Source organism: Ambystoma mexicanum, chromosome 9, assembly GCF_040938575.1.
Source record: "Ambystoma mexicanum isolate Mex_15411 chromosome 9, UKY_AmexF1_1, whole genome shotgun sequence".
NCBI lineage: Eukaryota > Metazoa > Chordata > Amphibia > Caudata > Ambystomatidae > Ambystoma > Ambystoma mexicanum.
The window spans coordinates 93335788-93407876 of NC_090931.1; the positions used below are offsets into that span (position 1 = coordinate 93335788).

Consider the following 72089-nt stretch of genomic DNA (forward strand, 5'->3'; position numbering starts at 1 on the left):
TTGCTGCCAAGGCACCAGCACCAACTAACGATCCTGCCATCAATGGAGAAACTCATGACTGAGGGAGGGTCATCATTACTACTGACTGACAAAGGCCCATAACTACTCTTATGGTCAGGTGAAAAGTTGCAGGCCTTGTTTTGGTAACGATTTCAAGAAGCCCAAGCACAAGAGGGGAAGGTTCAGGTTTTGCCTGAGAAAAGCATCCAGAGATGCGAAGGGCAAGAGGGTGAGGACGCAGGATTTTTTCATGGTGGGAGTGTAAGTGGTCCAGCATCCCAGTAGACTTCTCAACGTAAGGATCGTCTGACAAAGGCCAAGACAAAGAAGTGAAATGCATCCCATAAAATAACTGAGTGATATGAAAGACACTCAGGACATATGATCCTCTTAGGATCAGCCCTCCTCCGGATTTAAGGCAGCCTTCCGTTCTGATGCTTTTTCTGTCAGGAAAGCTCCCTAATTTTGTTTTGTATGGCTCTTCCCCCAGGAGTTTGGCTCACCTTGCCCTTGCCAGGAGTAAGCAACGGTCCATGAAAAGGCATAAAATATCATGAATACTGGCCACAAATGTCCTTAGACAAAGAGCCTTATAGGGTGGATGCCCGTATGGTTTAGTAAACATCTTTGTTGTTCATCAATATACTCAACTCTTTATCTTGTATCACCTTTAATTTGCCCTCTCTATTTTGCTATAGAATAAAATTGGGAGCACCTTGTTTTCATGGTGTGTGAATGTCCTGCTCCCCTCTCCTGGTGGAATGCCTTTACAACCCTTTTCTCTCTTTGTAGCACAATAGGTGGCTACCTAGACTGATGGCAGCTGTAATGGCTTTCCACTGACAAATGACAGGGGTTCTGTGTCTTAATCTGGGGATATGTAGTGGGGTAACCAAAGGGGCATTGGATGTCCCCGACATAGAGGATGAAGGATCCCCCGAAGGTATGGCGAGGATCCCTGGTCATCCTTCTCCCACTCAGCAATAAGTTCATGTTGCATGGCAGGGGTCAGCTCTATGGACACACATCTCAAACACTGATCCAATAAATGATGAGGCTTGTGAAGAAAGACTGCACACTAATGGCACTGGGACTCTAGTGATAGTGAACAAGAAGTTTGGGGAGTCCCTCTACTGGCACAAACACAGCCCATTGACCTGTTCTTGTGTGGATGGCCCACGGGAGAGTCTCAACCATGCTTTAACTCACTGTGCTTTTCAGACGTTGACCCCTTGCTCACTGTGCTCAGAGAAGTAGAGCACCACCTCACTGATGAGGCCCAACTAGGCCGAAACATGTGTATGGGGTTGCTGTTGAAACTCTTGTTCAAAGGAGGATTGCCTAGCATTTCAGTGCTGGACTGCTCAAGTGGACGGAACAAAGACTGATATGTAAATGGTTATTTCTCATTTGTGAAAGGTACAGTGAGCTCAAATGTGGCTGCAGACTCTCGAGTGGGTAGCTTCCCATAGAACAGGTAATTAAGCCGTGTACGTTCTAACAGATGGGCGTCCGTACCTCTTTTTCTATGTTTAAGGAAATTAGGGTTGGTCACCCTAAGTTACCTAGGGTTATCCAGACGTGGACCCCTTGCAAACTTTGCTCAGAGAGGTACAGCTCCACCTCAATGATGAGGCCCAACAAGGCTAAAACACGTCTATGGGGTTGTTGTTGGTACTTTTGTTCAAAGGAAGATTGCCTAGCATTTTGGTGCTGGACTGCTCAAGTGGGCGGACAAAGACTGATATGCAAATGGGCATTCCTCCTTTGTGAAAGGTACAGTGAGCTAAAATGTGTCTGCACATGTGTCTGTTGGTTTGATGCAGAGACTTTGGTTCTCCGGTGCAGGTTCAAAGAAGCCTTGGTTCAAGATTGGTCTGCAGTGTCTGCATGTTGTTCGAGCTGAACAGTTGGCATGCTCCACTTGGCATTATGCTGCAGCAGGCCGGTTTGACAGATGAGATGAGGCAGTAGTTCAAGTTTGATGGAGTGCCAAAAGCACTAGCGGCAAGTCCCTCTGGATCAAGTGCTGTGAACTCAATTTGAATGTGGTTCAACCAGTTTGATGCAGCAGGGCACGTTGACCAGTCTGGTCCTTCAGAAGCTATGAGATCCTCTTCAGGAGCTCTTGGGCAGGGTGAGTCCTTTCAGGTTTTGCTCTACCTGCTTTGGGAGGGTTGGTGCAGAGTGGCAGCAAGAATGTATGTATTTATTTATTTATTTAGTACATTTGATGGAAGCATGCAAAACCCACGGGCATCTAGGTGCTAGTTGCAGGCAGAAAATGGTGCTGAGGATCAGTGCCAGTTTAAGAAATGGGTTTTAAGCATTTCTCTGAAAGACTGGTAGGAAGGTTTGCTGCGGAGTGAGGGAAGGTCATTCAAGAGCGAGGGGGCACGGACTAGGAAGCTAGCCCCTCCCACTGTCTCTCTGTTGATCTTGGGTGTCACGAGACATTGCTGGTAAGCAGGTCTTATTGGTCGGGTTGCAGCATGTTGGTTGATTTTTTCAGCCAGGTACGATGTGGAGTGTTGTGGGAGAGGCACACGTGGGTGATGGAAACAAACTTGAACTTGATTCTATCCTTGACTGGTAGCCTTGACTGGTAGCCAGTGAACAGATTCTCTTGTCTCAGAGATGTGGGCATGTTGTCTGTTGTCGAGTGCAGCATAGAGGGCATTGTTTTGGATTTTTTGGAGTTTCTGAAGATCCTTTTCCAATGTACCACAAAGTAGGGCATTGCAGTAATCCAGTTTGGATCCTATTAGGGCACGGGCGATTTTGAGGCAGTTTTGGCAAGTGAGGAATTGTTTGCTAGCGTTGATGAGTTTGGTGGCATACCCTGAGGAGGAGGCAATGTTGTTTACGTGTCGCTCCATGGAAAGCGAGGAGTCCAAGTACATGCCTACGGTCTTTACGGAAGAAGCAATGGGTATTGTGTGGATGTCGATGGTGAAGGCTTTCTTCGCATCGTGGAGTTTGGCAAGGTGGCCTGGGAGGCCAATGAGAAGGAGTTTGGTTTTCTCGTCATTGAGGCATAAGCTGTGTGCTGCCATCCAGGACTGGATGGTTTCGTAGATGGTGTTGATTCAGAGGTTGTCTGTAGGGTGGTCGCCTGTGAGGGGGTGAGGATCTGCATGTCATCCGCTTGGTTGGTGTACCAGACACATAGAGTGTCCAGGAGGTCGAAGAGGAGTTTGGTATACACGTTGTATATTGGGGGCGTGATGCAGGTGCCTTGTGGTACGCCACATGTGGTGGGTGTGGGGGTGTCAGCAGCCTCTCTGGCAAAGACTCTGAAGGATCTGTCAGCCAGGAAGGAAGAGATCCTTTTGGAGGCCTCTTTGGAGAAAAAGGCAGAGGAGGAGAGTGCTTGGCAGAGGATGTCGTGATCAGGGGTGGACTGGGAAACAAAATAAGCCCTGAAAATAATTTTCAAAGTGGCCCCATATTACACATTTTCAGCAAACTCAAGTCCAATGCGAAAATTTGAAAATAAAATAGGTTACCACACAAAAAAAGGCTGAGGATGCAGAGGCCTACTGGGAATTCATCAGAGTTCCCTATAGGCCAGTCCACCCCTGGTCATGATCTACAAGGTGGAAGGTGGCCGAGAGGTCAAGCAGTCAAAGGAGAGAGAGGGAGCCCTTGTCATTGGAGACATCCAACTGTTTCTTGAGGTCAAGGATGGCGGTTTCTGTCCTATGTTTATGGCAGAAACACGATTGGCGCACTCCAAGGATGTAATAGTGTTCAGGTGGGATTGTATCTGCAGGTAGGCGACTCCACTATGTCCATGATTTTTAGGAGGAAAGGTACTGTTGTGATGAGTCGGTAGTTGCTAGGAATTGCTGGGTCGAGAGTGCTTTTTATTAGCTACAGGGCAATCCAGGATTCTTTGAGGGAGAATGGAACCGTGCAGGAGATGAAGGAGGTGTTGATGATGTCAGCTATAACGGGGAGAAGGGGTTCAGCACATTCTTTGACCAGTGAGACTGCGCAGGCGTCTACCTTGGAGAAAGAGGGCCTGAGGCCATTTATGATGTTGGCGAGGGTAGTGAACCGGGGTTACCAACCCAGCCCTTTAAGACATGGTAGCAATACTTTTAGATGAATGGGGAGGCAGAAGATACTCAAACATCAATAATCAGATTAACTCAGAAAGTTGGCAAAGTTTGACTGTTTTAATGTCATTTATCTAAAACAGGGAGTACAACGAACATCAACGGACGTCTCACATCATAATCTCGAAGCATGAGTTATATAGCAAAAACTCGTCATTACTGACATCAACCTACGTAACTGCTGATGTCATCCTATGTGGCAAAATACAAAACCCTATTGGCAAAAGTGATTGGGTCTTAGGGAATATCTAGGTATACATTCCATGCTAGTCTAAGAGAGTGATAGGGTCTCTAACGTCAGGTGGGGCAACTAAGCCCTCAACAGGTCACTATGAAAGTCACTAAATACGCAACATCCCATTGGTTACATAAGCTGCAGGGCTCTTTACTACGTGGCCCTCCATAATTGGTTAGCACCCTTACATCCGTCAGTACTTTTCCACGCAGGATGTTCTCCAGGTGCTGGTGGGTTGGTCTTGACCATCGCTTCCCACCAATAAGCATATCATCTATCATCACCTCAGTGGTCTGCACATCAACTAAGGCTTTGAACTCGGCCTTGGAAATGTTCCTTGCTCTGGAGAATACGAGGAGAGGCACACTCTGTCTCCTTGCATAGGTGCGGTTTGTCATGATTGTCCATTTTCACTCATCCACGTCACTGACGACCACAAGTTTGAGCTGCGATGCATTTAAAATATTATTATTTAATGAACCTCTGATGTCTTCCTTGCTTTCGTGCAGGTATTTTGAACAGGAGTTAGATCTTTCACTCATTTGTAACTTCTGTCTGATCATCCCAGTCCAGAGTGGCCTTGGCCTCTTGGGGCTCGTCCTGCCTCGCCCTTCTGAGATTCACTCCCGGAATTCAACTGCTTTTCACCTGCAATGCACTGGAAAAGGCCTTCCTTTTTCTGGTCCAGCTCTGCTATAATGTGTAGTGGAATCGTCCATAGTTCACTCACTCCTATATATCTATATGTTGGCGCATGCCGCATCCTATTCACTACAGAACTAGCCTTAAGAGTACTTTGTCTGCTTGTGTTTCTTTGCATAAGTACACATGTAAAATAACTTGATATCTTTATTGTTTCTGCAGCATAAGACTCTTCATCTGAAGCCTGACATTTTTAGTTTCTTTAATACTTTCTTTGATGCTTATAGACTATCTATGTTCTCATATGTCTGCATCTCTTCTGGGTCCGTCCGTCTAGCTTCGTGTGAAGTCACCACTCTGCTCTTTTGCTAATTTTTCACACTTCTTCTGGTATTTCATTCAAATGGCCATTATACTGTGTGGTATGCAGGTATGGGTTTCTCAATGGGAACCTTGCTTCCAGGATTTTCCTTGGTATTGGTATCTTCACTGGAACTGCACGGGCAACATGGGCGAAATCGTTGAGGTGGGGGTACTTGTTTCTTTCTCTACAGTAGGGGTAGTGACGGGTTGGAACTGGAAGGGGGGATGTCAGTGGGGTCTTGTGTGGGTGTGAGAGGAGTGGGTGGGGCTGTGACGGATGCCTGTTTGGCTCTGATTTTGGTTTTCAGGAGAGACATTTTTCCTGAGAGGGTCTCTTGGGTGGTGTTGCACCAAGCATCATCTTTTGTCATAGAGACAGGGGGGGCGGTGGGGTACTCAAGTTCCTTGAGTATGGCAAAGAGTTTGCGGTAGCTGGAGGTGGCTGTAGAGATTTGTCATTGTAGATACATGGCTTGTTTGTAAAGGATGGAGGTACTAGTGAGGAGGGTTTTGTTGATGGCCCATGGCCCTTTCTGCCAGGCTGCCTCTGCTTCTCTTTTGGTGGCTCTTATGGAGCAGAGGCTGGGGGTGAACCAAGAGTTCAGGTGATTCACGTTTATGGCTTTCTTAGCTTTGAGGGGGTCTAGGTGGTTGGCGGTGTTGCATAACAGGTTATTATAATGCTCCACGAGGGCTGTGGTGTCCAGTGAAGGGGGATGGTTCTATTTATTTATTTATTTATTTATTTATTTATTTATTTATTTATTTATTTATTTATTTATGTACAAAAAGCCTGCAGGCATCGGGGCACTCACATAAAATTGGGTACTACAGAAAGACCAACACCCTATACTGGTAAGAACTCCCAACTTGTGAAGGCTCATTATTTAACTGAAAATATGAGTTTTTAGGCTCATTCTAAAGGCCATGTGGTTGTGCTCTAGTCTAAAGGCAAGAGGGAGGTTATTCCATTCCCTAGCAGCCAACACGGGGAAGGCCTTGCCCAGTCCGTTGCTCGTCTGTGTGTTAACATTGAGATCCTGCCCAAAGCCTCTGATCTGAAGGCTCAGTTAGGGTGGTATTGTGTGATTTTTCTCACGTTGTATTGAGAAGGGGGATCATCCGATCACTGGTGAGATTTTGGTGGTTGCATGCCATGATAATGGCTGGGTTTTCTGTAGACTCGGTTTGTGTGAGTGGGGCGGGATAGAGAAGGAAACGAAGTGGGGGTCTGACCAGGGGCATGGGCAGTTGGAGATGGTAGTACTGTAGATGTTGTGGTCCATGAGCAAGTCATGGATGCAGCGATGGGTGTGGGTGGGTTGGCTGAAGAGTTGGGTGCAACCTAGGGCTTTTAGTGTTTTGGGTAGTGCGGTGCAATCAGTGTTTGTTGAGTCATTGAAGCCCAGGTTGAGTTTGCCTAGGAGGAGGAGTTGCATAGAGGGTTTGAGATTTGTAGAGATGATTTGTGTCAGGTAATCCTTAAAGGTGAGAATAGGGCCTGGTGGGTGGTATATGAGTTGGAGGGTGGTGGAGGTGGTGTATGAACATTTCAGCTTGGCGACAGTAGCTCAGAGTTTGGCTGGGGATCGAACTGGATGGTATGCAGTGGGAGGGAGACCTTGTGGATGAAGGCAAATATTCCCCCTTTTATGGAAGTTGTATTGCAGTCTACCAGAGCGTAACCAGCTGTGGCGGCTATGGATAGGAGAGGTCCTGAAGCAAGGGTGAGCCAAATTTCAGTTAAGTCCTAGAGATCGTGGTCTTCTGCTGTGATGAGGTCAAGTATTTTGTGGGCATGGGTGGTTGGGGATCTGGTGTTCAGCAGGGCACAGCGGAGGGGTGTGGGCGAGGGGGTATGTAAGGGACAGGGGGTTGGTGGGGTTGGGGCTGGGGTTTTTCTGCATCAGGAAGTGGGTTGCTGCCTGTGCTAGTGGGGTATTGGAGATTGTTGTTGCGGTTGAGTGTGGTGGGTTGCCAGGTTCCGATGGTGGGATGGGAGGTATGTGAGTCCAAGTGTGTGACTTGCTCTGCAAGGGTGTGGTGGTAAGTTTGAGAGGATGATGGGTTCTTTGGCCAGCTGATGAGCTGGGGGGCCTGGTGGGCGTAAGGTGAAATGTGCAGATGGGGGGTTATGGATCTCTGGTGGTGGGAGGATGGAGCTGCAGGCGTTTTGAGTACAGTGTGAGTGGGCAGGGTGATGTTGGGTATGGTGGTGGTGTTGGGAGCTGTGGGTGGGGGAGGTAGCTGTTGGGTGGGGTGCTGGGCTCTGCAGGGAAGCAATTGAGGCAAGTAGAGTAGTTTTAAGTTGGGTGATTTATTTGGTGAAGAGTAGTGAGGTGGCCCGTAGCTCAGGTGCAGAGTTGGGGCTGGAGAGGTGACTTCTGGGGGGGTGTGGTCCGTAATGCGGGGAGGAACGGTGTTGCATGTGGGCGAGGGGTGTTGGAAGAGCCGGTAATAGTCCTCGGGGATGTGAGCAGGAGCGGGGATATGAGTGATGGTGGGACGTTGGGGGAGAAAGACGGAGCGAGGTGAACCGGGACTGCTAGCATGTTCCCACAATATATGGCTAGTTTCCCACAATATATCCTGGGAAAGGTTAGGGACAGAGCTTGCCTCGCCCTTGGATTGCTATTTATTCACCTCAGTGATTGAGGGCTTTAGAAAGGTTAACTCTCCTAAAAGAGGTCTAAATAAATTCTTCCTTAACTGTTTGTCCAAGGGTGACACAAAGATGGAGCAATAGACCACTTCCTTTAAAGGCAAAAGTCCAAAAGGTAATCGTACTTCAGCAAGCCTGTTTTAGGGGTCCAATCCATGTGCTTGAGAGAAGTGGTGTTTGCCTTCTAACTTGTGCTTTGGGATACATGAAGTGGAGGAGACAGGAAGGAAAGAGAGATACAAATAGAAACAAGATTAGTGAAATCCTCCTCCAGATAGGATGAGCTCTCTGTCTGCATTAACTCTGCCCCCTTACCTTGCCAATAGCCTCAAAGGCCCTTTTGGTATGCAGCACCCTGTTGTGAGGCTAGTCTTTTGGGATGGGTGTGCCCTTTCATTCATGTTTCCTTACCCTGGCTGAGAGGATGTCCTGCTGGTGAGTGGTGGTACCCAACATGGCAAAGGATCAACATAGGCATAACCATTCAGTCTCCAGCCCTGTCATTTTTCAGGGCCAGGGTGTCTGACCAAAATACACATCACCCTTCCACAGCTGAGCTGGCTCAAAGTGCAAACACATGTATGATATCCAATAGATGTGATTGTAATACATATGAGAGATGCTAGCCACAATACCGTAACTCAGGTATTACTTATATTTAAAGTTTGCAACTGCCATCAGAATAGTAACTCTCATAGTTACGTGGTTTGGGAACAGAAGTGCATGTCCTCAATGCAGCCACTGCGCTGCAGTGACTTGGCTGTCCATGTAGATGCCAAGATGGCCACTGTGACCTCTAATCTGTTCTGTGCCAATGGAGAGCAGACACTTCAGATCAGGGTACTGATTCAGGAGGGCACAGGTGTACACTATGTGTTTGCCATGGAGCTTATGAAAAGGAGACTCTCATTAGCAGATCAGTCTTTCTGAGATGGAATTACCAGAACCATTTTATTAATTAATACGAATCAGAAAAGCCATGGCTTCTACACCATTGCCAGATGGCAATCCGTCACACTAGGTGTCCTGTAAAGAAAGACTCTTGTCTGTGGTTGCATTAATCGTGAACTCTCGTATCTAAAAGCAAAGATTAGTGTTGATGCCCAAAGCACGTCCCCACCAGAAGGCATAGTGGGTCATTAGAAATTTGCCGGTCTCGAAAAAAAGTGCTGTATTTCCATATGTCAGCACTTTCTACACTGGCAAACTACGAATTTGTATGTGGGGGTTACCTGATTCACCTCCAGCAAATTGCTGGATCTACCGGTGCAGGAAATACCGGCAATCCCCTCCATGGAGTCATATGGGCCGATGCCTGTAATATCCTGCTCATTCTAGGACATCAGACAGTGGGAATGGTAAAGCCGTTTTCCGGTTTCCGCCAAATTACTGGCAGGATACCAGCAAACATGTAATGAGGCCATATTCTTGTTTCATTTTGTGTAAAAAAAAATTGAACTGCCACACCAAAATTGAAAAATAAAAAAAGGAGTTGTGAAGGATGGTACTGCACCCTGTGCAGAAATATGGCACTCCTAAAGTGAGCATAATGTGACTGAAGTGTATCCTTAATTTCTCTTTATTGCACACAAGTTGTGTAGTGAGATGCCACTCTCATGTCTTCCCATTGAAAACCTGTGAATGACACCTGCCTGATGTAAGAAAGGGCTGTCTTTATATCGGTAAAAGGTAAAATATTACAGTAAAGAACTTGTAATCATCATTAATTAAGCAATATTCCCCGAGCCGCGGGGGCATTACTGGGTCAGGTAATGCCCTGAGGCTGCGGGGCATTACCTGCCTCGGTAATGCCCCTGCGGCGAGGGGCATATTGCAACTAGTATCTCAGCCTGCAAGACCGGGGTATTAATAGCATTCTTTTCTGTTGTTTCAGAACAGAAAAGAAAAAAAATGTGAAAGGAAATGGCAGCCGGGAAAGGGAAACCAGAGTCCGTTTTCCCTTTCTATGGCGGCCATCAGGAGGGGCACGCTGGGAACAGAAGTGTTCCCAGCGCGTCCACTCCTGAAAAGGAGAAATACAAAGGTAAGTGGGTTGGTGGGGCGCGGAGGGGATTGTGTGCAGGGCAGGGGGAAGAAAACCAAAAAAACATACCTTAATCCCCGGCAAGGGGCGATGGCAGCCTCCAGCCATGTGGAGGCTCAGAGCGGGTATGGCCCCGCTTCGAGCCTCCTCATTGGCTGAGGGGCTTTCATGACCCCTGCCGGGGAAAAAGGAGTGGAATCCCGGCCAAGGGATTCCTGGCCGGTTAAAGCCCCGGCGAGGGCCAATCAGAATGGTTGTTACATTCTGATTCACCCTCGTCAGGGTTCTAATCATCATTAGAACCCCGGAATACTAATAGCAATATGACCCTTGACCCGTGGGCATTACCTGACTCAGTAATGCCCTAGCGGCTCGGGGCATACTGCTTAATTAAACAATTACATTTCCAAATGTTTTGAATTTTTACATTTACACAGTGATAGAGGGCTGGTCATTGCATTGCATGTATTATACCACTCTATATGATGCCACAAGTATCCCCAAGTTTAAATGGGCTTTCTGACCTATGAGCCGAAACTATTGCATTAGAGTACAGATGGGGGGAAATGGCATATGAGGAGGAACACACAGTTTGTTTGTGTTGTTTGGTTATTTGCCCACCCTGACTGCCCACGGCCATGCTATCCCCTAAGGCCATTCCCACCCAGTGCCTGCGCCTCCCCGCTCAAAACACTTCCTCATGGGAACTCTCTGAGATCGGTTTAATCAATTCTTACCACCAAACTTTGCACTCAAAGTGCCTGCCAGTATTTTTTCAAAGCAGTCACCGGAGAGTTAATGGCTTAATTGGGGTTGTAAACCCACTTCTGGTGTAATAAAAATATCTTAACCAGGTATGCCATTATGCACTCAAGCTATAAACACTGTGAGTGTCCTTCTCTGAAGTCCTCTTAAAAACAAACATTGGCAAAGCCATCAGTTTTGGCTTGTATATAAGTATTTGACATTTGCCAGGCACTGCATTCAGATGCCCAGGTACATGCACCATTGTATCACCTGCTACCATCAATGGCCAGTTATTACCACTGCAGCAGTGCCTGGCTAGCACCTTCGGCATGCCTACACAAATGCTAGAACTATTGGCATTGCCAGCGCTGGTTATTTACTACCTCTCCTTTGCTGTTTCTTTTTTCTGTCAATGCATTTTGCAGTGTGCTATTTTACATCTCCTTCCTATCAATATGTCCTTTGACACTGTTACCTTTCTTCTTCCTTTCCTTGTCTCCCCTTCTTGCCCCCTTTTTCCCAGGTCTGTTCGTGTTTGTTGCCATTTGATTGCTATTCGCTCTACTTATTCTGCCTTGACACGACATAACAGTTGTGTTTGTAAGCACACTTTTACTTTGGCGGGAGAGAGGTATTTGGCACTGGAGGCCTTATCATAATATATATTTAAAGGCCAGGTTTATGTTTGTCCTAAGCCATCATGCGCCGTAGAGGCTGTCCGAAAGCACAAAAGACAATTTGCATAGCTTTGGTGGTTGTCACAGCTAGAGGGAGCTGTAGGCTTAGGATCCTTTTGGGTCCAATTTGCATTGCTTCAGCTTTTGTCAAAGCTAGAGGGAGCTGTAGGCTTAGGATCCTTAGTGGTCCAATTTGCATAGCTGCACCTGTTAAGCGTGCCGAGGAGTCAAGGGCGCCAAATCATTGCTGTTTTCCTGTTGGAATTGTCTACATCTCTGATGAACTGAAGCTCACCTCACCTCTGCTAAAAGTGAATACTATTCTGCTCCGCTCCAACTCTTGTAAGTCTGTTGGCTGTAGCCCTAGCAGTTTGAAGCGAGTGCGGGATGCAGCTGATCTGACCCCAAAAGCGAGTTGCGAGTCACATGACACCTACGAGCCACAATCCACGCCCCCAGGAAGTTTGCACAAAACCACTGCCCAGCGGCCCTTGCGGCGTTAAGCCCGCCGAGGAGTCAAGGGTGCCGAATCATTGCTGTTTTCCTGCTGTTTACGGTTGGAAAGGCTGGAAAGAACGCAGGAACTATAAGGCCAACACTTCTGGCTGTTGCCCGCGAGTGACGTCTACACCAGAGGAGCTGCACTACGTCTTAGAACATGTGCACAACAAGTGACTCGACAGACCCCGAGGCAAGTTCACAAAGAAAGACGCGTTTACATGTAAGACAGCGTCTGACCTCTCACCCTGCCGCTCAGTCCACATCTCCCACCACAACTCGAATTAGACACAAAGTACCCTCTTCTCTAATTCAATCTCGCCTAATCTTCACCAGCCTGGCCCTCGAGGAGGATCCGGTAAAGACCCCAAAAATGGGTGACTCTGACAAAAATGGAAGGGGTCGACTCAGCGCTGTTAAAGACAAGTGCCTTATTAAATGGAAAGGAAGGATTAAATGAACTTGAGGAACAAGAGCGAGAGGCGGAGAGAATAACAACCCCCCTAAAGATCATTACTGTAGAAATACCAACCATACAATCAGATGATCTAAAGCAAATCGGATATCAGAACAAAGAGAAGGAACGGGAGGGGCAAGTGGGACAAAAGACTCCCGCAGGAGGAGAGAAGATTTCCTAGACTAAAAGTGCGAGTGCAACCCCGGACCATAGACAAGGAGACCAGAGGTAACAGCAATAAGACCCTAAATTGGATGAAGACTTTCAAATAGTAGAGATTGCTCACGGCTCATCAAACTGTATAAATGAGCTGGACTGGCAAGATGAAATTTGGGATGATTTGAATAGAACAAGAGAATATACCATCCCTAAGATCACAAACCATGACGATGGACACAACATTGACTGAGGGCCAAATAGAACTGAAAGAAGCGGAACGGTTAAAAATGAGTCATGTAATACAACCAGTAAATGAAGGGAAGCTACCTTTGTGTCAGGATAGGAGTATACCCTTGTTGCAGGTAGATGAACTACCCAATCTGAAGACTCCAATACAGAAAAATTCAACCCTGGCTAATAAGCTGATCCAGGACATTGGCAATCTCACAGGAAATATAGTAAGTGAGAAAAAAGGGAACCTATCCTTCATAATGGAAAAAATCACTGCATTGGAAGAAGACGGCCCATCAAATTATCCTGCTTCAATTGGAATTTCACAATTTGAAGCAAGGAAATCCATACAAAGACCTATGACAGGAGAACTATCCAACAAGCCTCATTCACAACCGGACCAAGGGGACCATTTAAGAATAATCCATGAAGAGGCCCTGAGAAAAAATAGCGATATGTGCGATAAAAGTCTACAAGAGGACTTCACCCATATCCAGACCATTGTTATGGCAGCCCTGAATACAACAATGGCACCATTCTTGAAACTTTACGAGACCATCAATGATTCAGTAAATTCGGCCTATACATTAACCCTGAATACACAAGAGCAGGTTTGCGAAGATGCAAAGCTGGAAAAAGAATCGGATACTTCATGCCAATGGCAAAGTTGTCTGTGCCACTTGGCATGTAAAGAAACAAATGATAAGCGTCTACTAAAGGAAGCTATTCTAGAGGACAACAAGTGGATAAGAAACTCCTGTGAAATAAGAGCTACCGTTAGTGGAATAAATAACGATCTACAAAAGATGAGTACAGTGCCTACTGTCCCGAGGAAAAAAATAACACTGGGAGCAGAACATAAACTCCCTACACAAAGTGTTGAAGATCTCCTATGTCAGGGCAAAGGCAAAGTAAATACAAAGCAGACAGAAGGGGCAGGGGGAATAAATCTAGCCAAAAATGAAGTCCCCCTAATATACTCAATGGGCCTCATTACGACCCTGGCGGTAAGTGAAAAACGATGCCGGTAAATGATTACCGGCATTGTTTTCCGCTAGGTCCGATCATGACCCGTGACCGTTAACTACGATGCCATTAGAGGCATCGTAGTTAATGCTCCCGCTAACTGCACCAAGGTCACGCGCACGCGACCTGCCACGCCGTAAATAGCGGCATGGCGCAAAGCTAAGTGGATCACGACCCAAGCGGACATGCACCCAACGCCATAACAAAGCCCGTTAAGTACCTTACCGCCATGGTGCTAATTACGCCATTGCGAACCAACCCTAAATGGCCATGTAAAGTGAACCCAGCTGCCACAGGTGCACAGAATCAGCACAGGTGGAGGTAATACAGACTCAGGAAGTACAAAAAGAGCACACCCCACCCCTTCCCACACCCAGTCACACTCCACAATGATACCAATAGGACTAGCAATGTTGGGGCTGGAGGACCTGATAGCAATGCAAGTGCTACAACAACAACAACAACAGGCAGCACAGAGGAGACGCAGGAGGAGAAGGAGGGCAAGGGAGGGCAAGACAGGGCCAGCAAGCCCCACCAGCACAGCCAGTGCCACCATGCAGGCAGCCCCCAATTCCACGCATCAGAGCCAGTCCATTCGACCTCACTGCTGAGCAGATCCACACCCTGTACCGTTTGGACCGGGACACCATCACCGCCATCGTAGACATGACACACAACGACATCGTCAGCATGATAGAAACACCAACCGCCATCTCACCCCTACTGAAGGTAGTGTCTGTACTCCACTTCCTGGCCACAGGCACCTACCAGCACACAGTGGGGCACTTGCATGGCATTTCACAACCATTATTTTCACGTACACTGATCCAAGTGCTCGATGCCCTCCTCAAGCACACAGACGACCACATCTCATTACCACGGACTGCCCAGGAGATTGCAAACACCAAAGTGGGTTTCCATGCACTAGCCGCCATACCTGGTTGCATTGGTGCCATCGACTGAACCCATGTGGAATTGGTGGTTCCACATGCCATGGAGGTACCGTACCGCAACCGTGAACTATTTCACTCAATCAACGTGCAAATGGTCTGTGACTCCAACAGGATCATCACACATTGTTGTGCCCGATTCCCCGGAGCAACCCATGATTCAATGGTCCTGAGGAACTCCACAATACCACGCTACATGGAGCGACATGCAGGCCCAAGATCCTGGCTACTCGGTGAGTCTAATGTCATGACCATGGAAATGTGAAGTGGGTAGGTGAACGATGTACCAATGCATACTACACCTGGCTGAAAGGGGGGGGGATGATGCATACTCCACCTGGCTGAAAGGGGGGGGAATGATACATACTCCACCTGGCTGAAAGGGGGGGTGATGCACACTCCACCTGGCTGAAAGGGGGCGGGGGGTGATGCATACTCCACCTGGCTGAAAGGGGGGGAATGATGCATACTCCACCTGGCTGAAAAAGGGGGGGGAATGATGCACACTCCACCTGGCTGAAAGGGGTGGGGGGATGATGCACACTCCAACTGGCTATGAGTAGCAGAGACAACGGAGCCAGATCATACCCTAAAGCAAAACAAACTTCCCCCAACACTAGTAAACCCAATGCCTGATGTATGCAGCCCTACCATGTGAATGAGGTTGTGTCCCAACCATGACACAACCATCTGCAAGTGCATTCTACCAATTCTGACCACATTGACTACAACGAAATGCACCTACATGCACGTCACCAAACACCATCAACCGAAAGGCCTGTCCCCCATAACTGCGCACGAAGGAGGCACATGACGGACAGAAACATCAACACACCATCACACAGACAGCAGGGCCCCCAAAATGTCCCTATAAACATCAGTATTGCTCACTGGGGACATGATGAGGCTGACAGCAATGTTGCAATGATGTGAGCATTGCTATCACAGGACATGTGCCAGGCCAACTAACCAAACGGCATGAACGGACACAGTGGATGGGCACTCACAATGCACTCCACCCCTCTGCATACATTGGGTGATGGCATGCAAAACAGGCCATGAGAGCCATGAGCATATACCGGTCGCATAGTGTGAATCAATTAGTGCTTTTAGAAGTGGTCCAAAGTAACAGTTGGATGCAAGCCATGGTGGCACATCATGTTTCGAATTAGACGTCATGACTGACACATACATTCTAGCCCACATACAGGTGATGCAGGCTATCCCCTGAAGAGGTGGCACCTTACACCAGTCCGGAACCCACAGAACCAGCACGAGGAGGACTTCAACCGTGCACATACACGTACCCGTGTGGTCATTGAGCAGGCATTCGGCCTATTGAAGGCACGGTTTCGCTGCCTCAGCAGGTCTGGTGGAGCACTCCCGTACCGCCATGAGAAGGTGGCAAAGATCGTCATGGCATGTGTCATGCTACACAATATGTGCGTCAGACGAAATGTGCCCCTGCCCCCTGACGCAGAACTGCAACCACCTGACGAGGAGGATGAGGAGGGTGCAGATGGGGCTGCACCTCATGGAGGAGGTGATGCACAGGAGAGGCGTGAAATGCGTCAAGATATCATCAACCAATGCTTCTAGCACACACGGCTGGTGTGTATGACATGGAGACGGCACTTGGGGCACTGTGTGTGTCAGGGACATGCACACTGTGGACTGTACACCAATAAAGCACACATACGCAATGAACAATGTCCACACATTTGATTTGTGCAAAAGGAAAATGCGTATTTTAAATGTGAATTGTTGTGACACACCCACTACCCCCTCCCCCCTGAACACCCCAACACACCCACTCCCCCTCCCCCTGAACACCCCAACACACCCACTCCCCCCACCCCCTGAACACCCCAACACACCCACTCCACCCTCCCTCCTACCCCCTCCCCCTGAACACCCCAACACACCCACTCTCCCCTCCCCCTCCCCCTGAACACCCCAACACACCCTGTGACTAAGTGGCTAATGTTGCATGATAACGGTGGGCAGCCGCTATTGCAAGCCCCCTCTCCCGGCCCCCGGGGCACCCCTGCCTGTGCTGCGCAGGTTCCTCCCCGATCAGCGGATGGGGCTGCTTTGGGTGGAACTGGCAGCGGAGTAGGTCCCTGCCTGCTCATGTGCACACATGTCCCGAATGGAGTTGGCTAGCTCTGAGAGAACGTGCCGCACGGCGGCAAGTTCCGCACACATGTCCTTTGAGGAGGACTGCATTTCAGCCCTCATGGTCTCTGTGCTCCGCTCCATTTCAGCCCTCAGGGTCTCAGTGCTCCGCTCCATTTCAGCCCTCAGGGTCTCAGTGCTCCGCTCCATTTCAGCCCTCAGGGTCTCTGTATATTGTTCCATAGCTGCCCTTGCACCCCCACATTCTGCAGCATGCTCATTCATAAGCGAGGAGAGTTGTTGCTGGTGCGTGATTATCTCCTCCAGGGAATGTTGGCTCTGCTGGCCCATGCCTATTGCAGATGGTGTTACGAAGGGGCTGCTCCCCTCCTGCTGATTTTCGACAGGGCATGGGGTGGATGGCCAGTCCTCATCTTCTGAATGCCCCTGTGTGGGATCCTCATGGGGGCTGCTCTGGGACAGACAGGGGGAATGATGGTGGTCAGTGGGGGGGTCCGACATCGGGCTCCTCTGTGTCACTTTCAGAGCATGCTGCAATGGCAGCAGTTTCGCCTATGGTACTGCTTCCTGCAGAACCTGTGTCTTCTGTGGCGAACATTGTGGGGATGTGTGGTGCTGCTGCTGCTGCCATGCTGCCTGCTGGGGTGCCTGTCAGTGGCCCGTCCTATGTACTGGCAACGGATTTCGGCTGCTGCGGTGTCTTGGTCACAACAGCTGAGGTGGAGGGTGTTGGCACAGTGGTCTTGGCCCTCTTGGCTGGTGTTGTGGCAGGGGTGCCCTCATCCTCGGGGTTGGAATTTGAGCGTGTTGTGTAGCAAAGGAGGGAGAGTGTTATTGATGGGTCTGAGGACATTGGAATGGCGATGACTGACATCATTTTGGTTACTAGATGCAGCACATTTGAGGCAGGGGCATGCAGGTTGACTCCTTTTTGTGTGGCTTTAGCATGGAGGTATGTGGGTGCCTGCAGTTAGGGTGTGCATACTACATGTGTACAGGGTGGAGGTCGGATGTGGCTGTGGGCAGTCTCCTGATGTGTTGCATTGACACTGTGGGGCAACATTGTGCTACACATGAATGGACTTCAGTGTCTATTGCATGGCTTGATTTGAGGCACCTACCTGCATCGCCTGATGTCGGTGCTCCTCTCTCCATCCCTCCTACCCCTTCTATGCTCTCCATGCCGATTGTGGAGGCACAGATTTCCTCCCATGGCTGGAGTTTAATTGGGGAATCCGATCCTCCCCCGGTTGCTAGGCCCAGGTTGCGGTTTGCGGAGAGGATGCTCCTGACGCGGAGCCTCAGGTCGTCCCACCGCTTTCGACACTGCTGTGCGTTGCGGAGTGCGGTTCCCACCGCACTGACCCACTGTGCCACCAGGGCCCATATGGCCTTCTTCTTGGCAATTGCCGGCCTGGTCATTTGTGTGGAGAAGACCACGCCGCATTCTCCTGGAGGGTCTCCGCCAGCATGGTGAGTTCCTCCCGAGTGAAGCAGTCCTGCCGCTGCCGATCGCAGGCTTTTTTGACAGCTTTTGGCATTTTGTAGTGGGAAAATGGGTGGGTAATGGGTTTTGACAGGTCTCAGGGTCGGATGTAGAGTGGTTGGGGAGGATGGCAATGGATTGTGTTTTTAAAGATGGCCGCCATTCTCTTTCCCGTTCCTGCGCGATGACGCTACTTCTGCTTATTTACGGTGACCGCTAATTACGGTCGCTGCTGTGATGGATGGCGGTAGTGCACCTTGCGCGGCGTACAATGCCGGTAGGGGCCGTTTTGGGGTCTTTTACGGCATGGCGTAGTTTACATTACCGGCATGGCGTAATGCTCGTGCACCATGGGTCGGAATGTGCCGGACTTTACAGCATCGCACCAGGGCGTAAACGTTAATTACGCCATGCCGGTAATGTTGAAAACTTACCGCCTGGGTCGTAATGAGGGCCCATGTTTCAAGATGGAAATCATGAAGAAAAAAATCGAAATATTGGATCAGGGAAATATCCCCCCAAAGTCATCTTGACCACCTCCACCAAAGAAATTAAAAAAGCAAGCAGTTAAAGGTAAATCAAATGGCTCACGAGCATTTTTGAGAAATCTGCGAACCCCACCGCGAGATGACTTGCAACCACCTCTAAAGTAAAATCCATATCAAAAAACCACAGAGGGAAAATATCAGTACAAGGGAAGATGATTCTGATGACGTGTCAGTAGTAGACTTAGATAGATCAGAGTGTCTGAGTGATCTCATTGAAGTAATTAAAAACAACCACCAAGAGGAAACATGGAAGAATATCAGATTAACAGACTGGCAAGTCATCGACAAATACTGAAACCTGGAGGGGAAAAAAGAGAAGGAACATGAAGAGAAGAACTCCGTACAAATGAATGAAAATAGAATGAAAGAACTCTTAAAATATATACAATACAAAAGGCCATCACGAAGAGACGAAAGGAGGGATGAATCTGCACTTGGCAGGGAAGAGCACAAAAAGAAAGGCTCAAAAACCTAGGGAGTAAACTGGCGAGATAAGAAGAACTGATCACAAAGAAAGAGGTTCGAGCAATCAGATGGGGAAGAAAAAGAAAGAGAGAGAAAATATAAGAGAAATATAAGTGGGAAAGAAAACACACTAAGGCTTGTAAGAGGAGAAAACAGAAACAATAAAAAAAAGACTTGGAAATAAGAGTGGGGAAAGATGACCCAAGGCGAACCATCCCAAATAAAAATGTCCCTAAATTGAAATTGGAAAGGATGAACAAAAGCCGTGAGAAAATACTTTGGTATAGAAAAAATGTAACCATGCTGTTAAATCAGCTTCTCCGAGATGATAAACTACGGGTAGATGACATAGCGATTATTGAATTCATAGATGACACCAGGTAGGATATCATTGTTATACATCTTAGGTCAGAGAGGGCAAGAGACATGGGGGGTCATTACGAGGTTGGAGGTAGCCATGGCGCTATTAGCGCCATGGCTGCCTCCAAAATCGTTTCGACTCTGGTCTAGTGGATGGAGCAATTACCGGTCCATTCCAAGGTCCATTCCGAGGTCGGCGGGACCGGTAATTCCCCATTCACCAGAGCCATTCCCCATTCCCATTTGAGCCCCCATAGGGTTCAATGGGAAGGGGGAAGGCTGCAATAACGGTACTGCAAATTGCGGTACCGTTATTGACCCCGGTATCCCTTTGCGGGTCCCGTCCTTAACGCCTGGTGAAACCAGGCGTTAAGGAAGGACCCGCAAAGGGAACTTGTAGTAGGGCGGTAAGGGATTACTGGCACCGGTGCCCTTAACGGTGCCAGTAATCCCTTACCGCCCTCCTCGTAATGTGGTCCATGGTGTTGAGAACAAAAACTAAACTATGGGATCTGAGCCTGAATTTATCCAAAGTAGAGGAAAAGGTGAGAAATGTAAGATCTGAAGGCGGCGCCCGATGTAAGCATGAGCGCAAGACTTTGAAGAAAATAAACAAAGCTGACACGCAGGTGCCTAAACATCCAGAGTCCAATAAGGAAAAAAATAGTCGAAAGGAAGAGAAGAAGGAGGAAACCGCTAAAAAAAACACAGGAAAATCGAAACTACAAACCCACGGACAGAATGCTTTCAAAAATGAGATACACAGTGGATAACTCAAGATCACAGCCGAATCATCAAGGACATAGATTAACTCAACAGGCCCTAGCGGAAAAGGAATATGGATCTACCAAAATTGGAATGCAGAAAAAGAAGCAATAGAACAAGAAGGAGGAAGAAGCCCATAAATCCCTCCTGGCCTCATGGAATACGAGGGGATTCGGACATTTATACTCGGGGGAAACAGGCTTCTTATCATATTTCGAGAGCATATGTATACAAGAATCTTGGATAAGAAGTAGCCCCTATGTGAGGGCTTTCAAATCTTAATCAATCCTGCGCTGAAAGGCAAAAAGGGAAGACCAAAAGCCGGACTGCTGACCCTAATTAAAGAGGGTTGTGACATACAGGTTTCTGATCATCAAACACCAAATCCATATGTACAAATGTTGAAATTGATCAAAAATAAAGGAAAAATGGAAATAAGACTGCTCCTTATCAATATATACCAGAGCATTCAAGACATAGGGCCTCCTTCCGAGTATGGCGGTAGGAGGTTAACAGCACCGGTAAGGATGCCGCTGCCATTAACCCCCTACCGCCACATTCTGAGGTCCCTTAGCGGGTCCCACCAGGAACAGCTGGTCTAACCAGCCGTTCTTAGCGGGACCCGATAAGGCACCAGGGAGCAAATAACGGACCCGCCACTAGCGGGCCCGTTATTAGACTTGTTAAGGCAGAACAAGCAGCGCTATAAAAATTGGCTAAATTCCTCAAAGGCATGGAGAGCACAAGGAGACGCTGAAAAAATGCTAGCAGCAATTACAACAGGGAATGCGCGAACCTTGTGGGAAATTATAAACAAGAGTGAAGACTTTCAATCAGCTGTAAGTATAAATCAAATATCAAAGGTAGTATGGGAGAACCACTTTACGGCTCTTTTCGGTGACGACACGGCCAGAAAATCGCCCCAAGGGAAGAAAAACCGGACACCCTGGTTTATAGATATTGATAAAGAAGACATAACATTGAGAATTAAACAATTAAGCTCCTCAAGGGCTGCTGGGCCAGATGGCATCTCAAATGGGATGATAATGAAAAATGGTGAAGCCTGGGCAGACTTTATCTTGGCACTGTTCCAGCAGATCCTAAAAACCAGAACAATTCCATCATCCTGGAAAGAGGCCCTAATAGTCCCAATCTTTTAAAAAAAAAAGGGTACCGACTAAACCCAATGAATTACAGTCCTATAGCCCTTTTGGACTCAATTGTGAAGATCTTTTCATCAATTCTGTTGAGAGACCTAAGTAATTGGGCCAATAAGGTCGGTATACTGGACAACCGACAAATGGCCTTCATGAAGGGAGTGGGAACCTCCTTGAACCTCTTCTTGTTAAATATGTTAAAACTGAGAGCTATGGACACATCAGGCACCCTGCATCTAGGTTTTATAGACCTGGAGACCTGTCTGTAGAGATCTCTTATGGGCAAAATTAAAAAACTGGAATTGTCCCGAAGACCTACTGGAAGCAATACAAGAACTTTACACAGATACTACAATTCGAATTATTGTGTCTAAAGGAGGAGAAACAACAGACAAGATTGGGACTCCCAAAGGCATTAAGCAGGGATGTGCCTTGGCCCCATTCCTGGTTATCTTATATATGGCGGATATGCAAACATTACAAGGAATTGTAAGGGCCTTTCCACCAAAACTGGAAAAAGTAGATCTGGCATGGGTCCTATATGCGGACGACGTCGTCTTTATGGATCAAACAGCAATAGGACAACAAAGAAGGATGGTGGAATTTAAGAACTACCTGGACAAAAATAAAATGAAAATAAATATAGAGAAATCAAGAATCCTAATAATGAACTCGGCCCGTTGCGCGAAGAAAAAGATCCCGTATACGTGGTCACTCGAAAACCAAGCCTTAAAAGTGGTGAACACCATAATCTACTTAGGTGTTATGATAAATAAAAACATCAACAAGCAAGCCCAATATGATATCATATAGGAAAGACTTATTAAGCTAACCAAGCAAGGCAACCCCTGCACCGACGAAAGGGAACATATTCTATGTCTCCAATTACTACCTTTTTCAAACAAAAGGTGACACCCATACTGACATATGGAGCAGAGACCTTAATTTAACATGGGAAGCCTGGGAAAAAGTAGAGGCATATTTTTTGGTGGAAGATCCTGAAAGTGAGCGTCCTAATACCATTAATACATCATCATAAAGTCGCTGTTAACAGAGGGCCCAGTATCATGGGTCCAGGTGTCTTAACACGGGGCACGGGTTAGGGTACCTTTATCATTCTACTCTGTTAGATGTAGTAAGAGACAGTTTTACGGTATGTTAGTACAAGAGTGAAGAACTGTCTCCATGGCCAGTTGAGGTTAGGGTGAACTGAAATACCATTGGGTCAGAGGGGCACATAGCTGGCACCTCAAAAGGCGGCAGGATGTGGGGCCGTGTGGCTAATAATTATTCTTAACCATGGTTCTATGGTGACATCAGGTATCAGGGGGCATGGGAGAAGGTAAATACTTGGTCCGGGCCCAACAGGAATGCAGGGAAGTGTAGCTGTATTATTCTAACATCAGTAAACCAGGGACCTTCAAGCCCCAGCCGGGCCTTGGAGGGAGGAGGGTAGGAGTTGAATACGTGGCTCGCTAGGAGGAGGGGGAGATGGCCTTGTAATTTTTCACGGGTCTACATTTATCAATTAGCATGCACATCATTATAGAGATGGAAAACCAAGGTATGTGAGCACAATTACGTATATGCATATATTCATATATTCATTCATCTGTAGATATATCGGGTGAGCTTATGGGCACTATTTGTTTTACACTTCTTTGTGGTTCATGAGTACTGTGTTCACAGAATCAATCAAAAAGCTTTTGTTAACGTCACATCATTCACAATTCTTAATTTTGTTGCGGGGGCACATGGAGAAAGCTGGCATAAAACATGAGGTAGAACCAGGTTGGTGTATATGTCAACATCAGTGACAGGTTACAACTTTATACTTATGATCAGACTGATGTACATGCTCAAGGGTTAAAACAATTGCTTCAAATGACATTTCATTTGATAAAAGGTGGAGCTTATTACTTTAGATGGCTCGTATATGTTGCAACACTTAAAATCATATCATGCATGGGCATTTCGTACATTGCCTTTTAAATATTGCGCGGTAGCAATGATCTTTGGTCGGTAATGACAGATTTGAATATACATATGTAAAGCTTGAGACGATGCTAACCTCACAGACTGCGCTTAATTATACATATACCACATCTATGTGGTATTAGTTTGGTAGAGTTTGGGATTTAGAAAATAAGTAAGTAAGTATGAGAGACACCTGGTAAGTGTTTAGAGAGTAAGGTTCCTGTAGTTCAAATTCAACAAAAAGGCAAAAGTATTATTTGCATACATTTCAATTTTAACCAAAGAAAGGGGTGAAGAACCACGTTTTGGTAGTCAATAAATCATGCATAGGAGGAACTTGGTCACACTTTATATATGTGCTAGATATGTATTCAAAAAAGAAGAAACTTGTTTTCGCCAACATGTGTTTCAACTCTCTAGGTCGTCATCAGGGCGTAAAGTTAATAATGGTTGATACAATTAACATATTCAATCGACAATCTTTGTTAGCAGAGAGAGTCTGGGGAGGGAACAAACACAGGCGGCGAGGGGCGGAGAAAACACAGGAGAAGACCATGTAATAGAGAAACACAAAAAAGGGAAAAGTAATTAAGTATCAATGACTGGACAAGTAAACTTGACCATATAAGTTAACATTTTCAGAATTAACTATATTTTTTACAATTAGTATAATTCTTAATATTCAACTTTGGAGCTTATATATAACAAAGCACCGGCAATTGGAAATTTCCCAATGTGTTAATATTTACTTTCCGCATATTGATAGAGAACAAGGGGAATATTTAGTTTGTATCGGTCTAGCCAATTTATTCATAGCATACTTTGAGGAGAAATACATTTTCAACAATAACCCCTTTCAACATAATATCATTACCTGGAAAAGATACATCGATGATGGTCTAACCATATGGGAAGGCACAAGTAATGAATTTGAGGGCTTTTTGTATTACCTCAACCACAACACCTTTGGGATTAACTTCACAGGCCAAATAGATACACATGAGATTGTGTTCTTAGATCTAAAAATTAAAATTGATGGTGAGGCAATACATACCTGTACACATAGGAAGGACACTGCTGTCAATTCTATTCTTCATACATCTAGCAGTCATAAGCACAGTGTAGTAGAAAATATACCAAGAGGAGAATTTCTCAGATCAAGACAGAACTGCAGCCAACTTACCAGTTTTCAAAAAGAATGTAAGTCCATTAGCGAAAGATTTCAGGCAAGAGGGTACTCTAAACGCCTAATTAGACAAACTACCAACTCGATTCAAAAAGTACATACGCAAACGTTATTAGAAACAAAACCATAAGGAGAGCAAACCGAATATCCCAAATTGGTAAACTTTATTCGCAAATACATCCATTGCGGGTCCTGCAAGGAGACCTTGAAATAAGGTGGAATGGGCTTACCGGCACCATTACCGGTGCCGGTAAACCCATTCCGCCAACCTTGTAATGAGGGCCACTGACTCAACTAGACTATACCGTAGTGGAGGAATGGTGGGAATGATTAATGACGGTTCACAAAATTGGTCAGACACTGGCACTGGATGTGTTGAAATTAGTGGAATGGATTTTTAAGGAAATATGGACCATAGACGAACACTTAGAACATTAAGAAATACAATAAAGAGACTAATTTAATGTGAAGAGCAGAATGTATATATGATTAGTTCTTAAAGTTTAACAATGGGCTGTAGTTTAACCAATATAACAAACACAAAAAAAAACTTAAAAAAAATAGCTTCACCTGTTATCACAGCTAGAGGGGGCTGTAGGCTTAGGATCCTTAGTGGTCCTACTGTGTCAATGAAAACCTGTACTTTGACTGTACACTAGTACTCTCCTAATATAATGAGGAGTGTCTGTGGACATGCACAGCATCCTTACCCTCAGGGAGTGTTTGAAGACAGGCGCTGATCTACCTAGGGGGGAGGGAGGTATGTTGGCCTCAGAAGGTCTCTTGTGCAATATCCACTGGGATGGTAATCGAGTACGTGCTTTTCTCAACCCGCTCCACATGTCTGTGTCGATGATTTTGGCAGCGCGACTGAGGCGTTTTGCAAGTCTTCTGAGGCCTTATGTGTTAGGAACATCGTGTTTCCCAGTAGTAAATGTTTGCGAAAGCTGAGTAAATATTAGAGGCCCGTGTGAGAGACTCACGTCCAGCAAAGCAATCTCAGGTCCTTATTCGTGTATATAAGAGAGGCTGTGGAGGGACAGCCACAGAGGACACTTGCAAAAAGAGTACAAGATGGCGGTGTCTTTCAATGACAAGGACATCTACAATCAGAAGTTCAATCCCAGAGCGCACCTGGACAGATATTACAGTTCTAAGGATGGGGCACTTGTGAACGATAAGTACTTGGAGTTCGTGCTCAAGCAGCTGGCGAAAACGTTCACTGCAGGTTAGTGCATTTTTTGGTACACTGTACGTGTGTCTTGCTACTGGAAGCCATGTTCGTTCAATCATTTTGCTAATTACATCGCCTCTAGCTTCAGTCAGATAGCTCTGTGGGCAAAGCGATTGCCGCTGTGTATGCTTAGCCAGCAATCAATCAGCCTGTTTTATTTAGTTCTGGCTACTAGCTGGTATGGCCTATAAACCTAATCTATTTGTATTGGCAGCAAACATTGAGTGATGGGATGTGGGGAGAGTCACAAGACCCTGGTTATTCTTTGGAATTCAACCACCCACCCATTAACTAACCATGGCCATGCTAATCCCTATGGCCATTTCCCTCCCTCTACCTGCCCCTGCCAGCGAAAACACCACTGGCAGTGCTTAATTTGTGGGGGTGGTTGCCGGTGGCGAACACCGGCAGTCTTTTTTGGGGACCGGAACTTGATTGGGCACGTGTAATTCCTTTGTTTGTTCATAAATCATTCTGAGTCTCTGCTGCTCTGCTTCCAGTTGCAGCCAATGACTGGCTGGGGCCTGGGAGTACAGCACAACACAAACAGCAAATGAAAACCAAGATTTTGTTGTTACTATGCAATATTTGATACATTCTGTATAGTAACACAGAATGTGCAGTTTTCATTGACTGTTCTCTTGCCAGTGAAATGACACGATGACGTGTGTGATTTATCAAGGCGTGGCATTGTGAGTGACTCGTGAGAAAGCCTGCCCCTGCACGTGTGGTTCGGTTCCTGTGCAGGCCTACTAACCCTACGTGCAGCTTAAGTTCCTGCTGCAGACCTAGCCCTAGACTGTACAATGCGGTGGTAAATAACTTAAAGTTAAACTTTCGGCTGAGTGAGCTGTGAGCTAAGCTTACATTATTATTGCGTCCGTCCACCGCGAATATGTCCATCCACCCCGGCGGCGGGCGGCGCCATAATTATGTCAGGTTGGATCATTCGCTCATGAGTCTGAAGAGCCCCCGCTGCCCCCCAACTTTGACCGCAGCTGGTGTGGCAGTGGCTGGTGGCACGGTGCCTGCTGCTCGTCGTGTGCAGTGCATGCCAGGATTTGGCGTGGCCTGCCCACCCAACTCGAGCTGGCAGGTGAGGCGGCGACCGTGAGGCAACGTGAGCTGCCGTGATGAGGCAGCTAGGCAGTGTGGCCCGCGGCCACAATTATAATGTAACGGTATTAGCAGCAGCCTTGGTCATCCGACTCGGACCAAGGCTGCTGCTAAAACCATTACATTATAATTGTGGCCGCCGCCCGTGAAGCCTCCGGCGGTGGCCGCCGCCCGCAATAATAATGTAAGGTGTAATCAGCAGCCGTTGTCGGAGTCGGATGACCTGTTACATTATAATTGCGGCCGCCTCCGCGTATATGTAACAGGCGTGTACATAAGACTCCATTCGAGCAAATGAACCAAGTGTTAGAAGGAGGCAATAGCAGGAAACTCCTCTCAAAACTCCTTTCTAGTTCCTCCAGAAGATCCCATGACCCCACAACTGAATCGCAGTAAGTTAATAACTCTAAGGTAATGATGTGATGGTCTCATCGCACACGTGAACATTCCGTGGAAGATGACCCCCCCCGTCAAGCTTTAACTTGGTCTTAATGTGCCCACAGGGGCGTTGCTAGGGGGGGCTAAGGGGGCTATAGCCCCTGGTCTTTTGGTTGTAGCCCCGGATAGAATCTCAGGAGCTATAGCCAAAAGACTAGCTAGCCCCCAGTCCCAACAGTTCCGACATCAGCTTAGCCCCGGGTCTTTTCCAGACCTAGCAACTCCCCTGTGCCCACCCGTATAGTGTTTCATCTCCGCATGCCCCTGACACTCTCTGCTTCTTTGCACGCACAGTTGTTTTTTATTATTTTGAGGTGCTTTATGAATAACAAATAATTATCAAAAGGAGATTTCAGCAAGAACAGTATGCACAGTTTTCATATTAGCATTCTAGACTGCAGTGCATTGTGGGAGTCTTGGATTTCCTTTTTACTGTTGAATACAAAAAATGAAGAAAGAAACAGGTTGCTGAATGTATGTGTAAACACTGTAAATAAAATGCCGAGAGGGAGACAAAGCAGGCACTGGGTCCCCAGTGTGAGAGCAGTGTAGCGAGCACTGCCTGGTCTCTATAGGTAGTAATGCTCTCCTAAGCTGCTCTCCTAAGTGGCTCGCGCTGCAGTCAGTCAACAAGGAAGGGGCTGACCGGGTCTACAAACTCCCTTTTCCTATAGAATCACCCACTGGGTCACTCAATGTCGAGAAATAGCAGCCGTGGCAGTGGCTTTGTTTTTTCAGAATGAACAATGCAGGTGTAGGTGTTTAGAATATGGATGCAGATGAACATGTTTGAAAAATACATAGCGTTGAAAGGGTAGCCTCAATTGCACTCCAGTAACTGTGCTGCACCCCATGTTGCATGACATCACTGCCAGATGACACTAATCCAGGATTGTATCCACACTTATCCGCAGCTAGCCAGGTCTTATTCATGTTCTGTTGGGATGGTGAGCTCCTTGATTCCCTGGGATGGAGGAAGGGAATTTAGGGGTTTGGGGCTATATTCCGTGTCATCTTGCGTTTGTAACTTGCTCAGAGGCGTACTACAAACCTGGCCATAGTGCAGAGAAAATGAAATGCCAATCTGCCATGCTGCACCTTCTCCCTTCTCATTGTCTATTTTTTTAATCGATGATGTAACCATATGCAAATGCCCGAGTATTGTGTTCCTGTGCTCAATGAGGAACTGAGGCACGGTTCTCTTCCCTTGTGAGACTATTCCAGCACATGAATTGACTTGCTTTGATCCTGTGTGTTCTCTTTCACAGGAAGTGGGGCAGCCCCACTCCCGGTCCTATTTATTTCCTAGTTTGCTAAATCGTACGGTACTGTATTCCACAGCTGTCTGCTCCAGCGTTTCATATCAATCGTTGCATTTGCTAGCGCCCAGCAGAAGGAGCGCTCTCTCCAGTTACACTCCCTGTGTGGAGCAGAGGCATATCGACGGATTATCGCATTCGGCATATCAGAACGTTTGCTCGTATGGCCCTGTTTCCGCATCTCAGCAGATGGCGCGCTGATTCTTGCCTGCACTGCCCTTTAATATTTGAGTTTCAAGGGAAACAAGTCCGCATTGGTAACTGGCAGTGAATTAAGACGCGCTTCTTGGGATTCTATGACCCACGTGTTACATGCACGGTTGGCACGGAACCTCTCCCAGGATACGCACGTGGGCACTTGCTCACGCATATCTAAGAACATCATGTTTATGAGGGAATACAATTTTTCATGAGGTTTGCTAAATGCACACATTTGCTATGATACATGCAATGAACAATGACACGTAAACTGTTACACGTAGGAGATCATTTTTGAAAAACTAAAAAATGCAAATTGCACGTAGGGGCAGCCAGCGTTAGCACTTATATGCTTCTGGGTCTCCGGCATGCAATTTTCATCTTTTACAAAACGCAAAGAGTAGAAACATGCACAATTCTTTTTGGTTTGATGCTCTGCTGTGCAGGGGAGCGTCAACATGAGCACTTTGGTGCTCTGGGGGAACATGAACATTTAAAAGCCCAGGATGTGAAGTGGACAAGGAAAGAGTTAAAGCGAGGCAAACGCGCCTTTTCTCTTTCATTTTTTCACCCCGTCGGTGGGAATGTGAACGCCACTTGCAAATGCGTGTTTTGTAAGCCGCATTTACAATGGATTCCTATGGGGTCTGCCTGGTCTTGAACCAGTTGCAGAACCGAGGCAGTTTCTTTAGTAGTTTTGCGGCTGCATGAACACTGCATGGAGGCACACAAAGAAGCACACTCAGAGGACAGAGGAGGTGAGCACGGTGAAGAAACAACGATCGTACTAGGCCTTGTGTCAATCAGATCGCGCAAGTGGTGCAAGGAGGGAGGGGAGAAGTGCAGGGAACTCATTAAGTGCTGCCGGAGCTATCGCAGTCCTATTATAGTTCTGCACAATGCCAGAATAGTCTGTCCAACACCAGTATGAAAATCCCACTCTACTCCCATTTTGCACAGTGCCGCTATATAAGCCTCCTGTTTCACAATGGCGATGTGTTCTGTTTTTTGTAATCAAAGCACGTTCCCAGTTTGTCAGTCAACATCTACTCCTAGCATATTTGCAATTTGCGTAACACAGGCATATCTGCACAGTTTGACAACCTCAGTAGTTCGTCCAATCCCAATGTAAATGCAGTTTGCACAATCCCTGTGTACTCCCAGTATTACATCTAGTTTGTAGCATCCTGTAAAACCTCATTTTAATTTTACACAATTACAAAGTGCTTGCAGTTTCCAAAATCCCAAGTTATATAAAGTACGGACAAACCCAGTATGCTCCCAGTTTGACAGGTCCAGTAAACTCCTGTGTTGCACTGTGCCAGTGTTTCATTACAAACAACTCCTTCATTATCATTGTCTCGGTTTACAATACTCACAGTGTTAGTGTGCCCATCGTATACCCTTATGCCTAGGCTGCAAAATCACAGTGCATTCCCAATATGGAAACCTAGTAGTATACATCGAATTTAGCCCACCCTGGTATGTTGACATTTTGAATCCCCCAGTCTATTCCCAATTTGCATTATCACACCATGTTCACAGTTCACACCATCGACAACAGTATATTCCCAGTGTGCAGTACATGGCACAGCCTGGCACACCCATTCAACATTTTAGTTGTTCTGTATTCTATGACAGAACAGAGCATAACTACCCAAATAACCAGGCATGTTGCCAACATCACCGGGTTTCCAGTCAGACAGCAGGGCATCACCCAGGGGTCACAGTTGCCCTCTTTGTGACAAAGAAAAGGAAAACAAATGCATCGAAATACACTATTAACTAGCTGCAAATATGTGACATGGAGCAGCAGCAGTGTGATGGGCTGGTGGTGGGCCGATCTAGGTCTAGCACTCAATTGGTGCTGGCGGCACGGCCGCACTGCGGGCGGTGGCGCGCCCGGCATTATGGGGCCAATATTTTTGGGTCACTGGCACTTTTTATTAAACAAATTAAGCACTGACCACTGGGATCACCTTTATCAAACTCGGTGCTTTTAATGAGATGCCAGTGTCATTTCTAATCAGAGTTCTGAAAGATAATGCTTAGTTGCAGCTGTAGACCAAATCCTGGTGTAATAAGACTATCGTAACCAAATGTAACTTTATAAATGATATATTTGTTGTTGCATCTGTTTCTTGCACTGAATTCTTGTTAAAAGAAAGCCATTGTAAAGCCAACACTCTTGGCTCCCATATAGGCATTAGATAGGCAGATGCCAGTCCCTGCTATCAGGCACTCACCCCCATCTTCCCGCCTCTGCCATTTTATGGTCAGGTCGTCCCATTATGGTAGTGCCTTGAAAGCCTACTCAAAAGCCTAAACTGCTGACTTTGCCAAGGCTTGTTTAATTCAGATGCCAATAAATCGGCCATCATTAATCTCATTACCTGTATTGTGTTCACCTGCAAAGCTTCACAAAATGGCACACGCCAGCAGCAGGCGCTATATGAAACACTGATTATTAACCCTTAAATATTAGGCCCAACCTGATCAATTCCTAGCACATCAGTGATGTACCTGTGCAGCCTTTGTCTATATTTCTTGTGCATAGATTGGTCATTTTAGGCTCAAGAGGGGTGATGATTTGGCCAGGACAAAGGAACTTAGACTCACTGATAAAAAGCACCGTGTGCAATGTGTGCACACACCACTGGTTGTCCTAGATGCACACATGAACATATCTGGATAGAATCTATAGACACTAGTCCTCCTTCAACACCTGCTTTTCATGTGTAAAAGGGCGTGACTGGTGGAGAGGCCATGGATTGGCAATCCATAAGAGGGACACCCTTATAATGTGGCAGGAGCTTGCCGGTTCAGAAACAAGAGGCACATAACCTGTGCATGTTCTCAAATAGCCCCTGCTGGAGGTACATCCTCCACTTTAACTCCAAAATGTGAAGAATTTACTCCAGTGGAATTGCCACTTTTGGTATAGCCACAAAAGTCCCATGCTGTTCTATTGACTCCAAAAAATGTTATTAACACTGCCCTACCATCACACTGACTCCAGCGGTATCTCTGTGGGACTGAGTGGCTGCACCAGTAAACAGGTATGGCAGTAATTCTGCAAAATAACTGGGGGATTCTTTGCATACTCATAATGAGGACCTGTGTCTGTTACTGGGCTTTCTTCTACGCTTTTCCCCATTAACCCAGGTTTTCAGGCCCACTTAGTAGGTAGTAGTGAATGTCCACTAACCTCTCACGCCCCTCCCCATCAATCTCAGTACCCCAATACTCTGTCATCATCAGGATCGGGAATGTGTCCCTCGGGGCTGCCTGCAAACATCCATGGACCACTTTTCCACCCTAGCTGTGGGCACTAACCAACCTCATGACTGCTCCCTCTTCACGGTTTAGGATCTGGAAAACGGCCATTAGTCTTAACAGTGAACAATTCCTGATCCCCTCCTCTTCCCAACATCCTCACCTCTTGTCAGGATGAAGAAGGCATCCCTTGGGCTTCAAAGTGAAAGCACTCAGCCAAGACACCTCACCGTATGTGCCCTTACTCCCCACCCCTTCCTCTTATTTTTTTAAGCCCTGACATGTGGCCTCCAGGCTTAATGGTGAATGCACCGTGCCTCTCTCCCTGTCCCTCCCTTTAATCTTTTATGGCTTGAAATTTGCCCTTCAGGCATAGTTGTGAATACACCCTGCCAACCGACCTCACTCTATGTGCTGGCTCTCCCCAACCCTTCTTTTAATCTTTCTGGGGTTTGAAATTAGACTTCGGGCATAACTGTGAAGGCATCTTGCCAACTCCTACACACCTGCACCCCGTGCCCCTCCCTCTTATCCTTTTAGGGATTGAAATGTGGACTTCAGGCTCAATTTTGAATTCAGCCCTCCAATCCATCTCCCCATGTGCCTTCCATCCCCACCCTTTCCTCTAATCTTTTTAGGGCCTGAAATTGAATGCATTCTGTCAATCCAACTCACTCCCTGACTTTCCTCTAATCTATTAGAGCTTAAATGTGGACTCTAGGCTTAACTGTGATTGCACCCTGCCAATCTACCTCACCCCTTGCCTCAATCAATTTCACTCACATCTAATCTTTTATGTCTTGAAATGTGGGCTTCAGTAATAATTGTGAACGCACACTGCCAATCCACCTCACCATATGTGCCTGTACTCTCTGACCCTCCCTTTAATCTTTTTAGGGCTTGGAAAGTGGACTCTGAGATTACCTATGAATGCGCCTTGCCAATCTAACTCACTCAATGCGCCTTCACTCCCCACTGCTCACTCTATAGTCTTTGTAGGGTTTGAAATGTGGACTTCAGGCATAGCAGTGAATGCACCCTGCTAGTACACCTCACCTTATGTACCCGCTCTACCCGCCACTTCCTCTAATTTCTTTATGGCCTGAATTGTGGGTTCCAGGTTTAACTGTGAATACACCCTGCCAATCCATATCACCTTATGTACCAGCTCACTCCACCCTCCCACTAAAGTGTATTGGCTTGGAAAAGTGGATTACACGCTTACCTTTTAATGCACCCTGCCAATCCACCTCACCTATGTGCCTGCTCACCCCACCCCTCCATTGAATATTTTTTTAGGCTTGAAATGTGGCCTTTATGCATAGCTGTGAATATACCCATCCAATGCACCTCACCCCATGTGCCCGCACTCCCTGCCCCACCCTCAAATCTTTTGCAGCCTGAAATGTGTACTACAGTTTTAGCTGTGAATATACCAAGCTAATCCAATTCACTTCCAGCCCTCCCTCTAATATTTTAGGGATTGAAATATAAACTTCAGGCATAACTGTGAATGCACCCTGCCATTTCACCTCACCTTACGTGCCTACTCCCCCCCCACCCCGTCTTTAATATTTGTATGGCTTGAAACAAGGTCTACAGGCTTAACTGTGAATGCAGCCTGCCAATCCACCTCACCCTACATGCCTAAACTCCCAGCCGCTGTTAGGCAGAAACCTGTGCAGTTCCCTTAGGGACCACTGCAAAAAGTTTAAGACCACAGGAGTTAGCAGTAAACCCAATTGGTAGCAGTCTGCACCACCCAGATTTACCTGGTAGCTGTGGCTGAGCAGACAGACTTCTCTTAAGAAGAGTTAGGCAGTATACAGAGCATACACAATAGGGCAGGTAAATACAGTAGAACAACCAAACACTGACCAGAGCTTTGGTGTAAAAGATATATAATTATTTATTTAAAAACACATCTATAAAAACACACTGGCACTAATATCAAGCAATTTCAAAACACAGTTACTAAAGTATATACACTCCCTTCGCAGAATATTAGACAAGTCTTAAGTAAAGCACCACTTATTTTCAGACAGCGGTGAGCGCTTAACGCAGATGGCACTCTAATACTTCGGATAAAAAGGAGAGAAAGGCAGAGCATGAATTGAAACAGATCCCAACACTTTCAAAAGAACACAGCAAGAGAGGAAGGCAGAATAAAACCGTGAAGTTAGAGTTTCAGAAAGCCGGACCCGCTTTAAGAGGATCAGAATGAAATGTGTCCAAGGTCACACGGTTGAAAATTGCACAATAGTCTCGAAAAGGTTCAGAAAGGAGTTGGACCGAAAGAAAGGGACCAGTTAGATGGTCAAGCGACCAGCCCAGTCTAGAAGGTTAAGGATTTACTGTCACCTTGTAGCAATCTATAGAAAGGGAGGCCAGGCGGGCACAGTACCTTGAAATGGTGAGAACACTCCAGCGGGGGCAGTTGTTCGTCCTGCAGAAGAGAAGATCTCGTTGGGGAGGAAAGCAGAAGGTCGTTGTACTGCCAGGGAAGAAACCAGCCGTGGAATTTCTCGATTCAAAGGAGCGGTCCTTTTTATCCGCGGTTCAGTGTTAAGTGGCTATCCGGTTGCCGGGGTGCTTAGCATGGGCAATTCGACCGCTAGACGTCCTGGTAGGCGAAAAAGAAAGCAAACTGGTTGTCCCCACCAGCTCAAGGGGAAGAGACTCTCCGGCAAGAAGATCTCCTCTATCGTCGGGAAGTGGTGAGACGGTTCAGCAGGGCACCACCGGTGGTGTCATCTGGCTGGTCGGCTCAGCTTCTCCCTCTTCGGATTTTCAGGTCCTGTGGCGAATTCTGAAGTTCCAGTCCCCAAAGCCCTGCTTTTATGCAAGAAACCCCCATTCATTCAGCCTAGCTGTCAGTCAAACATGCCAAGTGGTGAGCCGTCTGGCTCACCACTTGGGGCAATCACACAAGAGTGCGACTTGAGTTGCCAAGGCAACTAAGTCCAGGGTGCCTAAACCCCCTCCCACGCCCCCTGTGGTACCTAGATAGTGTGGCACCACTTTTGGAGGCTTCTGTGGAGAAGCTCGCCAAAAAGTGGAACAAAGGGCTCGACTTGGGTTGGAGTCACAGAAGAGAACACAAACGCCATTTTAGAATCCAGTTCTGGCAAAAATTACCAACCAGTGAATTACTATTAAATAAATAACCCAGCGGTATGTTCGAGGCTATAGGAATTAAATAATTAAAGTTGGTAGCCTTGAACAATGGGAAAATCCTATAGAGATATATTCTCGGTCGAATATAAAAAGTAGTATCCACTGCCACCAGCCAAAACTCGACCAGGGGGGACGGAGACGTGCCCCCTCGAATAACAGACCCCGGGGCAATCGAATTGCCCTGACCAGAACATCCACAATGTGATGGTTTGTACTGGTTTCTGTTCATAATTTGGGACTAGTAAAGCCAATGGTGACTTAGCATGCCCTGGGAGACAGTATTCAGTCCCAGGGTATGGAGCCTATGGTGGGGTGTCACTATGACACCCCTGTGTCACTGCAGTGAGGGTGCTGTGTAACATACATAGTAAAAACACATGAGACCCTATGGACTAAAAGACCCCATAGCCCATAAAACACATTAACAGTCAAAGGAACCCCTCAAATCATGTCCAAGAGTGTGAGGACAAGAGTATCACTCTTGGCAGGGGAAAAAAACAAACTCCAGAAATCCAGCAAAGCGGCTGGGGGACTCACTATGTTAGGAAATTCAGCCTAAACAGAGAATTCTCCCTAACAGCCGCTCCCTCTAATCTGGTGAATCAGACAGCGCTGTGAATGCACACTGTCCACCCACCTCACCCTATGTGCCCCCACTCTCCTCCCTCCCTCTAATCTTTTTGGTCTTAAAATGTGGACTTCAGGCATAGCTGCGATCATACCTTTCTAATCCACCTGACTCTGCATGCCTGCTCCCCCTCCTCTCCCTCTAATCTTGTTAGCGCTTGAACTGTGAACTCCAGGATTAACTGTGAAGGCACCCTTCCAATCCCACTCACTCAACGTACCTTCACTCCCTGCTCCTCCCTCTAATCTTTTTTGTGTTTGAAATGTGGACTTCAGGAATAGCTGTGAATGCACCCTGCTAATCCAACTCACCCTACGTTCCCGCTATACCTGCCCCTACCTCTAATCATTTAAGGGCTTGAAATGTGGACTCTGCACTTAACTTTGAATGCACAATTCCGTTCCACCTCACCCTACGTGCCTGCTCTCCCCTCCCCTCCGTCTAAACTCATTTTGGGCTTAAAATGTGGACTTCAGGCATTGCTGTGAATCTACCCTTCTAATCCACCTCGCTCTACGTGCCTGCTCCACCGCCTCTCTCTCTAATCTTTTTCAGGGTCTGAAATGTGGATTCTAGGCATAGCTGTGAATGCACCCTGCCAACCCACCTCCCATACCTACCCGCACTCCCGTCCCCTCACTCTAATTCTTTTAGTGCTTGAAATGTGTATTATATGATTCATTGTGAATACACTGTGCCAGTCCACCTCACCCAACTCTCTGTTACTCCCCGCCTCTCCCTCTAATCTTTGTAGGTTTTTTAGTTGCTGAGTAAATTATGAATTTTCTAATAAATAGGTAATTTTCGAATCTGCAGATTATCTAAATAGAAAAGACTCTAAGGACAACAGGAAGAGAACATTCAGGGTAGGAGTGACAAAATCACAGAACTTGCTCCCTGGTACTAATTTCTTGACCTCAGAAGGATAAAAGGCTGAGTTGACCCTGCTGACCTCCGAACCTGCTACCTGTAGGTCACACTCAGGTCTCAGCAGTGATCACCCAACCCTCTGAGCTATCCCACATATCCTAGAGGGGTAAACAACTTTTAAAATCGAGCATTAAATACCAGAATACAATTAAGAGCTGCAGGAATAACAGTGACTGGTATTGGCAAGCATGCAAGTGTGTGGAGGGGTTTGCAGTTGGAATACTTGGTGTAATGTAAAGGGTGCTCACCAGGAGGGATAGTGAGATGGGTGGCTACAGGGACATGTCTTACAGGGTGTGAAGAAGGGGCTCCCTGAAGGGGGGGGAGTCTTGATTTTTTCTGAATTGATCGAGGGCAGAGGAGATTCAAACTTTGCCCTGGTTCAAAAATGCATCAAAAATGTACCTTTTTTGGACATGGGGATTTTTTTTTCTGCTGCTCATAATATGTCAAACTGCACTTGTCATGGTGCCAATGTTTTCTAATATGTGCCAGTGTTTAGGAAATGGGCCAAACTTTAGTGCTTGGTGCTAATACAATGCAATGTTGCACTTGCCCCGGTGCAAACATTCTGTAATGGTGCCCAGGTCTCTAGAATTGACCTGGGGAAATGTTCCTCATTCAATCCAAGAGTTAACTACACAGTAGCCATCTTCACATTCTGCAAATGCCTCCCTTCTGCATTCAAAAGTACAATGTAGACATGCTTGAAGAAGCAGAAAGCCCTGCCTTTACACATGCATTCGCTCAGTGACAACAGAACTGTCCACACTCTCAAAGAATTATCTCACTGTCCTTCAGCTTTCAACCACCCTATCTTGTGTAACCAGGGCACTGAAGTTGAAAGAGTGCAATGTACCATGCTGCAGATCATGGAAGGCATACCTGTATAAAACATTTGATGGATCAGTTATTTGTACAATTTGAAAAGCCATTACTTTTCAAGCCAAGGGTCTGGTGAAATTAAATCACTCTGAACTAATTAATGGATGCTACATTCAATATTTGACGGAAGCAACGTTGTAAAATGCACACATCTAATTGCGTTGCATACTTTTATTTTCATTTTCAAAACCAGGTGTTGTGGAAGGAGAAACCCTGATAGATATTGGCACAGGTCTCAGTATCTACCAGCTACTATCAGCCTGTGAAGTCTTCAAGGAGATCATTGTTTCCGACTACTCTGCCCTGTGCCGGCAAGAGTTTGAGAAGTGGCTTAAGAAGCACCCAGGAACCTTCGACTGGAGCCCAGTTGTGAGATATGTTTGTGACCTTGAAGGTCAGAGGTAAGACATCTATTGATTTGTGTTGACAATAACTTTGCTTTTTCAGTCCAGTCAGCCATATTCAGCTGGTGTATTAAGGAGCTCGCTTATACCCTGTGCTAAAGCTGTTTTGGAGGTATAGGCGATTTTATGTTGCAGTTACACCTGTTCTCATCACAGAATGCTCATTGTCATGCTTTAGTCACCTTACTGCAGCAAATTGCTTTTGCAGCTGTTAGTGGGCACAATGACAGCTGGGAGCGCAGCAATGTGGGTGGGGAGGGGTGAGGCAAAGAAGTATGAAGAAAAGGGTGATGAGACACCTAATTGTATGGGTAAGGGTGGATAACCGGGACTGGGACAATGTTCTGTGTCCAATGGATGTTACATGGCTGGAGGGCACCTGGAGATGGTGATGTGAAGATAGGAAGCACGAAAGGATATTTTGCAAAAAGAGTTGCCAGGATAATGTAAGGCAGATCTTTAGACAAGCAAATATAGAAAAAAACACTCCTCTGAGGAAAATAGCTTGAGGCACCTCTTTGCAAGGAAAACAAATGTATTTTGTATACAAAAAGGAAAAAGGTGACAAAGGGAACTGTAGAAGCCAACTGCCACCGAGCTATCTGGGTTAGTTCAAAGAAAACAGGTTGTTATAAAGCAAATCATTGTCACTCGTGACGCACACAAAATACCATATTCATCCCCCACCCTCATTTGTTACCACCTATATACATACTGCCAGTCCACTATAGTTCCTTGACCGATTGTCCACATCTTGATCTACCCCTGCCCTCTACAACGTGGTCTTCTTCCCCGTCACCTTGGATCCACGCTACCTAATTGGCAAGTTGTGTGATATGTTACCCTCCCATGGGCCTTGTCACATGGTGTGCACTTGGTCGTTAGCATGAGCTCAGTGGATACATTTGAGGTCAAATTGGCCCTTCAGAATAAAATACTTCTTCTCTTGATCCCAGACATATGGGTGCTCCCACCATACCATACATCCCCATTGCAGGACTAAATTTGTTGGCATCACTCTTGCTCCTCGTAGTTCAAATTGGGGGATATTTGACTGCTTGACCCCCCCCCCCCTTATCAGCTGCCTCTCCCTGGAGCTCCTACAGGGCCTCTCAAGGACCACACTAATCAGCCAAATTCTGATGGATTTAGGTGTGTTTTGTGTGGTAATCTGGCAGTTCAAATAAGAAGGCCATCATTCTGGGGGTCTCAAGTGCCCTGAATCTATACTAGGGAGCTCATTCCGAGTGCGGCGGTAAAGGGTTAACGGCGCCGGTAAGGATGCCGGTGCCATTAACCCCTTACCGTTGCATACCGAGGTCCCTTAGCGGGTGCCACTAAGGCCAGCTGGTAAAACCAGCTGTCCTTAGCAGGAGGCGCTAAGGGACCAGAGAGCTAATAACGGGCCCGTTATTAATGGGCCCGTTATTAGCTCCCTCCCCATTCCCATTGCGCCCTATGGGGGCTTGAATGGGAATGGGGAAGGTATTTTGAATGGGGAGTTACCGGGTCCTCCAAGGTTGGAATGACCCGGTAAGTCCCCATTCAAAGAGCCCGGACCCGGACACGAGTTTGTAGGCAGCCATGGCGCTAATAGCACCATGGCTACCTCCAAACTCATAATGACCCCCTTGGTTTTATGAAGCTCGAGACCTCAGGCCCATCTCCCTTGGGTTTGTCCTTCAGGATGGGCACAGCCCTGAATATGCTCAGCCATTCACTTTCCTTTCTGGTTTTGCAGGTCTGCAACATCATACAATTGTATTTTATCTGTGAGGTATGAAGGCATCTAATGTTTGGTTTTTCTGCTGGGGCTCGGGATGGGATAGTGATTCAGAACTCATTGCCATGCTGTGCTACTATTTTCGCCATGGTCTGTGGAAGATTAGGCCTAGCAGGAGCTATATCTGCCCCTATCGAGACCTGCACCAGAGTTTCATATGGCATCCGCAGAACATCACCAGCAGCAGTACCACAATAGGGACCAATATCTTCACCACTTATCGGAGCCATGTTGGTGCCCACGAGAGCATAGTATCGAACCAATCTTCAGCTTCCACTCCTGATTTAGATTCCATGCTTGTCTTTAGCTTATGGAGGGCCCCATTGATGTGTGACAAGACCTGTTTTCTGCATTGTTTGGGGTATTGTATGTGCAACATGACAGTCTGATCTTCTTTCAGACATCCACTTCCATGGCCATCAACAGATCCAGGACTTACTTGCTTTGGCGAATCATCAACTGGATCAGGCGCACCTCACTCTGGAATGCGCTCAACTGTTGGTCCATATCATTCGCCAACCAGATCATTTCCCGTTGCTAATTCTGGAGCCATTTTCATTGGCTGCGGACTGGATTCCGGTAGCAGAATGGAGGCGAAGAACACTTTCATTTTGGTGTATAGGCAATATTTGTCTGTCATTTCTTTAAGCAGCTTTGAGGAATCTTCAGAGATATAATTGCACTGTGACAGACATGGGTCCCAAGTCAGGTGGGCCTCAGGAACCATGAAGATGGCTGAATGCAGAGTCATTAGTGAACATGTCCCTCTCCATGATGATGGGAGATGCATGTATGCTCGCTGGTCACACAACCAAAAGATATCCATGAGGGCTGCTGTGCCTTTACCGAGATTAGGGATGAATAATGCCTTTTAACACTTGCTGTTAGTTCTCAGAGGAACAGAATTCGTATTGGTCTGCTAGCTTCACCGTTACTGGAACCTCTCTTGCTTCTACCCATGTTGGTTTTGAGACATATGTGGCCCATATCGTGACATAGTTCTTGTTGATGTTCTACATCATTTCTTTACCAAACCCTGACAACTCACCTGTCACACAGCTCAATACCACCTCCTCCCATTTGTTTGACACAAGCAACACTCTTTCCATCTTCAACAGTGGGCATGGCTTGCATTGTGGGTCTTTGTCATCCTTTGAACACTCTTCTTCATCTTTGTCCATTAGTACAACTTGTGCTTCGTGCCCCTGGAACATGCTTCGAACCCAACACAGTGCCAAGATTGAACATTCTGTCTTCAGTGCCCTGAACCCACTTGCAGTGGTACTTCAGTATTTTCTCCCGATACTGCGGGAGTGCTCTTGTACATATGTTCTAATGGAGTACCCATACTCCTCCTTGAACTCAACCTTATTTAAAACAAAAATCTAACAAACACCAGTCCTGCCGCGTCTTACCTCAAAAACACCAACAACCCAACAAAATGAGTTCACCATCACCCCATCAACAATCACACTCCCACCACCTCAACACACTTTTATTAATACACATACCGCAATAAACCCTGTCCACCCAAAGGGCTGGCAATGCCCCACACCGAACACTGATATACACACAACTCTTACCAAAAAACAATAATAAAATCACTTTTATTTACACAATTGCCTACACCTTTCCTCAGTATCCTTCTTTTGAGATGATGGAACTCAACTCTCTACACGCCCCTTCTACTCTAGGATGGAGGGCTAACAGGTTATTTCGATAAAGGACATCACCTCAACTATGGCACTGTCTTTCCTCGTCTAAGAGGAGATACACAACATCAGTACTTCCACTTTACAACTGTTCTGTATGATGTCATCGCTCTCCTCAGTGGGGGAGCTTCAACTCACTAATAGTCAACATGCATGCACTATTTTGCAACACTGCCTTCCCTTGTCTTTGAGGGACTTCCCCTGCTCTCTCTATTCACTCCTGCTCTACAAAATGACAACAAATACACCCAAAAACTGTCATGCCCCATATTTTTCCTGCAAGAGTGTGCTCATGTTCTAGGTTTTCCTCTCAGGTCATCCGATTCTGCATTCCCCTCAGCTGCCTTATCCAGATAACCATGGCACCTGCAAACCTCCTTGGGGTGTGCACCTGTGCTGGTCACTGCAGATAATTGCTGCAACCCGGAGTGTGCAGCAGCAGCGTGGGCTCACATCCTCTTGGGGACACTGCAATCACATCAGGGTTACCAAATATGAAATGTAGGCCCAAAAACCAATCAATAAAAAACAATCCTAGGGGTCAATAAGGAGTGCACGTTTTGAAAGAAACCCTAGTTTTATTACATGCAAATATGGACGTGTGGATCAGCCAGCTCCGTGGAACTGGGGAACTGAAAGCCCTCTCGACACGCCCATCTCAACTAGAGGTTTTGTAGCAGGAAACCACAGAAACTACATAGCCAACTTTTATCAAATCCAAGTGAAATCCACATTTCCTATTGGCTAGCCGCTATACAAAAATCTTAACATCACCTACATTTTACCACCCTATGCTCAATAACGATCTGTTATAACCTATCTGTGACAATCTGACTACAACCCCCTGTGACTGACCTAATTGTTTATTCAGCAGAAAATATTTTTTTCTAATTAGCCAATTTACAATCAGGTAACTTGTTGCAACAATGGCTCGTGCTTAAGGGGTTAAAACAGGTGGGGGGTTGGGGTGGGATAAAAAACAGGGAAACAGGGTGCTTGCGCGGGACCACCCAAATAAATAATAAAACACAATTCTTTGATTTGTTTTGATATTATAGTTTTGCCTAAATTACTACTCTTAAAATGTTTTTAATAACGTCATATAGGATTTTATGCTAAGGATTGCATGCTAAATTAACTTAAAACTTCTGTGGCCCCCACACAAATTTGAGTATTTGCTGTTTTAAAGTGTATATATTTGCCTACTGATACTGTAAAATCAATTTACTTTCAGGAGCCTGTAAACCCTCACAAAGTTTGTCAAAACCCCTCAGAGGATTGGGAAAATATCAGAAAAATTAAATACTTTGCCTAAAAACAGCAAACCAAAAATCCTACTAAATTTACCTTCCTCGCATCCTTCCTCTGGCCAAAAATAACCTTACGCTCGCTTGCTTTAATAAAGGAAACTCGAAAGGATGTGTTAAACCTTACCAGTTAAAAAGCCGTATGTTCAGTTCTGAAACATGGCAGACACTGCAAAGCATCATGGGAGATAAGTAAATGATTTTGGTGGCAGGGGGCATCCCACTCTATGCTTAATTGGAAAAAGAAAATAGTAGACAGATTTCTACCAAACCAAAAAAGGAACAGATTCCCAAGCGTTCATCTACCCATTGATTTGCTGATTTGAGCAGTGTGCATGAGCAAAAGTTCTGCGTGTCACGGTGGGGAGAAAAGTGTAAATAGCCAAAAACACACCCTGTTCTGTGCGTTATAACCTTTGAATAATTAAAGAGAGTGGTAACAAACGTTCTAATTCATTGATTATTATTTTGAACAAGGTGGCTGGCACTGATTTGTTAAACAAACAAAACGTTATTTGAAATAGAATGTAGAAAAAAGTTTATTTGTGAAGGTTTCGCCTTCACTGCAGGGCCATGGCTGCTGCCCTACTTCATACCTACAGGCTGGATGAATAGTTTGGCAATTCTGCTGCATGAGGACAAATGAAGACAACATGATTTCAAATCTGAAAACACTCAATTATTGCTGATAATGTCCTTTGATAAGGAATGGGAACGTGAGTCTAACTGGTCTTTTAAGCCCAAGGTAAGCCTAGGGTCTTGCTTTCTTGGGTGCCTGGGAATGACACCTAGCCACCACATGTCCTTTCTTTTATAAGAGTATTGAACACATCAAGCAGATATTGTAGCCACTTCCTGCTGCTCTGAGCTGTGGTTGGAAGGTGTGAACCTGACTTGGATTCATTTGATCCTCACTCTCGCCCACTGCATTGCCATTTTCTGCTCAAATTTCCAGTGCTACGCTGACAACACTCAACTCATTTTCAGGCTGCCCTCTGCCACCTCCTCTCCCTCTCTCATCTCTGATTGCCCAACTGCCATTCAAGATTGGTGGGCCGCCAATGATCTTTGAATGCTAGCAAGACGGAGATCCTCCTCATCGGCACACCTTCACCATCCTTTCCCCTCACTCTCTGGCCGGCTTCCTTTGGCCCTCCTCCTAACCCCACCTGCGTGGCTAAGAACTTCACAGTCATCTTTGACTCCACCCTTTCCTTCACCATCCACATCTCTGAGGTCGCTAAAAAGTCACAATTCCTACTTCACCTCCTCAGAGGTAATCTGCCTTTCCTCTCCTTCCCCCAGAAGCTCATGGTATCCCAAGCTATGGTTCTTTCTAGGTTGGACTATTGTAACTGCCTCTTTCTAAATCTACCTGCCTCTACTCTCCGCCCTCTGCAACTAATCCAGAACAGGACTGCAAGACTTGTCCTTGGCCTCAAGCCCTGGGATCGTATCTCTCCAGCTCTGAAATCTCTCCATTGGCTCCCAGTGGATGCAAGGATTACATTCAAAACCCTCTGCATTGTCCAAAAGGCCTTCTGGGGCCTGGGTCCAAAATACCTTCTTCTATTCCTCCGCAAATACCTCCCCTCTCGAGCTCTTCGCTCCTCTACCTCTAACTCCCTCAGGGTCAGTCGTTTTTCAAAGAAACAAGCTGGGGGTAGATCTCTGTCTTCGGCTGGGGCCTCCCTCTGGAACAGCCTCCCTGCCACTCTAAAACTTTAGGAAAACCATCTACGGTTCCGGAAGCACCTCAAGACCTTTCTCTTTTCTTCTGACCTCACTTCCCCTCTCCCCTGCTGATCTGTTCTCTCTTGGCACCGTGCACCTGGCCACCCTCTGTCCTCCGGGCCCAGGTACCTGCTCACCCTGCCACCCTCTCGCACTGGGTTCTGTATCTGTACCCATACAGCCCCCACCCTGCACTTATCAGACCTACCCTGTCTGCTGCCTTAAACCTAGCACTTGCAAATTGCTGGCTGCACTACCACTGTTTGTTGCCTTTATTATTCATTTATTGTTATTTATGTTTCTACTCTGATTCGCACTTTCCACTTCTCCCCCTTCCATGCACTTTTCCCCTCCCCCTCTCCCATGCACTTGCGCATTCTCAATGTCACTGGGCCTCGTAAGATCACTATTTTGTTCTCCCCTGTTCCTCTCCCTTGCCTTGTCGCGCTCTGAAACACTTGAAAATATCAATATCAATATCAATATCATGGCTAGCACAATGGCTCAGTGGCATTTGGGTATTGCAGCCGTAGTTCTGAGGTAGCGTGGGAGTTCAATTGTTAGTCCTGATGTCTCAAACATCTCCAGTGGCCCAAAGGTGCTGGGTTGGAGGGCTTGGAACCAGGTTGGCTTGACCGGCTTCCCTGGGCCACTCAACATGTGTAACAGAAGCTTGAAGATCAGAAGATGAGAAGATGCTTGAAGAGGTTTCACAACTCATTATTACTTTGATGTGGCTTGGCATCTTGGTTGCTGATGATGTCCAACATAGAACCACACAGAGCTGGTGATCTCTTCACCAAATCCCTGTTTTGGTTAAAATATACTGAGGTACTCCAGTCACATTGTCTTGCCAATGGTACCTAAGTGCCCTGATCTCTTGGGCCTCAGCTGCAGACAACTACTGATGTTAGATCAGCAGATGTCTCTTATGTACCTCAGTGACGTAGTGGGCGAGGTTCTTTTCCCTCCTTGGATCATGTATCTTCAACTATGGGAAGTGTAATTTGATTTGTCAACAGCTCCACCAAATAGCCAATAGAGTAAGGGGCTCCAACACAATTGATAGTGAATCCTAGCAGGGGATTGGTGGATTCCAAAGTCTACTGCTATGAACCAATGTCAACATTTCCCTAGATTATTGGTCAGCCCATTCTGCAGCCATTCCCAGTGTCCAGCTCAAGAGACCACATTGTGTCATTGCTCGGCTTGAAAAGAGTATAGCGGTATCATGCTATGAATGTGCAGCATCTTAGACATGTCTTCAAATCACGCCTATTTGGTACATACGATACAATGACTCTGTTTGGATCCAGGGAATGGAATCAGGCCATTCACTTGAAGTGGTGTCCAAATGACAAGGCTGATGACCAGAGGCCATGTCATGTGGATATTGTGGTCTGGGCAATCCTGCAAACCATATCACTGAAATGCAGGTACAGACCCTCCCAAGGCAGGTCCTGGAAAGACTGTGACAATCCCATGTGTGCTGCGGTATGATAACGTAGGCTAAGAGGCTCATGCATGACACTGGAGGGATTTGTGTGTAGAAGGATCCTTGAGTACTATTCATGATCATTGGCTCTTCAGATTACTTTCAGTTGTGATTAAATGCATTAAGTTTATGGAAGCACCCACAGAACAATTCTCGCAGCATGGATTCAGAGGCCAATTGACACAACATAATATTCATGCTTGACATCCAACCAGGGTGCCACTCAACAACAGCACTAATGCCTAATTCACTCTGGCAGCCACACGGGTAAGGATGGCATGGATGCACTCAGGTTCAGCCCTCACAGACCATGGCCATTGGCCGTGAACTTTTAGATGATGTTCCTTGAATAAGACAGAGACCATGCCTCAGATGCCATGGAACCAGGCCATTCCATTCAGAAACAGTCCATCAGAGTCAATTGGATGGTGATGGGGAGGTGCTAACAGACACTTTCCTCTTTACGTGATAAGGGTGGTGTTGATAACCGCACATTATCTTCACAAAATGCCTCACACGATTCTTCATGGAAATATTTCTTGGATTAAGGGTTTATTGAGGTGCTATCATGGACACCCAGTTTCTTCTTTGCCTCTTTTTCTGCAGAGCTGTTTGCTATTCTAGCTATGTAATGATAGTCTTACAGCAAAGACAGTATTTGAGACCAAGTAGTCTCTATGATGCAGAAGTAGACTTGGAACTGGACAACCCGGTGGGCCTCTATGCCCTTACCTGACCTCCATATGGAAATGCATATAGAATGTAAAGAAGCGTTCCTATGGACACTGAAGCTTTGAGGTTCTTTGAAGCTGAAACCACAGCCTTATTAGATTGCTTTCAGCTTTATTGAAATGTGAAATATAACTCTGCAAATATGTTTTCTTGCAGTGAAAAATCGACACAGAAGGAAGAGAAGCTGAGACAGAGAGTGAAAGAAATCCTGAAATGTGATGTCACTCAAAGTCAACCGCTGGAATCTTCATTGCCACTCAGTGCAGACTGTCTGCTCTCGTCGCTGTGTTTGGAAGCTGCATGTAAGGACCACGACACCTATAGGAGAGCTATCAAAAATATCTCAACCTTGCTAAAACCAGGAGGGCATTTGGTAATGATGGGGGCCCTTGAAGACACCTATTATACAGTTGGAGATCACAGGTTTTCCGTTCTGTTCTACGATGCAGGATTTGTAAGAAATGCTCTGACTGGGGCAGGCTACATCATTAAGGATTTCCAGGTGTGCCCGAGACCAAAAGATTCTGCACATTCATTTTCTGATTACAAAGGATTTTTTTTCGTAGTTGCATGTAAGGAAACATCAAGTTTGACTGTTTTAGAAAGGATCCCAATATATGGGAACCCATCTTTTGAAAACTCAAACCAATTGAATTGTGGTGCATTGAAGGTGTCTAATAAAGCAATAGAACCCGAGGAGCGGGGCACTACTGGTCTGCTAATGCCCCAGGATGATAATTATAAGCCTGAGCAAAACAACGGCTTTAACATAGCCCCAGGGGCATTACCAGACTGGTAATGCCCCCCTCCGATGATTCTATTGCTTTTAGTACCCCGGCACGTCATACCAGGGTACTAATATAATTTTTTTCTCGAGTTTAGAAACAGCGTTGAAACCGTTTCTCAACTCGAGAAAAAAAATAAAAATAAAAGGGCCTGCCAGTGATGGGGGAGAAGGCACTAAAAGTATTCCATTCTCCTTTTCCATGGTGACTAGGGGAGATAGGAAAAACTCTGTGGGACTCGGTGCTCTGAGCAAAGTGTCTTAGGTGAGTCTTTCCCAGCCAGGAAATGACATGATGATGGCCAATTAAATAATGTGTAACAATCTAATTGTCTCTTGCCAGGTACTATTAACTGTCACCTGAGCAACGGCCCTCTGAAGGTGGGTAGACTGCCATTGTCAGAAAGTCCTTCAAGCATACCCGCCACACCCTGTCTAAGTGGCAGTGAGGTATGTTTTTACATACAGAGGAAAGTTGTGATGAATTGGATTCTGCCTCGCAGGACTACAAGGATGAGTAAGGGTAAAATGGCCCACCACCCCTCGAACGTCTGTAAACTAAAACCCAACACAATCATGAAGGTACAATCATAGATATTGCCTTGCTCTATGCCTAAACTCAGGGATAGGTTATTCTTAGAGATTACCCTGCCACAAGCATGGGGTACTCATGATCATCGTAGTTTGGGTACAGGGGGCATATCTTAAGTGTTGTGCTGTGCTGCAGTGACTTTGCTGTGGGCAGCTTGTCATCTTTGAACCTGCTCTACACCATGAGCAGGCTGGGTGTGGTGGATCAGGCTACTGAGGTGTCATTGCACGAGTGCACTATGCTTTTGACATGGATTTGCAACAAAGGGGGATCTGGTTAGCAGATTACCCCTTTGAAGAAGGAATAACCCACATCATTGTATACACTAATACATATTTTTAAAAAAACAGGGCTTTGGACCCTTGTGAGTTGGCAGTTCCTCACAAAAGTAAGTGTATCTATGTCTAGTAGAGTACGCCTGCTCATGCAGAAAATATAAAAACATTTTCTTCTTTTTGCAATCGAAAAAAATATATTTTCTAGTGTTAGTTTCAGCAGGCTCCAAGGCACATGTAACAGATGAAATAGAATTCCTTTTACTAGTACTGTCTACTGCCCCGCTCTAAACATATTGTTTTCCATTTTTAACAGAGGGGACAGTTTGTGTTAGAAATAGAAACAAACATTGATTTTACTATCACAGCTGAATTCCGACTTCACCAAGCATAGCACATGCAGCTCACAGTGTAAAAGGCAGCTCCCTGAGCAGAGCAGCAGAAGCAACGTTAACACTGATTTCAGGGGGTGACCTGCGTTTCAGATTCCAATATTCTGAACACATTTTCCTGATGAATCCATAGTTATTCGTTCATGCTGAGGCATTTATAGTAGCGTCTTTACTAAGACGGTTTAGAGGTTTTAGTGCAGGGGAGCAGGGATTTGTCGATATACTAACACACAACTGCTGATTAATATAAAACTGCCAAAACAGTGCATTCAACCCAAAATAAGGTGCATATTGGTGCGTTTTATGGAAGGAAAATCAATACACACAGATGTACATGCAAAGAATAATGAAAGTCACCTTTAGGATCTGTGCCCGTATATAGTCACTCAGCCAGTGGGACGCTTCACGCCTCATCATGGTCATGGAACTCCTAGGTGATCTCACTCCCCAAGGAACGACAAGCAGCTGAAGAACACCTAAAAACCAGAAAACTGCTAAATACTTGGCCCACCGAAACAGGAAGTGCTACTAAAGGAAACACCTGACCTCGACACAAGCAGAGACACCACAACCCATTGTACAACCAAAATCAAACCAAAAGGGCTGGACTGGCTCAACGAAAGGAAATCATAATATCACCAACTGCCATATAAGGAATTCAGTCTAATCAAAACAAGATAACCTACAAGAACGAATAGACCCCCTTCACCACTAACCCTACTAACATTTCCATTTTCCTCTATACTCACTGCTCAACCACCACATAAATACTCACACACCCCCACAAGAGCACAAACTTGAAATCACACAGCAAACAGCCCTCCCCACCTCCCTCCATCTGCTCCGGAATCTCACTGAACCAAATACTATAAATCTGCAGCACTACTCCAGACACTCAAAAACAATATGTGAATTAATAAACGTAACCTGCATGTACATGTGTTTATTTTACTCAGCCTGTCTTATTTTCATTCAGAAAGTTGTATACAAAATGAGGTAATACGTTCAATAGATAGCATAAGAGGGTCAAATGGACCTCTTAGATAGAGTGTAAGATTTCAGCTCTAAGCCTTATACGTCCCTGAGTGCATATCATCTACAATAGGAACCTCTAACAATGGGGACCTGATTTATAATGAATGATATTTTCTGGAGGCAGTGAATGTATGCCATGCGTAGACTACTCCATCAAATGGTTATCAGAAATCAGGTGTAACTTACTACTATTGAAACTAATGCATAAATTACACCGGATTCCATTAAAAGTCAAACTCTGACCCAAACTTTTTTCTCTGATGCAGAGTCACTTTTACTATATCAATTTGCAGCACATACAATAGTGGCCCTGGCGCCTAGGTAGGCCTGCGGCTTGCGAGGCATGGGGGCAAGTCGAGAGGTGGGGAGGACCAGAAAATGAGGGGGTCATCCTTGCACCGAGCGGCATGATGAAATCACTTTCAGGGACCGCCGCTCAGGGCTAGAAGCATAGAGCCTAGGGGTCTTAGACGGGGTATAAAGAGAGTGAGCGTGAGGTGCTCTCCCTCTCTTTTGCCCCACTGACCCAGACCGGTGGAGCTGCATAGGCAGCTTATGTCTATGATTTTCCCACCCTTGCACCCTGATTGAGAGTTTAAGAGGGTGTGTTGTGGTAGGTTGGAGCACATTGCATTGATATGAGTTATGGGCTCAAAAACTGGGTCACTGGAAGGGAGAATTTCTGCCGATTTATGTTATGGTCCAACGCGTGGCGCAGGACGGTGAGGTGTCATGCCATGCACTCATTGAGCGATCCTCAACAGTCCGTGCTAGCGGGGAATGGGACTAGGCGTCTGGTGCTTTACAGGGTCACATATTTACCTCAGGCCCATTCCCAGAAAGTGGGGAGTGGCATATCCAGTGATACTGTCACCAGGTGGCAACATTTCCCTAAAATGCACCCTCAGAAAATAACTTTCCCAAATATTCTAAATAATTAAACCCCTCCTAAAATATTTGGGGATAGAACTTTAGGGGTCATGAAAAAAAAGTCACCTATCTGGTGACTTTTTCCTGGCAAAATTATCACATGTAACTGGGGGTAATGATCACGGCCACTCCCCCAATCTCAAGTTTGTAATTGATTATGTAACAGTTCTTATGATGTCATTCATGTGCTGTGACGAGTGCTGTTTCGCTGTTGGACTTCATCTGCGAGACCCCTTCTGCTTCACTGGATGATATCAATCACTTTGCTCAATTGTAGCGAGAACATTAACAAAACAAGCAAATTCAGCTAAGCTCCACCCTGACCCATTAACAACATCCGTTATAAAACAGGAAGTCACGTGCATTTGTGTGCGTGCATTTGCGGATTGCACTGACGAGTGTTGTTTCGCTGTTAAACTTCATCTGCGAGACCCCTTCTGCTTCACAGGATGATATCGATCACTTTGCTCAATTGTAGCGAGAACATTAACAAAACAAGCAAATTCAGCTAAACTCCACCCTGACCCATTAACAGCATCCGTTATAAAACAGGAAGTCACGCGCATTTGCGTGCGTGCATTTGCGGATTGCACTGACGGTTGTTGTTTCGCTGTTGAACTTCATCTGCGTGACTCCTTCTGCTTCACTGGATGGAACGCTTCAACCGGATCTCATCCTTGAATCTTCTAACAGAGACTCTATGAATGTTAACTAATACTATCTATCCATCTTGTTTTGTAGATTTCTATCACTTTGCCCAATTGTAGCAAAAACATTAACAAAACAAGCAAATACAGCTAAGCTCCACCCCCCATTACCAGCATCCGCTATAAAAAAGAAGTCATGCATATTTGCGCGTGCGCATTTGTGGAGTGCAGTGATGAGTGCTGTTTCGCTGTTTGACTGGTGAGTGTTATTACACTTAGGCTCCATTTGTATTTATTTCACATTTGCAAATCAGCATGTATTGCTCCTTTGTAGTAAGCCTAATTGCCTACTGTGGGTTTTATGCCTGGCATATACTCTTTAAAAACAGCTATGCCTCCCACAAAAGAGATCACCAAACTCTTTAATTAGTCCAGATGCACCCCTGTGAGAACTGTAAATGCTCTGAGTCTAACTCAGATTAGTGCTGCTAGCTAGCGACCCGCTCGCCATCACTAACTGCTGACATTCAAGGGGTTCTTTACCATTGATTCCACTGTTAAAGCTGCCTCCAAAACTGCAGCCAGGAAATCCATCTGTACTCCAGCAGCCCAACATCCTGTTCAGTCTCCTGGTGATGGTGCATCATTAATTGATCGATCCACTCTGCCGGATCCATAATAGCTGCTGGCTTCGTCTTGTCTGCTGCTATTAGCACCATAGCTACCCCCTTACCGCATACCGGGTCCGGGTTCCCGAAATAGGGACTTACCGGGTCATTCCAACCTTGGAGGACCCGGTAAGTCCCCATTCCAGGAACCATTCCCAATTCCCATTCGTGCCCCCATAGGGCTCAATGGGAATGGGGATACAGCAAATTGTGGTACCGTTATTAGCTCTGAAGTCCCTTAACGGGTCCCTTCCTTAACACCTGGTGTTAAGGAAGGGACCCGCTAAGGGACCTCGGAATAATGTGGTAAGGGATTATTGGCACTGGTGTCCTTAACGGTGCCAGTAATCCCTTACCACCTACATCGTAATGAGGCCCAATGCCTCTTTAGCCCCTGTTTCTCCACACTCAACTACCACCTCTCAGCCCCATCTACCTCCCCTCCTAATTGTATGCTCTCCCAATTTCCTTTGCCAATCCCACACCTAAGAGACCGACATTCTTACCATCACATCGGACAATCTTCTCACAAGTTTCCTCTCCACCACTAATAGAATTGATGCTGAATGCCATGAATACAGCTCTTCTATCCTTATATAAGCTATTCATTAACGTAGATGCTAAAATGAATACCCAAACATCCTTGATGTTACAGCTTCTCAGACGAGAATCACTGAAAACCTGGAGCCTGCCAAATTCATTCTATAAATTCAGATCACCAGCTAACGAATGTGCTACATTGCCATGCACTGAGTCTGCTTCAGTCTTCCTTAACAAGCAATATCAGTGTAATTCGTTTCCAGAGATCTTTACAAGAATCAGCAGGTAAACATAATGAAGCCCAACATGTTGTTCCATTCTACCATCACTTAATTCTCCAGTGCAGAGGTGGAGCCTACCCTACCTATGATTTAAATAGAACAAGTATATTGAACATATTTAGTGATGTACAGATCTTAGAAGATAGTTGTTCCTCAGACATAGCGCAAGTAGAGTTCCTACATGACAATGATCTGTCAGCTGCAAGACTCTAGATCCTCCCTCAGGGACAATTTGACAGGGAGAGATTACCTGACTGCATCTCTAAGACGATGCCGACTGAGCGCAGGATTATACCTCCTGAGGAAACTTCATCTCTACATCAGCCTTAACTGCCTCAGTTATTGTAGTCTCCGACTCTCTACCTCGGGTAGAGCTGCCAGTGTCCAACTTCAGAATAAGCCAGCATCCACCATCTTTACCAAAACGTAAAAAGGTGCAAAATCCAGGGAGACTTTAAAAAAAATAAAAAATATACAATGGGAACTTCTCTTAGCTCAGTACGATCAAATTCTCTCCGATGTATTCACTCTCTAACCCTGCCAAACAAAAAGACTCCAATAGCTAAGACTGCCATCACAAAGAAATATGTATCATTAGAGCGATCCAAACAAGACTTGCAGAAACAACAGGCTAACTGCGTACCTGTTCCGGACACCCCTAACAACCTACAATACGAACCATTAGATGATCTACTGCAAGCAGGAGAAGTTCTTCATTCAAAGATCACAGAGCCTATACAGCATTCGCATTGAGTTATGCCTACTGCTTCATTAGATACCCTCCATGGACCCTTGCATTCACGGAATGGTGATTTCCTGACCTTAGAGCAAAGGCGCGATGAAATTGCCAACTCTATTGCCTTGTTTGCTGCCTTGCCCAAAATGCAGACCAGGCATAACAAGTCAGCACTGAAACCCTCGAGCCTGCCAAATTCAGCCCAGAAATTCAGATCACCAGCTAATGAACGTGCTGCATTGCCATGCACTAAGTCTGCTTCGGGGATCCAGTATTCCTTAAACAGCAATACCAGTGTAATTTGTTTCCAGAGATCTTTACAAGAATCAGCATTTAAACATAATGTAGCCCCGCATGTTGTTCCATTCTATCATCACTTAATTCTCCAGTCCAAGATGGCGCCTTCTCCACCTACTATTCAAATAGAACAAATATACTGAACATCTTTAGTGATGTCCAGATCATAGAAGATCTTTTGTTCCTAAGACATAGCGCAAGTGGAGATTCTACATGACAATGATCTGTCAGCTGCAAGACTCTGGATTCAATCGGGCATAGTGCTTAACACCATATGGCAAGCTAGAACTCATCTATTCCACTAGCCTTCATTCTCATTCAAGAATAATCATTGAACAAACTATATAAGCCCACCCTCCTCAGTAAGAACCTCCTCATGAATAACAATGTTCTATCTTCTCTATCTTTAAAAGTAACCTGCACTCGAGGAGCCTTTTAGAATCTTCGACAGGTGGAAACTGTATCTACATCAGACTGTTCCTCTCAATTACATCACTTGAACCACAATTAACAACCCAAGATTCGTGACTTTTCCACTGCTAAATTGGCTAGTTGGAACTCTAGGGGCTTCAAGCATCTTCTATACAACACCTCTAATCCGCTAATGGCCTATGATATTGTTGCCCTTCTGGAAATCTGGTTAACTGAGCCACATGTCTGGGACAACTACAATGTTACGCTACAGCCAGCCAAGGGCTCTGCCAGAGGAAGACCAATGGCTGGTCTATTGGATGTGGTAAAAACTGGCCAAGGTCTTCAGCTAGAGCCTTGAGGCTCCTCAAACATTTTTATCCAACCGGTTAAAATCAAAACTCCATACTAAGCGATAGCCCTCATCAACATCTATTGGAATCACTCTAGCGTAGATGCTGATTAATTTCAACAAGACTTGGAGTTCATACTGGATCTCACTACATGATTGCACAATAAAATACCTCAAAATGGCTGGTGATCTTAATTTGCACTGCCTGTCTAAAAATACCCCTCATGATGCTATACTGGTATGACGCTGGTCCTGGTTAATGCAGGAGAGACCACTAATTATGCTTTACCGGGCAGTTCAGAGTGATATTCCCCCCAGAACACATGGAAACGAGACCATCAGACAGCCATCACTGACTGCATTTATACATATCGAGACATGTTTGCAATTCCTGATCACTTTCAAGTTAAGCCCCAACACAACAGTGATCATGAACTTCTGACTTTAACCTGGACTTGGTCCCATCCTCTTCTACAACCACAAAACTACAGACCAGCCCTTAGACTTTACAGGGGTAGTAATCGGTTTAGATGGACCCCTAATTTACTAAGGGATCCCAATACACTTTTATTGAACACAAAAGATATGTTACATTCAGAATTAATACACTTTGGTGGTCTTTATGTAGCTGCCTTACAAATATTCAAATCACAACCGTCCTCCTTTTCTAAATGAATTCATAAACACAAACATGTGTATGATCAAGCATTACATGAAAGGAAAATTGCCTTCCATCACAGTAAAAGAAATCTTACCAGTTTACCATTTGCAATGAGAGTTCCAATGTTGAGACAAGTGAAGACACAATATAAATTTGGATGAAACCCTTTAAAGTTCTACCAGTCAAGAAGATGCTGAACAGATGTTACAAGCATTAGCCTCGAAAAGCTCTGCCTTAATTTGGGGCCTACTAAATCGGTAAATCACATCACCCATGTCCCCATGCAAACGAATGTGGTGCCAGAGGAAGTCTGGGTGCATTACTACTGTAGTTTGTATGCCCCCATCACTCAAAGTGAGCAGATTCAAGTGCAAATACCCCAGAATGATACTAACATTCAATTAGACATAGAAGACATGATTTATTATATCTCAAAGCTAAGTTCCACCAGAGCTGCCAGGGCCTGATGGGCTCATGTTATGCTAAAATCCCATCCTGAAGCTTGGGCAATAGTTCTCTTTAATATCTTCACTGATGTGATGAGACAACAACGAATTCCATCTTCATGGCGAAAATCAATCATCATCCCGATATTTAAAAAAGGGGATCACCAACTACCTGAGAACTATCGCCCCATTGCTTTATTACACGCCCCAGGTAAACGTTTTGCTTGGCAGGTCCAGTCATCATTTGCACGACTCTCATCAGATGGGCTTTGTTCCGGCGCTACGCACAACGATTAAACTGTTAACCATCAATGCGATAGAAATGCACGAGGACCAAGCAAAGCAACTTGTTTACATGGCTTTCATTGACTTTAAGACTTCCTTTGACTCCGTCTCTAGGAACTTGTTAAGGACTAAGCTTGCCACTTCAGCCTGCCCTGCTCACATTCAAGCTCTGGTTTTGCAACTACACTCTGATACAACAATCCAAGTTCGTCTAGCTTTAGACGGTAGACGGTCAGACCCAATTCCTACATTTAGAGTCCTCAAACAAGGGTGTACTCTAGCCTCAGCCTTGTTGAATTCTTTCATGTCTGATATGAAGCACCATTTTGCTAAAGTGATCTCTGATTCTCCGAAGCTTGGTCGGAGGGTTGTGCCTTGGTTGCTATATGCAGATCATGTAGTCCCTCTCTATGAAACTCCAAAGGGCTTGCACAATCTCCTCACTGCATTGGAACATCATGCTGTCCTGAATTAACTCATAATCAATCTAGACAAAGCTAAAATATTAATTTATGAAACAAGGTGCCAAAGTAATCGATGGTCGTACATCTGGCGTCTATATGGCACTCATGTAGAAGTGGTTAATGAATATCGTTACCTAGGATTAAACACTAACAAGCACTTCTCTGACACTCCCTATTCCAATGAGATACAGAGGAAAATTCAGACAGCTGTTGCTCAAGCTCACATCATTCACATGCAATATAGTACATTCTCCGTAGAACCAGTACTTAAGTTTTATAAACAGAAGGTAGTACCCATAATCACCTATGGAGCTGAAATAAGAGCCTGGAAAATGGGCTTAATTTGGCTGTGAATAGGGGCACGGTTTTGGAAACAAGTTCTGTCTTTACCTATGAGTCAACCATTTGTGAGGCATGAGATGGGCTTGTTCTCACTCAATATAACCTATGTTTGGAAGCTCTGTATTCTATACAGGAAGTGTGTGTTACCCTCTGACCCCCCTGCATACTGTGTGCCTTATCTACCTATGTGAACACCACTAACAATGATTTCATGGTTACTTGGAGACAGCAGCTAACTGAAGTCATGACAGCGGCAGACATTTCGATTGCACTCCTATTGACCAACCCACTATGGTCCAAGCAGAAACTATGGTGTTAGGATGGATTCATACTCAACAACAATGTATGACCCACCAGCAGTTTAGACTTAGTCAAGTCAATACTATCAGGGTAATTCATAGAATTTCGCACAAAAGTGGTGCACACGGCTGGCGCACAGTGGGCCTCATACCGGCACCGCCTTGGCGGAAAGGGGATTTACCGCCCCATTCCAAGGTTGGAGGGGCGGTAAATCCTCCTTCCGCCATTGCCCTTCCCCATTCCCATTTCTGCCCCATAGGGCTCTATGGGAATGGGGAAGGCACTAATTACGGCACCGCAATTTTGCGGTGCCGTAATTAGCTCCGAGGTCCCTTAGCGGGTTGGTTTTTAACGCCTGCAAAAAGCAGGCGTTAAAGCACCAACCCGCTAAGGGACCTCGTAGTAAGGCGGTAATGGTTAACGGTCACCGTTACCATTAACGGTGGCCGTTAATCATTACCGCCTTCCGTGTAATGAGGCCCAGTGTGCCCGTGCGATACACTGCGCCAGCTGCCTGCGATAAAATCATTTAATCGCACAGCGTATTCTGCCGTGGCGCAGAGTGGCGCAGCGACCCAGCAGCAGCGCCAGTTACGCCCCCAAGAACGGCCTCGTGCAAGGAAAAGCAATCAAAATCCCCATTTCATCGCAAATGTCTGCGCTAACCCTGGACCAGTTCACAGGGCTGCCAAACAGCAAACGCCAAGCGGGGAACGTGTATTTCAGGGGTGTGCGGGAAGTTTCACACGCAAATTCAGCAGGGTACGTGTATTTCAGGGGTGCGCAGGAAGTTTCACATGCAAATTCAGCAGGGTACATGTATTTCAGGGGTGCGCGGGAAGTTCTGGGTACTTGTATTCCTGGGGTGTGCGGGAAGTTTCACAAGCGAATTCAGCAGGGTATGTGTATTTCAGGGGTGCGCGGGAAGTTCCACACGCGAATGTCCTGTGTACGTGTATTTCAGGGTGCGCAGGAAGTCTCACACGCGAATTCAGCAGGGTACGTGCATTTCAGGGGTGCGCGGGAAGTTCCACACGCGAATGTCCTGGGTACGTGTATTCCTGGGGTGTACGGGAAGTTTCACAAGCAAATTCAGCAGGGTACGTGTATTTCAGGGGTGCGCGGGAAGTTCCACACGCGAATGTCCTGGGTACGTGTATTCCTGGGGTGTGCGGGAAGTTTCACAAGCGAATTCAGCAGGGTACGTGTATTTCAGGGGTGCGCGGGAAGTTCCACACGCGAATGTCCTGGGTACGTGTATTTCGGGGTGCGCGGGAAGTCTCACACGCGATTTCAGCAGGGTACGTGTATTTCAGGAGTTCCGGGGAGTACTACACGTGAATTGGCCGTGTGGGTCCTCCGAGGTGTTCGCTCTACAACCTCCAAGGCCCCTGCAGGCAGCCCACACCACGGGGGACTACCCTGCACCCCTGCTCATGTCCCGCAGGCAGCCCATCCACGATGGGCATGCCCCCCAGCCAAGCCACATGTAACCTTGCACTACTGATGAACAACGGATGTCTCCCAGCACCCCCACCCCCCATCAGTGCAGAGCACCCTCCACCAGGCCCCCACACATGTCTCCCAGCACCCCCACCCCCCACCAGTCAGGGGCACCCTCCACCAGGCCCCCACACACATCTCCAGCACCCGCACCCCCCAGCAGTGCAGGGCACCCTCCACCAGGCCCCCACACATGTCTCCCAGCACCCCCACCCCCCAGCATCCAGGGGCACCCGCCACCAGGCCCCCACTCATGGCCAACTCATGTCCCCCTGCACCCCCACCCCCGAGCAGTCATGGGCACCCTCCACCAGGCCCCCACACATGTCTCCCAGCACCCCCACCCCCCAGCATCCAAGGGCACCCTCGACCATGCCCACACTCATGTCTCCCAGCACCCCCACCCCCACCAGTCAGGGGCACCCTCCACCAGGCCCCCACATATGTCTCCTAGCACCCCCACCCCCCAGCAGTGCAGGGCACCCTCCACCAGGCCCCCACTCATGTCCAACTCATGTTCCCCTGCACCCCCACCCCCCACCAGTCAGGGGCACCTGCCAGCAGGCCCCCACTCATATGCAACTCATGTCTCCCTGCACCCCCACCCCCCAGCAGTGCAGGGCACCCTCCACCAGGCCCCACTCATGTCCAACTCATGTCTCTCTGCACCTCCACCCCCCAGCAGTGCAGGGGCACCCTCCACCAGGCCCCACTCATGTCCAACTCATGTCTCCCTGCACCCCCACCCCCCAGCAGTGCAGGGGCACCCTCCACCAGGCCCCCACACATGTCTCCCAGCACCTCCACCCCCCAGCATTCAGGGGCACCCTCCACCAGGCCCACACTCATGTCTCCCAGCACCCCCACCCCCCACCAGTCAGGGACATCCTCCACCAGGCCCCCACACATGTCTCCCAGCACCCCCACCCCCCAGCAGTGCAGGGCACCCTCCATCAGGCCCCCACTCATGTCCAACTCATGTCCCCCTGCACCCCCACCCCCAGCCCTGTGGGGCATCTGCCAGAAGGCCCCCACTCATGTCCAACTCATGTCTCCCAGCACCCCCACCGCCCAGCAGTGCAGGGCACCCTCCACCAGGCCCCCACTCATGTCCAACTCATGTCCCCCTGCACCCCCACCCCCCAGCACTGTGGGGCACCTGCCAGCAGGCCCCCACTCATGTCCCACTCATGTCCCCCAGCACCCCCAGCCCCCAGCAGTGCAGGGCACCCTCCACCAGGCCCCCACACATGTCTCCCAGCACCCCACCCCCCAGCAGTGCAGGGCACCCTCCACCAGGCCCCCACGCCTACCTCCCTGCAACCCCACCCCCCACCAGTCAGGGGCACCCTCCACCAGGCCCCCACACATGTCTCCCAGCACCCCCATCCCCAGCAGTGCAGGGCATCCTCCACCAGGCCCCCACACATGTCTCCCAGCATCCCCACCCCCCAGCATCCAGGGGCACCCTCCACCAGGCCCACACTCATGTCTTCCAGCACCCCCACCCCCCAACATCCAGGGGCACCCTCCACCAGGCCCCCACACATGTCCAACTCATGTCCCCCTGCACCCCCACCCCCCAGCAGTGCAGGGCACCCTCCACCAGGCCCCCACTCCTGTCTCCCTGCACCCCCACCCCTCAGCATTCTGGGGCACCCTCCACCAGGCCCACCACATGTCTCCCAGCACCCCCACCCCCCACCAGTCAGGGGCACCCTCCGCCAGGCCCCCACACATGTCCAACACATGTCCCCCTGCACCTCCACCCCCCAGCAGTGCAGGGCACCCTTCACCAGGCCCCCACACATGTCTCCCAGCACCCCCACCCCCCAGCAGTGCAGGGCACCCTCCACCAGGCCCCCACACATGTCTACCAGCACCCCCACCCCCCAGCATCCAGGGGCACCCTCCACCAGGCCCCCACTCATGTCCAACTCATGTCCCCCTGCACCCCCACCCACCAGCAGTCATGGGCACCCTCCACCAGGCCCACACTCATGTCTCCCAGCACCCCCACCCCCCACCAGACAGGGCCACCTGCCAGCAGGCCCCCACACATGTCCCCCAGCCAACATGTCATCACAATCTAGATCCCTGGGCCTAATGGGCAGCCTCCAAATGCCAAACACCCACCCGAGTATTGCATCCACCCACTTAGAAATGGCAATTACATGATACAATCCCAATGGCAAGTTTGTAAATGAGCACATGTCCCTCACATACACACAATGGGTGTCAGTGAATGTCAAAACCCATATCATGATATGCATGAAACCAATGAGATGATACTACACATTGAAGTTTGAAGAGAAAATATGAATTAAAAGCAACATAAATTGAATCAAAAATAAACAAACGAAAATGGGAATTAAAAAAAAGAAAGCAGCATGTCCGTAAAATAATGTAAAACCACAAATCATAATCCAAAGGAAACGTGTCCAAAGTCACAGTTCACAAAAGTAAATCCAATGGAAAATTGAAATCGAAAACCATTGCTCCATGGGTAAATCATTAAAAAAAAATAGAAAATCCAACAGTCAACTATATACAGATAAACAATCCAGGGTCCATGTTACCAACAGAAGAAATGAAACCTATCTAATAACACTACCTAATAAAAAAAAAATATATACAAAAATGTGGCCCATTGTCCAAAAGGTCCAAAAAAGTGCAAAACCAAAGGAAACCTAACACTAACTACAGAACTTATTTACAAGGGCAGCGTGCCAGTCCGACGGCTCACTTCGGGATGTTCCGGGCCAGGGTATCATCGAACTCCTGCTCAATGTCCTGGAGCCGGTCCTCCTCCATGGCCCCGAGGGTCTGCAGGGCTGTCGACATGTTCACCTCCAACTCCCTGCGGATTGCCTCGAGGCGCTCGGCCCGCCTCAGGGCCCTCCGCATGGAGTTCTCCGCCCTGACCATCATGAGCTGTGCATTTCCGCCCGATGCCGCTCCGCATCTATGGCGTGGCCCAACCGCTGCCACATGGAAGACACTTCCCGTCCTGGGTCCTCCTGCCCTCTGGCCGATGCCTGCCCCTCCGATGTCGAAGGCCCTGAGCCATCATGGCTCCCACCTCATTGCTGCTGCTGCTGTGCCTCTGCCCGTGCCCTGGCTCCTGCTGCCTGCACATCCTCAACCGGCTGGGGTGCAGTCGTTGATGTGGCCACCCCTGCTGGACGTCCGACTCCTGACTGTGGCAGGGATGCCTCCTCCACCAGTCTGGCCGCACCGTCAGAGGCAGCTCCACAGGGCACCCAGGTGACTAATGGGTGGGAAGATGGCACGGAGGACGACTGGCGCATAGGGGGTTCAGTTGAGGAGGGGGTCTGAGCAAGCCCCATCAAACGGAGGAATCCAGCCTGGGTGACCTGTCCCAGTAGGCCGACGCAGTCAACGAGCCGTTCGAGATGATGTGCAGTCTCCTCATGAAAAGACTGCAGGTCACCTCGCATGGCCCGTTGACGCAACGCCACACCAGTCAGGACAGGCTCAACCCGGACCCGGATAGCCACGTCTGCAGGCAGAGGAAGGCCAGTTGTTGTGAGCTCATCCCCTGCCTGAAAACGGGTCTGGACGTAGGCATCCCTGCTGGTGCAAGATGATGCAGTGACAGGATCAGGGACAGGATTGCACACAGGCACCTCCGCGGCGGCCTGTGCTGCCTCCTGTCCCTGGTCCTACACTGCACCACTAGCACCAGTCGAATCCCCACCTCCAAACCCCGTCTCTGTTGCTTGCACGGCCTCCTCCTCCACCAAACCCCCCACCAACCTGGATGACTCCGTGCCATCTTCCCCCGTTGGGCCCTGTGGGGTCCCAGCTGCCCCTTCTGCTGCCGAGGAGCCCAACTCCGACCTCCGCCTCTTGGACCTCCCCCCGGCAGCTGCGGCCTGGGACGCGGCACCGGACTCCTCACTCCCTGACGAGATCACAACCTGGGAGGGGAGCCGGGCCTTGCGTCTCCGGCTGGCGGTGCGATCCCCGCCGCTGTGCTCCACAGCATCTTCTCCGCCCTCTTCATCAGTTGACGCTGCAGACAGGGAGAAATAAAACACAGGCATCAGGGCACTGTCCAATGAACACATACACACATAACAGTTGTACATGAATGGCATTGGCAAACCTCAGACATGGCATCACAATCGCCAACACACATGTCATTTCAACTTGCACACATGAGCCATACCACAGCCATATCGAACTGCCAGCACCATCCATACACATACAAAAGCATGAGCAGGCAAAGGTGAGCCAGACATCACATGCAACACAGGGAGTGCACTACACATGCACACACACCACCACACTTGCATGCATGTGTACACCTCTGCCAACTGTCGCAGTGTTCAGATGGGCATCCATGTCACATCTGCCAATCAGGCTTCCACATCCCGCTGTCACATGCATCCATGTTGCATCACTTTTGCACCCTTGTCAAATACACACACATGCACATGTACACAGTGCTGATGCATGCAGCTGAAAACAACATCCATGTGTGACATCATGAACATGGCTACTTACATGCACATTCATCCAAACATGTGTGCCCACACAACTGAATTTGGCATGCAAGCCTACACACACAAGCACCATCCATGTCTCACACATGACTGCCCTCGCATGTGTTAGCCTCACGGCCCTGTACACCCCCACCCATACTCGGCCCCATACAAACACATGTGCAACCTGCACACTACTGGCACACTACTGGGTCTGCCTCTCAAGGACCTGAACGTGGAGCGCTGGGGATATGCGTTCCAGGACCCTCATCTGATCATCCGACAAGTGGCCCCGGCGCCCCTTAGCATCCGCTGCCTTCAAGAGTGCCCGGGGCTTGTTGAGGGTCCTGGACCTGAAGTCCTCCCAGCGCTTCTTGACATGTTGGAAGTCGCGGACTGCCACCCCCTCCGCGTTGATGGCAGTCACGATGTCTGTCCAGATCCGAGTCTGTCCTTCCTTGTTGGAGCGCAAACTTCCGAAGAGGGCATCATACTGCCCCAGGACTTGCTCCACCAGGACACCAACTTCGTTGGCAGTGAAGCTGGTGCCCCTCTGCCTCTTTAGCCGGGGGTTGTCAGTGGTGCCAGATGTTGCAGTGCCCGACATGATAACCCCAGAGGCAGGAGTGGGTGGGCAACTGGGTCCTGGGGCTGGGCTGTGGAGCGATGGAATCCCAGTCGGGAGTCTTCGGTTCCAGCAGGGGTGGTCACAGCAACAGCACCTCTGGCTGATGTGCAGGCAGCAAATGGCAGGGCACGTGGACAGCAGGCAATCAGGCAGCAGCAGATGGCAAGTGGGAGCGTGCTCGGGACTCTGGGGGGCAGTAACTCGGCCTTCTGGGCAGGAGCGTGGTCTTCCGTGTGTTTACGCGTGGCCAGCCTGATACGGAGTGATTTGGCACTTGAAAATTCAGCATGTCTGCGTGTAATTCGAGGAAAGGGCCTTAGCCCGTAAGCGCGTCAGCACAAGTACGCAAATTCATTGGCCCAAAGGCCAACAGCGCGTATGCGCGTCTGTGACATGCATGCACAGGCGTTTCCCTGTACACGGGTGCATGTTACACGTCCAATGACTGCACGTCAGAGTGTCAGCGTGTGTAATTGGAGGATGGGGCCTTAGCGCGTACACGCGGAAGTGACGCTGGATGTGTGGGCATGTTTAAAAGGTACGTGTAGAACACCATTTCCTTGTATATGCTTTTCCTGGAGAGCGAGTGGGTGAAATCTGTACTTCTTGTCGGTTCACACGCGATTTACTTCACGGCGTACCAAGTTCGTACTCCCTGTTACCTCTGACAGCTTTTTCTCGTCTTGTCTTTTTCCTGGGCCTGTTTCCTGTCTCCTCAGACAGCGTACAATTCTTCTTTTGGCAGGGGTGTTGTCAACGCGCACACGCGCATATTCTTCACACGATTTTTCCTGGCAGACGGTGAGTCGCTCACGTATTTGACATCTGTGCTTACCCCGTGTGTTGCCTATCCCTTCAGAGGTCAGTCTAGGCTGCGTGTGACACGCATACGTTCATTTTTGTGTTTCTGGGTGCCACAGCGTAGTGCAGGTTTTTTTTTCCACGCACGTGGTCTAGGAGGGGTTGCATGCACATTATCTCCCTTTTTTGGGGTGCCTGTGCATTGCGTGACCCGTCATCTTCCCCCAGGGGTCACATACAGCCTTGCTAGAGCACTAGGTCGAATTCCATCTAGTACCCTACCCCTTTGACCCCCAATTGCCCAGGACAATAGTTTACTGCAACTCCCATACACACAACTACATCAGTGCCATGGTTGGGAGGCGAGCACGCGGTAAGGGTGGCAAAGGTGGGCGAGCCACAAGAGGTGGCCGTGGTGGATATGGTAGGGGACGTGGCCAGGACTTGCAGGGTGCCCCTAGCCCCCCATGTGTGGGTGATCAGTCAGGGACACCCATGCCCCCCCCTGGTTGAGGGTAACATGGCTGACACCATCCCTGCTCAGCCCTTGTTGGACCAGCCCTTTGTGGCACCAGACCTGGCACTGGGTGACTCCATGGCTGACTTCCAGGTCAGCAGGTCTAGGCCACGTGTGGCGGTGCACGTTGGTGTCACCAGCCCATGTGGATCAGGGGCAGCTATGTCATCTGCTGCCCCGAGTAGGCAGGGTGGGGAGGCTGCAGGGGCAGCTGCGGCTCCATCCACCCCAGCTCTGAGTGTCCCAGCCAGGAGAGTGTCGGTCCTAGTCCATCCTGCTGACGTTCCCCCTGACTACATCACACTTCAGCTAATGCCTGCACAAAGTCCCATGGTGAGTGTTCATTCCCACACTCCTAGTCCACAGTCCACCGGGGCTCCTGCCCCTAGTGTCCAGAGCGGCGTAGGACACTCAGTATCACCACCACCTTCCAAGCGGAAGAGGAAGAATGCTTGTCCAGTAAAGGCTGATGCCCCAGACACGGCTACACAGTCCGGCCCTGCAAGGAAGCTCAGCTTCAATCGGGTCGAACTTGATGCACTTGTGGAGTATGTGTCCGCACATGACAGCGAAATGGTGATTACTGCAGGATGCAAGACCACACCTGCACAACGTCAGGCACACTGGCAGACCATTCCGCAACTCATAAGTGCCCTTGGATTCGTGAGGGGCACAGCTAATGATTGCTACAAGCGCTGGAATGACCTTAAGCGCAGGGCAAAGAAAAAGCTGGCCTCAAGTCATGCCGCAACTCTAGTGACTGGAGGTGGGTCTCCGGCAGAGGACATAGAACTCACTCCACATGAGTATGTTGCTGGGACCTACGTCACGGAGGAACAGATCCAAGGCGTGGGAGACCTGCCAGATTACGAGCCATTGTCCGGTGAGTGCACATGCATTTGTGTGTCATCCATGTGCATGGTGTGTGTGTGTGAGTGCTACTGATTGAGTGCCAGGTGAGGGGGTGTGTGCCTGAGTGGTTTGGGTCACCCATGTGCTTCATCCAATACATTCTGCGCACCAGGATTTGGGTGTTGCAGTATCCCTTCTGGCAACAGTAGACATTCAGCCCAACCTCACGCCAGTTGCCCTTGAATTGTCATCTTGCCACAACATAGTTGCATGTTATTCTGTGTTCATTCAGGCTGATTGTCTGCATTCCACCACTTTCACTAGGCATTTCTCAGTCCTACTGTCACATGTGTGACATGGCTAGGGTACATGCCATCTGTGTAATGGCATGTGTCATGTATGTGTATTGGACATGCCAATCACAGGCCAATGTGCGATGGCACTGCTAGGCAGCATGCAGCAAATTTGTTGGTCTTCCATCCTCCCCCTCCCCCATTGACAGTGCATGCATGGGAGTGTTGTAGTCATGTGGTACATGTGTCAATGAAGTACTGTTTCTGTTGCTTCTCAGCCAGAATTGTGTTCCATGTTGCTAATGCCTGTTCCCATTTCTTTTCTTTCATGTCTTTGCAGGGGATGACGCACTTGATACTGCTGGGGTTGTGGAGATGGTGCAGACCCAGGAGGGGTCTCAGGCCCGACCGGGCACCAGTGAGGGACGTGGTGTGGTGGTGGGTGAGAACCCACACTTGCTGCAGGCCATCATCTCAAGGGGTGTCTCTGGGTGCACCTCCCCCGAGCTGTATTCAGGTGTCGATTCGGATGATGAGACCTATGTGCCGACGCAGGTAAGTGTTTCTGGGAGGGATTCTGTACTGTCCAACCCACCTGCACCAGGGGTAGAACCCTCAATGGGGATGTCAGTGTTGGTAGGTCCGCCTTTGGTGGTTACGGATGTAGGGTCACACTCTGCTACATCTGATCCTGTTCCTGGGCCAGCAGATCAGAGGGGGAATGCAGTCCTGCAGCCTCAGGCAGTGCCGGCACAGCAAGGCGCCGTTCGCCTGGCCCCAGACAGGTGTGGTACCCACCGACGCGGTGGCCGTACGCCACCTGGCAATACCGCATGGGAGCAATCCATATAAGGTATGGCAAACCAACAGGCAGCATCAACTAAGATGATGGCTCAGGCCATGGATAGGGTGGCCACTTCCATTGTCCCCCAAGAAAGGCTAATTGAACAACTACAGCAGGCAACAAAGTCCATTAGCCAGTCACACAGGGAGGACATGTTGGCGTCCAACAGGGACAGGCGGGCGGCACTGGAGACTCTGCGGGAAGCCATTTGCATTGAGTCCCAGGGCCACAGGGAAGCCCTGAGGGTGGAACTCCGTCAGCTCAGGGCAACTCTGGTTGAGCTTGAGGCTTCAGCTAACACGAGGACAGAACAGCAGCTGGAGCGGCTCACACGTACGCTCTCAGCTGAGATGCAGGCAACTAGGGCGGAGGTACGGGCATCCCGTGAGTTGTTGCGTGGGGACCTACGCACAATTATCCTCCAGAACCAGACCTTCCACACCTGCATGCTTGCTGCCATGGAGGACCAGACTAGGGCTTTGTGTGGGCTGTCTCCCATAGTGCCACCACCTCCTGATGCAGCTGCAGAGGGTGAGGAGAGCGACAGCAGCGATTCTCCCACAATAGGGTAGCCGTGCAGGCCATGAGCCCATGGAGGTGTTTTATTTTCGCAAGATCCACACAGGTGGGTTTTGGTGTGCACCCTGTCCTCGGACCTCCTGGGTGGCCTCGCCCTCCCCCCCGGGCCCATTAATGGCCATTTTTGATTTTTTTTTTTTTGATTTTTTGGACAGTGTGTTGCCTTGTGTGGCTCCCGTGGGCATATGCTGTATTGTGGCTGGGCACATGCAGGCTTGTTCTGAATTTGGGTCAGATGCTTGAGTTTGTGTGACACACACCCCTCCTGCTTCCCGTTTCCATGGGCTTGCAAAGGGTGTGCCCAAGTGACATTGACTTACACGGTGACGTTGGACTCCCATTTGATGTGTGGGCAGTCTGTAGTCAATACTGTGTATACATTCCTAGTGCATATTGTTGTTGTATTGTACACTGCATGGTGTATTGATATGTGCCTCTGCATCCTTCTCATCCTCCTAATTTGCAGGTCCATTTCTCATGTCTTCACAAGGCGGTCTACTTTGGAACTGGAGTCCATGTTGTAAGCAGTGCACCTACACTCTTGCATGGCGCTAACACTGTATAGTTGGAAGTGTTCAAAGCGCTGGCATTACCAGGTAGTGAGGCTACCAATTTTTTAAGTCCGTACTGTCATGTTTACGGTAGGTTGGAGGTTGTGTAGGTGATTGATATTATTGGTAAGTATTTGCTAATGTGTGTTGTTGGTCCTGCATTACTGTGAGCATTTCATGTGTGGCCAGTTTCCATTAGGGACACTGTAGTTGATGACACTTGGGTCATGTTGTGGGGATTAATTTGTTTGCTCTCACATTGCATGACATGCCATGGTGTTTTGTGTGGCCATGCAGGGGAGGGGTTGGGTGACATGGCACTGTTCTCATGTTGTATTTTGCAAGTGGATATTCATTTTTGCTGCATAGAAGTGTATCTTTTGATGACACTGCATTGGTGGTGCTTGTGTAGGTAGAGATGCACACATTGTAACACTTCCAAGTGAACAATCTCAGGCTGCTATGGTTCTGACAGTTGACTGTCCCTTGATTTATCAGAATTGTCAGATTGAGTCATCATTGATTGTCAGATGGTATGTACCAGGGCTGTGTGCACTCCACAGGGGTGTGCTTTCTATGTGAAGTAATTAGCCACCAGCTGTGTACGGGCTGCCTCACCCCGTGCCCTTTCCCCTCCCATGCGCAGCGGGCGTGCATGTGGTTGGGGATGTGGGGGCACCACCATGTCCACAGCCAGGCCCCGGCGTGTTGCAACATTGTGCAGGACACATGCTGCCACTATGATCCTGCACACTACTGGGGGAGCGTATAACAGCTGTCCACCAGAACGGTCAAGGGAGCGAAAGCGTGACTTGAGCACTCCAAATGTGCGCTCCACTATGCCCCGTGTTGCAATATGGGCTGTGTTGTATCTTACCTCGGGAGGCGTGATGGGGTTCCGAATTGGCATCATCATGTGTGTGCTCAGAGGGTAGGCACTGTCCCCTGGGGAGGTGGTGATGGGGATCATTAGTGAGGTATTGGCATTACTCTGTATCTGTCATGCATGCGTGTGCTGTGGCATTTCTACTCACCAAGCAGCGATGCATCGCCATGCCGCCCAGCTTCCATGTCCCGGTTTAGAGTTGACATCCTGTAAATGAAGCTGTCGTGGGTGGACCCTGGATAGTTGGCATATACTGAGATGATGATTCCCTTGGCATCACATACTACCTGGACGTTGATGGAATGCCAGTGCTTGCGGTTTCTATAGATGTGCTCAGATTCCCTGGGGGGACGTAGAGCCACATGGGTGCAATCAATGGCACCTAGCACTTTGGGGAATTGTGCCACCCTGTAAAAATCCTGACTGACAGCCTGCCTTTCTGCAGGTGTTCTGGGCAGGTATATGTGCCTGCGGACAGATGGGCGTGCAGTGATGATGGCCAACACCTGGTGTAGGCACCGTGACTGCGTGGCCTGTGACACACCCCCCACTATGGCACTTGTCCAGTGAAATGATCCGATAGCCAAGAAGTGCAGTACATTGAGGACCTTCTCCAGGGGTCTGAGTGCTTGGGAGCACAGGGTGGGTGATGCGAGGTCATCCTCCCACTCACTGACCAGGTCGAGTATTATGTGTGGTGGAAACCTGTACCTCCCATACACCTGGTCATCAGACATACCAAATAGGCTGGTTCTGGGTGTGAAGATTCTGGCCCTGACTATCCTTCTCCTCCTCCTGTGGTATCCCACGGCCACTGCTGCTAGGAACAGTATATTCATCCTGGCGTCTGAGCATGTTTGTTGTTTGCGCACTCTTTTATGCTGCGCTGGACGTGCGCCTGCTTCATGCTGGCGTACGTGTTTCAGGATTGGACCATTTATTTTTTGGCGCGTTGTAGGCGACCGTGTGAATCTTCCCGCCCACCCCATGAATACACGTAACACGCTCTCCCAGGCCCAGTCGTGAGTAAATATTCCCGCCCATCCCTGGAATACACGTACCCCACTCTCACATGCCCAGTCGCCTGTGGAACTTCATGCGCACACCGAAATACATGTACCCTGCAAATTTGCGTGTGAAACTTCACGCGCACCCCGAAAAACACATACCCAGGGCAATCGCATGTGGAACTTCCCGCGAACCCCGTAATACACATAGCCTGCTGGTATCGCGTGTGGAAGTTCACGCGGACCCATAATACACATACCCTGATGGTATTGCGTGTGAGACTACCTGCGCACCCCTGGAATACACATACCCAGGCAAATCGCAGGGCTGGGGGGTGGGGTGCTGGGAGACAGGAGTGGGGGCATGGTGGAGGGTGCCCTGCACTGCTGGGGGGTGGGGGTGCAGGAAGACATGAATTGGACATGCGTGGGGCCTGGTGGCGGGTGCCCTGCACTGCTGGGGTGTGGGGGTGCAGGGAGACATGAGTGGGACATGAGTGGGGGCCTGCTGGCAGGTGCCCCACAGTGATGGGGGGTGGGGGTGCAGGGGGACATGAGTTGGACAGGAGTGGGGGCCTGGTGGAGGGTGCCCTGCACTGCTGGGGGGTGGGGGTGCAGGGAGACAGGAGTGGGGGCCTGCTGGCAGGTGCCCCTGACTGCTGGGGGGTGGGGGTGCAGGGAAACAGGAGTGGGGGCCTTCTGGCAGGTGCCCCTGACTGGTGGGGGGTGGGGGTGCAGGGGGACAGGAGTGGGGGCCTGGTGGAGGGTGCCCCTGGATGCAGGGGTGGGGGTGCTGGGAGACAGGAGTGGGGGCCTTGTGGAGGGTGCCCTGCACTGCTGGGGGGTGGGGGTGCTGGGAGACAGGAGTGGGGGCCTGGTGGAGGGTGCCCTGCACTGCTTGGGGGTGGGGGTGCAGGGAGACAGGAGTGGGGGCCTGCTGGCAGGTGCCCCTGACTGATGGGGGGTGGGGGTGCAGGGAGACAGGAGTGGGGGCCTGCTGGCAGGTGCCCCTGACTGCTGGGGGTGGGGGTGCAGGGAGACAGGAGTGGGGGCCTGCTGGCAGGTGCCCCTGACTGGTGGGGGGTGGGGGGACAGGGGGACATAAGTTGGACATGAGTGGGGGCCTGGTGGAGGGTGCCCTGCACTGCTGGGGGGTGGGGGTGCAGGGGGGCATGAGTTGGACATGAGTGGGGCCTGGTGGAGGGTGCCCTGCACTGCTGGGGAGTGGGGTGCAGGGAGACAGGAGTGGGGGCCTGCTGGCAGGTGCCCCTGACTGGTGGGGGTGGGGGTGCAGGGAGACATGAGTGGGGGCCTGGTGGAGGGTGCCCTGCACTGCTGGGGGGTGGGGGTGCAGGGAGACATGAGTTGGACATGAGTGGGGTCCTGGTGGAGGGTGCACCACAGTGCTGGGGG

The 72089-nt window shown here is 48.1% G+C and overlaps 1 protein-coding gene across 1 annotated transcript; it reads left to right on the forward strand.

The window, feature by feature from the left end:
• Nucleotides 1-25917: 25917 nt before the first annotated feature.
• On the forward strand, nt 25918-50574 carry LOC138487696 (nicotinamide N-methyltransferase-like). The gene is made up of 3 exons (XM_069614221.1): nt 25918-26126; nt 38293-38500; nt 47423-50574. Exons 1-3 carry the CDS (start codon nt 25973-25975, stop codon nt 48063-48065), a joined length of 1005 nt encoding a protein of 334 aa, XP_069470322.1. The 5' UTR covers nt 25918-25972; the 3' UTR covers nt 48066-50574.
• The last annotated feature ends 21515 nt before the right edge of the window (nt 50575-72089 follow it).

Bases quoted from the DNA above. Each gene is read 5' to 3' on its own strand.
- LOC138487696 (XM_069614221.1), top strand. From the start codon at position 25,973: ATGGCGGTGTCTTTCAATGACAAGGACATCTACAATCAGAAGTTCAAT. The intron at 26,127-38,292 runs GTTAGTGCATTT...TTTCAAAACCAG, and splicing joins GGCGAAAACGTTCACTGCAG to GTGTTGTGGAAGGAGAAACC. The intron at 38,501-47,422 runs GTAAGACATCTA...GTTTTCTTGCAG, and splicing joins TGTGACCTTGAAGGTCAGAG to TGAAAAATCGACACAGAAGG.